This window comes from Eretmochelys imbricata, chromosome 24, assembly GCF_965152235.1.
Source record: "Eretmochelys imbricata isolate rEreImb1 chromosome 24, rEreImb1.hap1, whole genome shotgun sequence".
Lineage (NCBI taxonomy): Eukaryota > Metazoa > Chordata > Testudines > Cheloniidae > Eretmochelys > Eretmochelys imbricata.
The window spans coordinates 13,359,847-13,429,420 of record NC_135595.1 but is presented as its reverse complement, the minus strand read 5'-3'; the positions used below and the strand labels follow the sequence as shown (position 1 = coordinate 13,429,420).

At 56.8% G+C, this 69,574-nt stretch overlaps 2 protein-coding genes across 4 annotated transcripts; both read left to right on the top strand.

Annotated features, from left to right (window-relative positions):
- The first annotated feature begins 29,013 nt into the window (after positions 1–29,013).
- GRAMD1A (GRAM domain containing 1A) lies at positions 29,014–57,554 on the top strand. 3 transcript variants are annotated; one of them, XM_077840966.1, is made up of 19 exons: positions 29,014–29,067; positions 35,265–35,466; positions 37,066–37,086; positions 37,956–38,040; positions 38,684–38,787; positions 43,383–43,478; positions 44,114–44,194; positions 44,790–44,911; positions 45,333–45,486; positions 46,744–46,948; positions 47,202–47,342; positions 48,067–48,185; positions 49,245–49,387; positions 51,761–51,864; positions 53,585–53,770; positions 54,206–54,293; positions 55,484–55,591; positions 55,799–55,919; positions 56,453–57,554. In XM_077840966.1, exons 1-19 carry the CDS (start codon positions 29,060–29,062, stop codon positions 56,537–56,539), a joined length of 2,175 nt encoding a protein of 724 aa, XP_077697092.1. In that variant the 5' UTR covers positions 29,014–29,059; the 3' UTR covers positions 56,540–57,554. The 3 variants fall into 3 exon arrangements, with proteins under 3 accessions (XP_077697092.1, XP_077697094.1, XP_077697093.1); XM_077840968.1 differs by lacking the exon at positions 55,799–55,919 and having other exon boundaries at positions 56,453–56,566; XM_077840967.1 differs by lacking the exons at positions 43,383–43,478; positions 44,114–44,194.
- A 6,246-nt stretch (positions 57,555–63,800) lies between these two features.
- SCN1B (sodium voltage-gated channel beta subunit 1) lies at positions 63,801–67,368 on the top strand. Its single transcript, XM_077841458.1, has 4 exons — positions 63,801–63,923; positions 64,862–65,102; positions 66,138–66,279; positions 67,302–67,368. Exons 1-4 carry the CDS (start codon positions 63,816–63,818, stop codon positions 67,366–67,368), a joined length of 558 nt encoding a protein of 185 aa, XP_077697584.1. The 5' UTR covers positions 63,801–63,815.
- Positions 67,369–69,574: the final 2,206 nt, after the last annotated feature.

Sequence of the window (69,574 nt, the reverse complement as noted above, 5' to 3'; positions counted from 1 at the left end):
ATTTGTTCCTGTGCTTAACCACCCTGGCAGTTAGGAAGTTTTTCCTAATGTCCAGCCTAAACGGCCCTTGCTGCAATTTAAGCCCATTGCTTCTTGTCCTATCCTCAGAGGTTAATGAGAACAATTTGTTACCCTCCTTCTTGTAACAGCCTTTTATGTACTTGAAAACTGTTACCATGTCCCCTCTCAGTCTTGTCTTTTCCAGACTAAGCAAACCCAATTTTTTCAGTCTTTCCTTACAGGTCATGTTTTCTGGACCTTTAATCATTTTTGTTGCTCTCCTGTGGACTTTCTCCAATTTGTCCACATCTTTCCTGAAATGTGGCACCCAGAACTGGACACAATACTCCAGTTGAGGCCTAATCAGCAAGGAGTAAAGTGGAAGAATTACTTCTTGTGTCTTGCTTACCACACTCCTGCTAATACATCTGTCACGGATCCACAAGTCCAGAGCACCCAAACATCTCTGGAACAGTTCCTGGGAGTGGGGACCCCTTCAGTGTCCCACCCCCGCTCACTTTCTCACTGGGGTAAGCCCCTGGGCTTCACCGGCTTCTGGGACTGAACTTCAGAGCGTCAGCACCCCTTCTTTGCACTGTGAGTTGCCCTCAGGGAGTCCACCTGAATTTGATACTTGGGGAAGGCTTGGACACCCAAAGAGAGCAATGCACCCCCAACTTCCTGACTCTGGAGTGACTCTCAGCCAGAGTGGTAGAAGCGGCAGGGTTTATTAGACATCTGGAATACAGCATAGAAAGTCCTTAGTTAGCCCAGAGAACAGAAATTTATAGCATAGTCCAACTGGGTCAGTCCGGAGTCCAGAGCTCTCAGAATCCACTTGGCTCCCAGTCCAGAAACCTCTCCTGCTTCCAGCAGCCCATGCTTAACAGCCCCCAAAGGGCCACTCCTCAGTCCTTTGTCCTCCAGCTGATCCCAACCCGCTGACTGCTTGCAAAGGGTAGGCCATCCATGGTCATTGGTTGCTAGGTGCCAAATTGCTGGGCAATTGTCTGGGCCCAGGCCCCACACAGCAAGTTGTAACTCATCTGGATCTCTGGGTCTCTGCAAAGAGTAAACAACCTTTTCCCACCACCTAGTGAGCCATGCACCACATAGGGGAAACTGAGGCACATACAGTATTCATACAAAATATTACAGGAAACTCACACTCCACCACTGCATCCCAGAATGATGTTTAACTGTGATACACTGTTGACTCATATTTAGCTTGTGACCCACTATAAGCCCCAGATCCCTTTCTGCAGTACTCCTTCCTAGGCAGTCAGTTCCCTATTTGTATGTGGGCAAGTTGCTTCCTAAGTGGAGTACTTTGCATTTGTCCTTATTGAATTTCATCCTCTTTAATTCAGATCATTTCTTCAGTTCATCCAGATCGTTTTGAATTTTAATCCTATCGTCCAAAGCATTTACAACCCCTCCCAGCTTGGTATCATCTGCAAACTTTATAAGTGTACTCTTTATGCCATTATCGAAATCATTGATGAAGTGGGGGAGGGATACCTCAGTGGTTTGAGCATTGGCCTGCTAAACCCAGGGTTGTGAGTTCAATCCTTGAGGGGGCCATTTAGGGATGTGGGATGAAAATTGGGGATTGGTCCTGCTTTGAGCAGGGGGTTGGACTAGATGACCTCCTGAGGTCCCTTCCAATCCTGATATTCTATGATTCTATATTGAACAGAAACGGACTCAGGACTGATCCTTGTGGGACCCCACTGTGACGTTATCTGTTTAAAATATGACTATGTATATCATTGTTACTACCACTGTTTGTATAATTGCAACACATCTTGTACAAAGGTTGTCAAGTAAGGTGTCTATGGAAAGGTTATGATTATATGCTATTTATATGCATGTTTCATTTTTGTATTTGAAGTTATGAGCATTGGCTTTATACCTGTGTTTCAAATATGTTTGCTCCTGTGGTAACGCCCACAAGGTATTTAGCGTGCACATCTTGAAGGAACTATTCAAATTAAGTGGCTCATCAAGGAACATTTAGTTCACAATGGACCATGAGAGTTGTCATGGCGTCCCCAGGCAATGCTCTGGAACGACTCCATACGAAGCCAGTCAGCACTCTGGGGGAGCCTCCTCTCTGTGAGCATACTGTCCCCAGGGCAAGAAGCTTACACTGCTTTGACCTTCCTGGGTCTGACCTTGGCGCATTCAGCATCCCCTTCCACACCGTGCACTTCCCTCAGCGAGTCCGCACAGGCAGGGTCTTAGGGAAGCCAGAGGGCCCTGCACCCCAACTCTGTAGTCAAACGTGACTCTCAGCCAGCCAGTAAAACAGAAGGTTTATCAGATGACAGGAACATGGTCTAAAACAGAACTTGTAGGTATAGAGAACTGGACCCCTCAATCAGGTCCATCTTGGGGGCAGGGAGGCCAGAGGTCCATCTGTCCCTCCCTCCATTTCCCCAGCCAGTGCCAAACTGAAACTCTCCAGCCCCTCCTCTGGTCTTTGTCTCTCTCCCAGGCCAGAAGGCCACCTGATCTCTTTGTTCATAGAATCATAGAATATCAGGGTTGGAAGGGACCTAGGTCATCTAGTCCAACCCCCTGCTCAAAAGCAGGACCCATCCCCAATTAAATCATCCCAGCCAGGGCTTTGTCAAGCCTGACCTTAAAAACTTCTAAGGAAGGAGTTTCCACCACCTCCCTAGGCAACGCATTCCAGTGTTTCACCACCCTCCTAGTGAAAAAGTTTTTCCTAATATCCAACCTAAACCTCCCCCACTGCAACTTGAGACCATTACTCCTTGTCCTGTCCTCTTCTACCACTGAGAATAGTCTAGAACCATCCTCTCTGGAACCACCTCTCAGGTAGTTGAAAGCAGCTATCAAATCCCCCCTCATTCTTCTCTTCCGCAGACTAAACAGCCTCTCCTCATAAGTCATGTGTTCCAGACCCCTAATCATTTTTGTTGCCCTTCACTGGACTCTTTCCAATTTATCCACATCCTTCTTGTAGTGTGGGGCCCAAAACTGGACACAGTATTCCAGATGAGGCCTCACCAATGTCGAATAGAAGGGGACGATCACGTCCCTCGATCTGCTCGCTATGCCCCTACTTATACATCCCAAAATGCCATTGGCCTTCTTGGCAACAAGGGCACACTGCTGACTCATATCCAGCTTCTCCTCCACTGTCACCCCTAGGTCCTTTTCCGCAGAACTGCTGCCTAGCCATTCGGTCCCTAGTCTGTAGCTGTGCATTGGGTTCTTCTGTCCTAAGTGCAGGACCCTGCACTTATCCTTATTGAACCTCATCAGATTTCTTTTGGCCCAATCCTCCAATTTGTCTAGGTCCCTCTGTATCCTATCCCTGCCCTCCAGCGTATCTACCACTCCTCCCAGTTTAGTATCATCCACAAATTTGCTGAGAGTGCAATCCACACCATCCTCCAGATCATTTATGAAGATATTGAACAAAACCGGCCCCAGGACCGACCCCTGGGGCACTCCACTTGACACCGGCTGCCAACTAGACATGGAGCCATTGATCACTACCCGTTAAGCCCGACAATCTAGCCAACTTTCTACCCACCTTATAGTGCATTCATCCAGCCCATACTTCTTTAACTTGCTGACAAGAATACTGTGGGAGACCGTGTCAAAAGCTTTGCTAAAGTCAAGATACAATACATCCACTGCTTTCCCTTCATCCACAGAACCAGTAATCTCATCATAGAAGGCAATTAGATTAGTCAGGCATGACCTTCCCTTGGTGAATCCATGCTGACTGTTCCTGATCACTTTCCTCTCATGTAAGTGCTTCAGGATTGATTCTTTGAGGACCTGCTCCATGATTTTTCCGGGGACTGAAGTGAGGCTGACTGGCCTGTAGTTCCCAGGATCCTCCTTCTTCCCTTTTTTAAAGATTGGCACTACATTAGCCTTTTTCCAGTCATCCGGGACTTCCCCCGTTCACCACGAGTTTTCAAAGATAATGGCCAATGGCTCTGCAATCACAGCCGCCAGTTCCTTTAGCACTCTCGGATGCAACTCGTCCGGCCCCATGGACTTGTGCACGTCCAGCTTTTCTCCAACACCTTCAGTCGGCATCTTTGCCGGGGAGGGGCCTGGGACATCATTTGCCAGGAGACAGGGTGTTGGCCATTCTCTGTGTAAACACCATCACACTGACCCTCTCAGGCTCTGCAACAATCACACACCCTTATCTCCCCACCTAGTTACTTAAGAAATGCATAGGGGAAACTGAGGCACCCACACAGTATTCAGAGAAAGCATAAAGAACATTCCCACTTTGTCACAGAGATGCCTATCTACACTCAATGGACTTTCCTGCTATGACTAAGCGAACTCATGCATGGACATGTGAGTTGCCCATGTGACCCCAAACACCATCTTTTACCTGTAATTTTCCACAGTGAGAACAATAGGATTCCCTTCACCTGAGAGAAGCTATAAAAGGCACTGGAAACATCTCCATTTTGCCTCTTTCCTGCTCAGACCTCTGGACTATGACCTCACCTCAGTACCCTCAGTCTCCAGAAAAATCACAGAGCAGGTCCTCAAGGAATCCATTTTGAAGCACTTGAAGGATAGGAAGGTGATCAGGAACAATCAACATGGATTCACCAAGGGCAAGTCATGCCTGGCCAACCTGATTGCCTTCTATGACGCGATAGCTGGCTCTGTGGATATGGGATGTGATGTACCTTGACTTTAGCAAAGCTTTTGATATGGTCTCCCACAGTATTCTTGCCAGCAAGTCAAAGAAGTATGGATTGGATGAATGGACTATAAGGTGGATAGAAAGCTGGCTAGATCGTCAGGCTCAACAGGTAGTGAGCAACGGTTCGATGTCTATTTGGAAGCTGGTATCAAGCGGAGTGCCCCAAGGGACGGTCCTGGGGCCAGTTTTGTTCAACATTTTCATTAATGATCTTGGTGATGGGATGGATTGCACCCTCCGCAAGTTCACGGATGACACTAAACTGGGGGGAGAAGTAGATACACTGGAGGGTAGAGAGAGGGTCCAGAATGACCTAGACAAATTGGAGGATTGGGCCAAAAGAAATCTGATGAGGTGCAGCAAGGACAAGTGCAGAGTCCTGCACTTAGAATGGAAGAATCCCATGCACTGCTACAGGCTGGGGACCGACTGGCTAAGCAACAGTTCTGCAGAAAAGGACCTGAGGTTTACAGTGGACGAGAAACTGGATATGAGTCAACAGTGTGCCCTTGTTGCCAAGAAGGCTAACAGCATATTGGGCTGTATTAGTAGGAGCGTTGCCAGCAGATCAAGGGATGTGATTATTCCACTCTATTCGGCACTGGTGAGGCCACATCTGGAGTATTGCGCCCAGTTTGGGCCCCCCAACTACAGAAAGGATGCGGACAAATTGGAGAGTCCAGCAGAAGGCAACAATAATGATTGGGGGCTGGGGCACATGACTTATGAGGAGAGGCTGAGGGAACTGGGCTTATTTAGTCTGAAGAAGAGAAGAGTGAGGGGGGATTTGATAGCAGTGTACAACTACCTGAAGTGGGGTTCCAAAGAGGATGGAGCTCGGCTGTTCTCCATGGTGGCAGATCACAGAACAGGGAGCAATGGTCTCAAGTTGCAGTGCGGAAGGTCTAGGTTGGATATTAGGAAAAACTATTTCACTAGGAGGTGGTGAAGCACTGGAATGGGTTATCTAGGGAGATGGTGGAATCTCCATCCTTAGAGGTTTTTAAGGCCCAGCTTGACAAAGCCCTGGCCAGGATGATTTAGTTGGTGTTGGTCCTGCTTTGAGCAGGGGATTGGACTTGATGATCTCCTCAGGTTTCTTCCAACCCTGATCTTCTATGATCAGCCCTTCTGTGGTATATGAAGGCCCATGTGAAAATGACAAGCTGGCATGTTGACTGGGATATAGGTGCTGTACCTAGGGGTGCTGGGGGTGGTACTGCACCCCCTGGCTTGAAGTGTTTTTCATTATATACAGGGTTTACAGTTTGATTCAATGGCTCTCAGCACCCCAACTATAAAAATTGTTTCAGCGCCCCTGGACTGGGAGGCATAGTGGCTCTGTGGCTGGGGTTGGCCGCCCATCAGCTGTTTTGCAGCGGCGGGCTGGTGGCCAGCAGAGCAGCAAACGGCTGGCAGGAGGCACTCGGGGGAGATGGAGAGGAGCAAGCACTGGGCACAAGTGGGGGCATCTGGGGTGGGGGCAGAGCAGGGGCAGGAAGAGGTGGAGCAAGGATGGGGCCTTGGTGGAGGGGTCAGAGTGGGTGTGGGGCCTTGGGACGGAGCAGGGGTGAAGCACCCACCAGGAAAAAAAAATTCTGTGACTGTGCTGGGGGGGATTTCCTGGGCCTGCTGTCAGTTAGGGGGCTCTGGTGGGAAGTGTGCAGTCAGTTACTCTGCGAAGAGCCAGCCTGGAACAAAGTGGGGTGAGCACAGGCTCTCTGCCTTGGGAGCAGCCTGCTTTGTCTCACTCTGGCTTTGGGCTCGTGTTTTCAGGCTCTGGTGAGTAGCCACAGGGGTAGACCACACTTCCCGGACTATGCTGTACACTGGGAACGTGGCTCTTGGGGAGAGCCAACACTGTGGTGGGGCCTAATAATCATTCCTGTCCCCACACTTTCCACAGGTGATGATCATTATGGAAGACATCTTGCTGCTGAGGGTGAGCAGGGAATCAAAGGAGGGTCTTCTCCAAGCCTGCGGCTTCTGCCCTGGCCCCTATGCGGTTTGCCTGTGTGCAGCAATGGTTCCCCCACCACCCCTGTGATGGCAGAGTGGCTCAGGAAAGTTACCATTAATGGGGCAAGAAACAAAGCAGCTCTGCCGCGGAACCTGCGGGAGTGGATTGCCCAGTATCTCCACAAGAGTTTCCTGGAGATCTCTGAGGGAGTTTCCCGTGAAGTGAGGGAGTCTATCAACAGCCTGTTCCACCGCTCAGACTAGCCATGCAGTGGGAGACAAGCCTGCTTTCTGCAACCTTCCTGCCCCCAACAACTCACTTTAACAATTCCCCAAATCAGGTCCACTTACCAGGGGCCTCCTCTCCTGTTTGTGCTTCTCCAAGATCCAATGGCTGTGAATGGCTAGGCTCCTCCAGGGTAGAAAAGAGCTCCTGGCTGCATGCATCTCTGCCCTCTGAGTCATCCTCTGCCTCTGGGTCCCCGTCCCGCACCTCGTCCAAGATTTCCTCCTCCTGGCTCGGTCCACTCTCGACTGGCACGCGAGCCAACGAAGTATCCACAGGGGCTTTCGCAGTGGAGGTGGGGTCACCGCCAAGTATCGCGTCCAGCTCTTTATAGAACCAGCAGCTCATGGGCGCAGGACCAGAGCGGCAGTTTGCCTCCTGCGCCTTGTGGTAGGTGTTCTGCACCTCCTTCTCTTCTACCCTACACTGCAGTGTGTCCCAGTCATGTCCCAGTCATCATCCATCGTGAAATCACCGTAGGTATCATAATTCCTACAGCTGGAGCGCAGCTGGGACTGCACAGCCTCCTCTCCCCAAATGTCGATGAGGTCCAGCAGCTCGGCATTGCTCCAAGGAGGGGATCGCCGGGTGCGTGGAGCCACCTGGACAGATGCGCTGAGACCACTACTCGCATCAGCAAGCAAACAGGAAGGGGACTTTCCAATTTGCACAGGAATGTACGGTTGGTCACCTGAGGGCAGGGCAGTAGAGTTCAAACCAATGGCCAGAGAGGTGAGAACAGGCAGTGTGGAACACCTCCTGGAGGCAAATCGCAGGGCTGTAATCACCACGGTGTCTACACGGGCACCGCGGCGCTGTAGACCTGGCACAGGACTAAGACTAAACGTTGTGTTACAGTGCACCCTTCCAGCACGAGGACTCGCTGTTTTTACCTGACTTCTCTGCGAGTGTGCCATGAACATAACACACTGACTAGCCTCATGGCCCTTCTCAGGAGGGGAGAGAATTTGTTAGTGACCCAGCTTCCATGAATCCCGTCATTTCCCCGGGGGCCAGTGGCTTGATTCTTACCCTTCTGGGGCCAAAGAAGGGCCATTCCCACCATCCTTGCTTGCAGGTCAGGGATGGGCAAACATTCTGGCCTGAGGAGAGGATTCTGGCTCTGCCGTGCAGCCAAGTGAAGAGTGTGGCACAGTGTATCCTCTTCATCCCTCCACCGCCTCAGAGGGTCCCTGGTGAGCAGAGGGGGTAGGGGAGGGGAACACACAAGAGGACTCACACAGCCAGGCTGGAGTCAATAACCACTTTTGCCTTTGGGGGGGCACAGTGAGCTCATATGTTCCTCTTCCTCCTTCACTGGCTCCCAGCCACAGACTTTCCCAAAGGACGGTCTCCTCACAGCCCCAGCCCTGAAGCCCTGGCTCCCAGTGTTGTTATTTATTCACTATGTTCCATCTTCTTTTGCACAAGGGGGTGGGCGAGAGTGGAGCAGCTGGAGAGGCAGCACCAAATGGCAGGGGCTGGAGGCGGACCTGCTGCTGAAGGATGAGCCGTGCACCTGCCAGGAGAACATTCAGCAGCTGGAAGCCACGATACAGGAGGAGGCTACCAGGATTGGGAGCGAGGCAGCAGGAGCCATGGAGAGGAAGCTGAGAGAGGCAGGAGATGCTGGAGAACGGCTACAGAGGGAGAGCTGACAGGACTGCAGAAGAGAGCTCCAAGCTGAGGCGGAGATAACCAGACACCCCAAGATCTGTCACAGATCCTAAGGTCTTTGGCATCATTAGCAAAACTCTAAGGCAGACTTTCCCAAACTGTGGTTTAAGACATATCTCTGTGGGGTACTCAGGAGAAATTGTGTAATGGGGGGGGTTTATTTATTAACTGTTTTATTTATTGCATTTTCATAACAGGATACTCAGACAAAGCTTAAAAATTGTGGGAATTTGTTATATAAAATACAATAATTAATTTACTTCAAGATGTACCAGTGAGAACCCAGATACACAGAGCCTTCACCTCCAATCACCATACAGTATGGGCTCAGTTTCCCAGCAACTGTCCAGCCTAACTGAGCCCACAACTTAGTCTGGGTTTTTTTGGTTTTTTTTTGGTTGTACACGTCACATTGTAACTATATCTGTACATAACAGTGAAATATGGACAGATGGCTCAAGACAAGTACTGTGAAGAACATACAGAGTATCAGTGATGAGAAGGGTGGAGTACGTGGGCAGCTGGTAGATCTGGTAGGGGGTATGTGGGCAGCTGGTAGATCTGGAAGGGGGTACGCAAGTAGCTGGTAGATCTGGAAGTGGGTACACAGGTAGCTGATAGCTCTGCAAGTGGGTACACAGGCAGCTGGTAGATCTGGAAGGGAGTCCATGGGTAGCTGATAGATCTGGAAGGGTGTACATGAGTAGCTGGTAGATCTGAAAGGGGGTCCGTGGGTAGCTGATAGATCTGGAAGGGTGTACGTGAGTAGCTGGTAGATCTGGAAGGGGGTATGCAGGTAGCTGGTAGCTCTGCAAGTGGGTACGCAGGCAACTGGTAGATCTGGAAGGGGGTACGCAAGTAGCTGGTAGATGTGGAAGGGTGTACGTGAGTAGCTGGTAGATCTGGAAGGGGGTACGCAGGTAGCTGGTAGCTCTGCAAGTGGGTACACAGGCAGCTGGTAGATCTGGAAGGGAGTCCGTGGGTAGCTGGTAGATCTGAAAGGGTGTACACACCCTGGGCAGCTGATAGATCTGTAAGGGGTATGTTGGCAGCTCGGGGTATGTGGGCAGCTCGTAGATCTGGTAGGGGGTACATGGGCAGCTGGTAGATCTGGAAGGGGTATGTGGGTAGCTGGTAGATCTGGAAAGGGATACGCAGTAAGAAAAGTTTAGGAACCTCTTGTGATGTTATCTATCAAAATATGACCATGTATATCATTGTTGCTACCACTGTTATAGAATTGAAAGAAATCTTGTACAAAGTATGTCATGTGAGGTGTCAATAGAAAAGTCATGATTTGCTGAATATTATTATCCTATTTGTGTATCCCATTTATGTATCATTTTTGTATCTGAAGTCATGAATATTGACTATGTACCTGTATTGAAAATATGTTTGCTCCTGCGGTAACACCCACAAGGTAGTTTACATCCAGTGTAGCCAGCACACTGTGAATGGACTATTCAAGCTGATGGCCCATCAATGAACACAATGGCCCATGGAAGAAACTTATCGCCACCTGATGGACTTTCATGTGGACTTACCAGCCAGAATATGGGTAATGGCCCCTACTACATAGGTGCTGGAACTAAGAGTGTAGGGAGTTGTAACGATGCTGGTTCTGGCGGGACCCAACTGAGAGTGCCAATTCAGGACAAACAACTTAAAGCAGGGCAGTTACAGCCCAAGGCTGGGGGTTTTCCACCTCTAAGGCAAACCAAACCAGACAGACAGAGAGGACTTTGGTTTCACCCCACTGGCTAACCGCAAGTCACACAAGCAATTCCCTTAGACACTCCAGTTTCCCAGTACCCACCACCAGTACCCCTCGTTATGGGGCCAAATGGTTATGAAAACCAACACCCCAGTAAAAGAAAAAAGGTTCTCTCGATCCCAAAGGACCAAGCCCCAGACCCAGGTCAATATACAAAGCAGATCTGACCCACAAATCACGCTTTAGATATCTAAAATCTAAAGGTTTATTCATAAAAGGAAAAAGATACAGATGAGAACTAGAATCAGTTAAACGGAATCAATTACATACAGTGATGGCAAAGTTCTTGGTTCAGGGTTGCAGCAGTGTTGGAATAAACTGTAGGTTCAAATCAAGTCTCTGGAGAACATCCACAGCTGGGATGTATTTTCAGTCCTTTGTTCAAAGCTTCAGAGCAGCAAAGTCCCTCCAGAGGTACGAAGCAGGATTGAAGACCTGATGGAGGAGCTGCAGCAGCTTTTTATAGTCTCTTGCCACGTGGTCTCTGCTTTCTTTGTTCCAAAGACAAGCTGTCCATCACATGGCCCGGAAAACCTCAGAGTTCTGTCCATAGGCATGTCCCTGCATACCTTGCTGAGTCACAAGGCGTGTCTGCCTTCTCTCAGTGGGTCAGTTGTGTAGCTGATGGTCCTTAATGGGCCATCAAGCAGGCTAGGCAGAGCTGACACCAACTTGTCTGGGGTGTCACCCAGAAGCATAGCATAAATTTGAAATACAGACAGTATAGAGCCAATATTCATAACTTCAACTACAAAAATGATACACATATATAGATAGTGTAATCATAACCAGCAAACCATAACCTTGTTTTAGACACCTTATTTGACCCCCTTTATACAAGATTTGGTGCGACTACAGGACCTTGGTTGGAACAATGATCTATACGGTCCCAGTTCATATCAATAACATCACAGGGGTGCTGTAGCACCCCATGACTTGAAATGGTTTCCATTATATACAGGCTTACAGTACAGTTCAAAGGCTCTCAGCACCCCCACTACAGAAATTGTTCCAGCACCGCTGCCCTGCTATGACTCATCGAAGCATGCAAGGGAATGTGACCAGCTCATGTGACACTGGATTCCATCTTGTGCCTGTACTTTTCCACTGACTGTACTGAGAGCAGACCCACCATATGGCAGAAAGTATAAAAGGCCCTGGAAGCATCTTCATTTTGCCTCTTTCCTGCTCTGATCTCCAGACTATGTATTGATACTAATGGGAGCATTCTAAACAATGTACAGAGGACCTTCCAATCTTTTGAAAGCAGCCAGAGACTTAACAAGCCAGTAGTTTATTTCATCCCTGCTTCAGATCTGATCCAAGAACTTTGCAATTATTGTATGTATTTGATTCTTAATCAGTTTTAACTCTCATGTCTTTCTTTTCTCTTATAAATAAACCTTTAGGTATTAAATACTAAAGGATTGGCAACAGCATGATTATTGGTTAAGATCTAAGTTGTTTATTGACCTGGGTATGTGGCCGGTCCTTTGGAATCAGAAGAACCCTTTGTTTGATGAAATTGGTTTTAAATAATCACTCATCATTAAGTCTAGTGTCTAAGTGTTGAATCCAGGACTGGGATTTCAAAGGGGGCTGCAGTTCTGACTTCTTGTTAGCCAGTGTGGTGGTCATTGAACCAAACTGTAAACCCTGTATATGATGGAAACCACTTCAAGCCAGGGGATGTGGCAGCATCCCTGCTTCCAGCACCTCTGGGCCTGACTGGTGGACAGCATAACAAGGGGTTGATCCACCCCCACTGCATTCGGGGGTCTTTTGAGAGGGATTGGAGGGGAGGGGCAGTTCAGGGGCTGCACAGGGCAGCAGCAGTGACACCCCATGACCACTTTGGGGTCCATTGTATTGAATGCAACGCTCTTGTGTTACTGTGGGCCGGATGTCCCCTTGCTGGGAGGGACTGTGAGGGGCTGGGCAGCACACAGGATGAGCCTAGAAAAGTGTCCAACAAGACTGGACTTTGGGGACAATGCAGGGGCAGGGCATGGGCCGTGGGTATCCAGGGGCGGCCCTAGACTAGCTGCCAGCAACTGGTGCCCTAGGTGAACCATGCTGTCGGTGCCCCCCACCCCCAAACCCCAAGGACAGATCTAGGCTGAGGTTTTTGGTAAACTGGGAAACATTGTGCCTCTTTTTCCCTTTTAATGTTTTTTACACATTTTTTTTTAAACAGAGGCTTAATTATTTGGTTTGTCCATCCGTCCATCTGTCCAACCAATGTTTCTGAGATCAGATAAAATAGAGACACGAAATTTTCAGAATAGATTTGTACACGACAGCCAGATGATATTTCAGTCCGATTTCAAATAAATTATAATTTTTATTATTACAAATCCAAAATCATCCATTACACTATTCTGCTTTAACTGCCATTTCCACCACATCCAATATAGAAAGAAATAAGAAAACTCTCCAATGAACTTTAACCTGTATTTACAAAACACTCCGAATAAAAAACACTGGCTCAGGTTCAAATTCTGTCGGAAAGTCTATTTCTTCAGCAAGCTCAAGGGACTCTACCAGTGTTCTTTTAAACCCTTCACCACTTCTGAATTCCTCCAGAATATTTTTAGTTTGCTGCAGTTTTTGAATAGCAGAATGTATGTTCAAGTTCTTTTCCTGAAGTTGCTTACCAGTGAGGTTAATCTCGAAAAGGATATTATACCACAAAATGAGTGAAGTCACAAATTTAAACTTGGAAAGGCCATTTGCAAGAGCTTCTAAATGTGAACATGCCGTATTGCCAGATGATCCAATAAAAAGGTAGTATCATCAGAAATCCAATTAGGGCATCATGAATGTTTCCAAGTTCACAGCGAAGAGGCTTCAAAGCATCAATACGACTCCCCCATCTTGTCTGACTAAGTGGTTTCACAGTCAGAGAATTCATATGGCGAGTCAGAATCTCCCAACAGCATGTTGAGCCTGAGAAAAACACATAAACACGTTGCACCAGGTCAAAGAAACTGCTTTCCTCCAACAGCATCTAGCAGCATCATTGACAACCAAATTCAGAGAATGCGCACTGCAAGGAACGAAAAAGGCCGTAGGGTTGATTTCCATCATTCTCCTTTGCATGCCTTTGTCTTTACCCTTCACATTACTCCCATTATCATAGCCTTGGCCACATAAGTTTTCAACAGATAATGACATTGTTTCAAGCTCTTGTAGAATAGTTTCAGTCATAAATGCTCCAGTCAGTGGTACAAAACCCTAAAAATGTTCCTTTATGAGCACTTCAACACTATCTTCATCTGCAGACTTTTCCATATCCTCAAAACGAATGATCATCGTCATTTGTTCAACATGACTCGCATCTGGTGTACAGTCCAGTATTATTGAAAAGTATTTTGCAGCTTCTAAAATTTTCTTTTTAATGACATTTGCTAGGATTTGAATCAGTTCATTCTGCATATTTTTTCCTAAATAATGAACCTGTGTTTCATGATCAGTTATTTTACGTAGATGCTCCTTCATGACTGGATCAAACAAAGCTCGGTATTCAACAAATTTTAAAAAGTTTCCATTACCTGGAGTGTATAATTTTTCATTTCTACCGCATCCACGGAATGCTAAATTATGCCCACCGAGAATTTTCACTAAAGCAATCAGACACTCTAATATTTGTTGCCAATATTCTTCTTTTTTCTTGATCACACTTACATTTTCTTCATCGATAGTTTTTCCTTTTTTTCAATCGTAATTCAAGTTCTTTCCAATTTTGAAAACATTCCAAATATTCTGTACTTCTTTCATGTGAAGAGAGAATTGAAGATATATTTTTCCAGCCCTTCGAACCATTTTCAGTAAGTGATGTACCAATTGCTTGATTTCTAAACAACTTGCAGAAAAAGCAAAACACAGAGTTCTTCAACACTGAATGTTATAACCAGTTTTGATTAATTTTTTCCCCGTTAATGAGTTTCCTCTTGTAATGCTGAGCAGAGAATTTTCTTTTATTTCCATCCTTAGGGAAGGGAAATTCTTGAACTTGTTCGGGTCCACGTTCCATGAGAATTTGCTGCACACTGTCATCACATCTGGGCCATGAAGCTGGGTCCCCATACTGTAACTTGTTTGTAACTTCCTCATCCTTTCTTCCTTCTACTTCATTTACTTCAATTTCTGCATGTGTCTCTGAAAGTGAATAAATTTTCTCCACTTCCATATCAGTCTGATGCTGTGAGCTGCCTTCACCTGGAACAGAGGTAGGCAAACTATGGCCCGCGGACCACATCTGGCCCGTGGGACCGTCCTGTCCAGCCCCTGAGCTCCCCGCTGGGGAGGCTAGCCCCCAGTCCCTCCCCCACTGTCCCCCCTCCCCCTCAGTCATGCCACTGCGGGGGCAGCGCTCTGGCCTGCCGCTCCTGTAGGGCAGCGTGGCTGTGTGGCTGGCTCCGGCATGGTAAGGGGGCAGGGAGCGGGGGTGTTGGATAAGGGGCAGGGGGTCCTCAGGGGCAGTCAGGGGACAGGGGGCGGTTGGATGGGGTGGAGGATCTGGGGGGGCAGTCAGGGAACTGGGAGCAGGGGGAGTTCGATAGGGGGTGGGGTCCTGGGGGGCGGTTAGGGGCCGGGGTCCTGGGAGGGGGTCGTGGCAGTCAGGGGACAAGGAGCATTGGATGGGTTGGGGGTTCTGAGGTGGGCAGGAAGTGGGAGGGGGTGGATAGGAGGCAGGATCCAGGCTGTTTGGGAGGCACAGCCTTCCCTACCCAGCCCTCCATACAGTTGTGCAACCCCAATGTGGCCCTTGGGCCAAAAGTTTGCCCACCACTGATCTAGAAGTAAATTTCCATCATCTTGAGTTTCCAAACTGCTTTTTTGTGGATGTGAGCTACCTGCATCTCAAAGTAATATACCTGCATCTTGATGTTCCAAACTGCTTCCATGCGGATGTGAGCTAACTTCCTCTCCGAGTAAAATTCTTTCATCTGGATTCTGTGAACTGCTTCCATCTTTATTTGGATTAAAGAGAAGATATTTCAAGAAGGATCCCTGCTGTTTTGCTTGGTCCTTTTCCTTCTCAGCCTTTTGTGTCGGATACTCAGCTCCTGAGGGTTTCCTTTTTCCTCTTTCTGCCATGGGGCATTTGAATATTGTTATGTATTGTGCTCCCGACTACAAGCATTGTAGCGTTAAGGGATGGCTAACGATTTAAACCACGAAAAGAAAAGGAGTACTTGTGGCACCTTAGAGACTAACCAATTTATTTGAGCATAAGCTTTCGTGAGCTACAGCTCACTTCATCGGATGCATACTGTGGAAAGTTTAGAAGATCTTATTATATACACACAAAGCATGAAAAAAATACCTCCTCCCACCCCACTCTCCTGCTGGTAATAGCTTATCTAAAGTGATCACTCTCCTTACAATGTGTATGATAATCAAGTTGGGCCATTTCCAGCACAAATCCAGGTTTTCTCACACACACACCCCCACACACAAACTCACTCTCCTGCTGGTAATAGTTTATCCAAAGTGACCACTCTCCTTACATTGTGTATGATAATCAAGGTTATCATACACATTGTAAGGAGAGTGATCACTTTAGATAAGCTATTACCAGCAGGAGAGTGGGGTGGGAGGAGGTATTTTTTTCATGCTTTGTGTGTATATAATAAGATCGTCTAAACTTTCCACAGTATGCATCCGATGAAGTGAGCTGTAGCTCACAAAAGCTTATGCTCAAATAAATTGGTTAGTCTCTAAGGTGCCACAAGTCCTCCTTTTCTTTTTAACACGGCTGTTACTCTGAAACCTGTCATTATGCAAGGCACTGCATTTAGCCGTATGGAGTGGAAATCTATCAACTGCATGAAAAAACTTGTACAGATACAGACAGACATCATCTTCCTTTCCAAATGCAAACAGATGGACATCGTACCAAAAGGACTGAAGGTAAAAAATCCATTACAATCTACATACCACACAGACTATGCTGACAGCTTGTGCCACACGCTCTCTAAGAAACTGCGGAATCACCTGATCAACATCCTCTACAGCAAACAGGGAAAGATTAAGAATGAGCTCTCAAAAATGGATACTCTCATAAAAAAACAACCTTCCACACAAACTTCCTCATGGCTGGACTTTACTAAAACTAGACAAGCCATTTACAACACACACTTTGCTTCTCTACAAAAGAAAAAGGACATTAAACTTTCTAAACTACTACATGCCACAAGGGGCTACAGCAATGGTTCCCTCAACCCACCCAGCAATATTGTTAACCTATCCAACTATACTCTCAGCCCAGCAGAAGCAGCTGTCCTATCTCGGGGCCTCTCCTTCTGCCCCTCCACCCCCACGAACATGATACAGTTCTGTGGTGACCTGGAATCCTATTTTCGACGTCTCCGACTCAAGGAATATTTCCAACATACCTCTGAACAACATACTAATCCACAGAGACTTCCCTACCAACACTACAAAAAGAAGGATTCTAGGTGGACTCCTCCTGAAGGTCGAAACAGCAGACTGGACTTCTACATAGAGTGCTTCCGCCGACGTGCACGGGCTGAAATTGTGGAAAAGCAGCATCACTTGCCCCATAACCTCAGCCGTGCAGAACACAATGCCATCCACAGCCTCAGAAATAACTCTGACATCATAATCAAAAAGGCTGACAAAGGAGGTGCTGTTGTCATCATGAATAGGTCGGAATATGAACAAGAGGCTGCTCGGCAGCTCTCCAACACCACTTTCTACAAGCCATTACCCTCTGATCCCACTGAGAGTTACCAAAAGCAACAACAGCATTTGCTCAAGAAACTCCCTGAAAAAGCACAAGATCAAATCCGCACAGACACACCCCTGGAACCCCGACCTGGGATATTCTATCTACTACCCAAGATGCATAAACCTAGAAATCCTGGGCGCCCCATCATCTCAGGCATTGGCACCCTGACAGCAGGATTGTCTGGCTATGTAGACTCCCTCCTCAGGCCCTACGCTACCAGCACTCCCAGCTACCTTCGAGACACCACTGACTTCCTGAGGAAACTACAATCCATTGGTGATCTTCCTGATAACACCATCCTGGCCACTATGGATACAGAAGGCCTCTACACCAACATTCCACACAAAGATGGACTACAAGCCGTCAAGAACACTATCCCCGATAATGTCACTGCTAACCTGGTGGCTGAACTTTGTGACTTTGTCCTTACCCATAACTATTTTACATTTGAGGACAATGTATACCTTCAGATCAGCGGCACTGCTATGGGTACCCGCATGGCCCCACAGTATGCCAACATTTTTATGGCTGACTCAGAACAACGCTTCCTCAGCTCTCGTCCCCTAACGCCCCTACTCTACTTGCACTATATTGATGACATCTTCATCATCTGGACCCATGGAAAAGAAGCTCTTGAGGAATTCTACCATGATTTCAACAATTTCCATCCCACCATCAAACTCAGCCTGGTCCAGTCGACACAAGAGATCCACTTCCTGGACAGTACAGTGCTAATAAACGATGGTCACATAAACACCACCCTATACCGGAAACCTACTGACCGCTATTCCTACCTATTATGCCTCCAGCTTTCACCCAGACCACACCACACGATCCATCGTCTACAGCCAAGCTCTGCGATACAACCGCATTTGCTCCAACCCGTCAGACAGAGACAGACACCTACAAGATCTCTATCAAGCATTCTTACAACTACAATACCCACCTGCGGAAGTGAAGAAACAGATTGATAGAGCCAGAAGAGTTCCCAGAAGTCACCTACTACAGGACAGGCCTAACAAAGAAAATAACAGAACGCCACTAACCGTCACCTTCAGCCCCCAACTAAAACCCCTCCAATGCATTATTAAGGATCTACAACCTATCCTGAAGGATGACCCATCACTCTCACAAATCTTGGGAGACAGACCAGTCCTTGCCTACAGACAGCCCCCAAACCTGAAGCAAATACTCACCAGCAACCACATACCACACACCAGAACCACTAACCCAGGAACCTATCCTTGCAACAAAGCCCGTTGCCAACTGTGCCCACATATCTATTTAGGGGACACCATCACAGGGCCTAATAACATCAGCCACACTATCAGAGGCTTGTTCACCTGCACATCCACCAATGTGATATATGCCATCATGTGCCAGCAATGCCCCTCTGCCATGTACATTGGTCAAACTGGACAGTCTCTATGTAAAAGAGTAAATGGACACAAATCATATGTCAAGAATTATAACATTCATAAACCAATCGGAGAACACTTCAATCTCTCTGGTCACGCGATTACAGACATGAAAGTTGCTATTTTACAACAAAAAAACTTCAAATCCAGACTTCCAGCGAGAAACTGCTGAATTGGAATTCATTTGCAAATTGGATACAATTAACTTAGGCTTGAATAGAGACAGGGAGAGGCTTAGTCATTATGGAAGGTAGCTTATTTCCCCTTGTTTTTTCCTACCCCTCCCCCCCGAGACGTTCTTGTTAAACCCTGGATTTGTGCTGGAAATGGCCCACCTTGATTATCATACACAATGTAAGGAGAGGAGTCACTTTGGATAAGCTATTACCAGCAGGAGAGTGGGGTGGGAGGAGGTATTTTTTTCATGCTTTGTGTGTATATAATAAGATCTTCTAAACTTTCCACAGTATGCATCCGATGAAGTGAGCTGTAGCTCACGAAAGCTTATGCTCAAATAAATTGGTTAGTCTCTAAGGTGCCACAAGTACTCCTTTTCTTTTTGCGAATACAGACGAACACGGCTGTTACTCTGAAACCTGATTTAAACCACATTGCAGCCATCCTAACAGGTCTTTTCACTGCTTAAAGGGTCACTGATTAGTAACACACACTCACTTACCTATTAAAACACTTAGTTACAGCATTTACACGGAAACAAAATGACCTTTTTTGACGTTATAACCCAACACTGGTTGTTTGGAAAGTAATCCCTTTCCTCATGGTTACCTGCTTGGAGTGTGACGTCATCACTTTCGTAGTCTATTAAGCATTAACACTTGTTACTTTTCTTTTATGGACCTTATTTGCTACATGTGAACCAGTTATAACAAAGAAAAGTTCATAATTATACAGGCCGATAATAACGCTAAGGTTTAATAATGCTTAAAGAGACTCACATTTTGGATTTATAATGCCGAAAGACATTATTCTTTATTCTTCGGCACCAAGAAACACAAATTTCCACAGTATTTGCTTGATTCTTAACCATCTACCTGTAACTTGTGTTAAAACGACCATTTGACATGTATCAACTCATGATATCTCCGTTCTACATGAATTTCTGGCTATGCGACCTTGATGTATATTCGAGTTAGGTGTCACTAGCATTGCAGCTCTTGCCAGTGGCGGATGTGTTTCATTGTGGCTGAGTTATTGCTTATCAAAATTGCAGAGTGGGTCATCTTGACCCTACGTTGCAAATTGAAAAAAAAATTCACTAAAATATTATTTATTTTTGCAGTAAATAAAAGATTTGACATATTAATAAATTCTCAGAAATGTAGAGAAATGAATTATAATTCATATTCCTTCCGTACACGCATGGGAATTGAAATAATGGCATCATTATTTTATTTGTATTTTTTTCATCTTTTTCTTTTTTTTTATTTGATTTTTTTCCTCGAATTTGGTGCCCCATTTCACTTGGCACCCTAGGCGACTGCCTAGTTCACCTATATGGATGGGCTGCCCCTGTGGGTATCACAGGCCAGGGAATCCAGACTGCCAGGTGTGACCCTGTCCACACTCCACCCAAGGCCCCCTCCTGCTTCCCATTCTTCCCCTGTGGCCTGGGCTGGGGCTGGGGCTAGAGTGCTCTGGCCTGCAGCTCACCCCTCATGCCGCCAGGAACTCCACGGCTAGGAGCGCTTGTGTGGCCCAGGGCTGGGGCAGGGAGCCTGGCGGTCACAGTGGAGAGGCTCTGGGCTCTAGTGGGGGGTGGGAAGAATGGGTGGGAGAAAGTCAGGACCTTGGGCAGAAGGGGCGGGTGCAGGGGCGGGGGCTAACCTACCTGAACATGGTTCATACGCTGCCCATGGGCAGGGGAGTATGGGGGGGTGGGAGTGGGTAATGTAAATTCCCCACCTCTGGTTACACAAACTGCCAGGCTTTTGGCCCACTGCCTGGGGAAGGAGTGCCGATCAGCTGGCCCCTCGTTCCCAGAGACTGGCACCGCGCTGCCCAGCCTGGGTCCGGACGCATTGCAGCAACAGGGAAAGCCCAGCGGGAGCTGAAGGCCTGACCTGGCATTTCACACAGTGCCGCAGGACAGTTACATTAAAAAACAAGAAAGGTACAAAATTAACATGGCCCCCAGTGATTGGATTAAAAACTGGCTACCTGATAGGTCTCCGTCCCACAGGTTCCCCTACGCCCCCCCCATATGCTGCCCCCCGCCAGCCCACTCCACAGGCTCCCCTCTGCCTGCACCGCACTGCACACCCCACAGGTTCCCCTGCCCCCCCCATTCTGCCTCCCCCTTCTGGACAAGCTCCTTGTTGTTGAAGTGGTGGCCACCCTCTGACTCAGGGGGGCGAGGGAAGTGGCGGCTGGGCAGGGGGCTGCCCGAGGAGCAGGGGTCGCGTGCAGAGCAGCAGGTGTGGGCTGGCGCTGGCATGGAGCCGGGCAGGTTGCTGCGCTTGTAGCCAAAGTGCTGGCAGGCTGCCAGTGCCCCCAGGAGCAGCCCTGAGCCACTCAGCACCTGAGCCATGGTCAGGGAGGCACATGGGGCAAGTGTGAGGAGCCAAGCGACCCCTATCAGCCCAGTGGGGAGCTGATTGCTGCTGCTCAGAGCCTGGGGGTGGCAGCTGCTTGGCCTGCTCATAGGTCGACTGGGGTGTCACCACAATGGTGCCTATGGCAAACAGGCCTCTGCAGGTTGGGTCCCCAGACCCACTCGGGCCTGGTCTGACAGCACCTGGGCGGGGACTGCGGAGGCCAATAACCCTGTGGCAGCCCTGGCTCCTGGGAGGCTTGGTGCCCCTAGCCCCATGCTCGCCTCCTCCATGTGTAAGAGTGTCAGGGCTCCCGGCTCAGGGCTGGATATGCGGCATCTGGTGGGGGCAGCTGATGCCAGGGGACTTGAGGGGATGCCCCTTCTCCAGAGGTGGCTGCATCTGTGAGCATGGACCGGAGGATGCTTTGAGATCCGACGGGATGGAGGGCATGAGTGAAACATACAGACTCAGCCCTTGGGGGTGCAAGCTCCGATCCAGCCCCATGGCAGGGGACTGGTTGGCTTGAGGGAGGGGGGGACAGGGAAAGGGGTCCAGGGCCTGTCCCCTGTAAAGGGCCCCAGCTCCCATCCGGCCCCATGACAGGGGACTGGCTGGCTCAAGGAATGAGAAATGGGCCATGGGGCCTTTCCCCCGCTAGGCCTGGCTGGGTCTCTCCCTGTGGTGTCTGCAGAGAGCCGGGTGCCTTGGCACTGTGCCCGTGGAGCTGGGTGTGGCTGGGCCGGTGCCAATGCAGTGTGTGCTGCCAGGCTGATAAGGGCTGGGTAATCTCAGGAGGTGTTTGCTGACGGGTGATTGGATTGCAAAGCAAACACAGGCTCTGCTCACTCCCTGCTGGGCCCTGGACAGGCACCTGGGACACAGACAGCTGCTGTTGCCCCTGTGTGCCCTTCCCCGCCATTCTGGGGAAGGAAAATGGACCTAGAGGCCATTGGCAAGGACACACTGAACCACTGTCTGTTCAGGGCCTGAAGGGTGGGGGACAGTAGACTGAGATGTCCCAACAGCTCCCAGGCAACCCCATCGCCTGGGCCTGGGGATGGATCGTCCCCTCCGGTCTATTCCCGGGGAGGGAGGAATTGGCCTCTCCCATCCAGTCTATTTCCCGGGGTGGGGGGAGAATTGTCCCCTCCGGTCTATTCTGGGGGTGCGGGAAAGTCTTCCCCTTCGGTCTATTCCTGCGTGTGTGTGTGTGTGTGTGTGGAGGGAGCGTGGGGGAATCGCAGAGGAATCATCCCCTCCAGTCTATTCCCGAGGGGGGGAATCTTCCCCTCTGGTCTATTCCTGGTGGAGGACGGATTGTCCCCTCCGGTCTATTCCCAGGGGGAAGCAGATGGGGTCTCAGGAACATGCAGGGAATGGGGCGTGGGACTCAGTAAGGTGCGCTGTGCTGCAGGGAACGGGGCGGGGGGCTCAGTAGGGGGCGCTGTGCTGCAGGGAACCAGGCGGGAGCTCAGTAGGGGGCGCTGTGCTGCAGGGAACAGGGCCAGGGCTCAGTAGGGGGCGCTGTGCTGCAGGGAATGGGGCGGGGGCTCAGTAGGGTGCGCTGTGCTGCAGGGAACGGGGCGGGGGCTCAGTAGGGGACACTGTGCTGCAGGGAACGGGGTGGGGACTCAGTAGGGGGTGCTGTGCTGCAGGGAACGGGTCAAGGCTTTCAGTAAGGGGCACTGTCCCCTGGCAGTCAGAGCTGGCCCCAGTGCTGTGCTGTCTGACCTACTTTGAGTGAAAGGCTAATTCACTCACTGACACCCACGGGCTCTTTCCCAGATGCAGGTGTTTCCCTGGCACCTCAGACCAGCACTCCCGGGTTGCGGTAGGACCTGCCAGGCTGGCCAGTCCTTAGTGTTGTTTGTATTATGTATGGCATTCTCGTTCCCTCCACACCCTGAGTTACAGGCACCGACTTCTGCTCTCGCTGGTGGGTGCTCCACCCCCGGCCCTACCCTGACTCCACCCCTTCCCCAAAGTCCCTGACCCAACTCCGCCCCCTCCCTGCCCCTATTCTGACTTCTTCCCCAAATCCCAGCCCTGGCCCCGCCTCTTCTCCACCTCCTCCCCTGCATGACATTCCTGCTTCTCCCCTCTCCCTCCCAGAGCTTGCTACGCCACCAAACAGCTGTTTGGCAGCAGAAAGCACTGGGAGATAGGCAAAGGAGCGGGGACGCGGCGTGCTCAGGGGAGAAGGCAGAGGTGAGGTCGGGGGAGGGGTGAGTGGAGCTTGGCTGCCGGTGGGTGCAGAGCACCCACTAATTTTTCCATTCTACTATGGATGTAGAAGCCCTCTACACCAACATTCCACACAAAGATGGACTACAAGCCATCAGGAACAGTATCCCCGATAATGTCAGGGCAAACCTGGTGGCTGAACTTTGTGACTTTGTCCTCACCCATAACTATTTCACTTTTGGGGACAATGTATACCTTCAAATCAGCAGCACTGCTATGGGTACCCGCATGGCCCCACAGTATGCCAACATTTTTATGGCTGACTTAGAACAACGCTTCTTCAGCTCTCATCCCCTAATGCCCCTACTCTACTTGCGCTACATTGATGACATCTTCATCATCTGGACCCATGGAAAAGAAGCCCTTGAGGAATTCCACCATGATTTCAACAATTTCCATCCCACCATCAACCTCAGCCTGGACCAGTCCACACAAGAGATCCACTTCCTGGACACTACGGTGCTAATAAGTGATGGGCACATAAACACCACCCTATATTGGAAACCTACTGACTGCTATACTTACCTACATGCCTCCAGCTTTCACCCAGACCACACCACACGATCCATTGTCTACAGCCAAGCTCTACGATACAATCGCATTTGCTCCAACCCCTCAGACAGAGACAAACACCTACAAGATCTCTATCAAGCATTCTTACAACTGCAATACCCACCTGCGGAAGTGAAGAAACAGATTGACAGAGCCAGAAGAGTACCCAGAAGTTACCTACTACAGGACAGGCTCAACAAAGAAAATAACAGAACGCCACTAGCCGTCACCTTCAGCCCCCAACTAAAACCCCTCCAACACATTATTAAGGATCTACAACCTATCCTGAAGGATGACCCAACACTCTCACAAATCTTGGGTAACAGGCCAGTCCTTGCTTACAGACAGCCCCCCATCCTGAAGCAAATACTCACCAGCAACCACACACCACACAACAAAAACACTAACCCAGGAACCTATCCTTGCAACAAAGACCGTTGCCAACTCTGTCCACATATCTATTCAGGGGATACCATCACAGGGCCTAATCACACCAGCCACACGATCAGAGGCTCGTTCACCTGCACATCCACCAATGGGATATATGCCATCATGTGCCAGCAATGCCCCTCTGCCATGTACATTGGCCAAACTGGACAGTCTCTACGTAAAAGAATAAATGGACACAAATCAAACGTCAAGAATAATAACATTCAAAAACCAGTCAGAGAAGACTTCAATCTCTTTGGTCACTCGATTACAGACCTAAAAGTGGCAATTCTTCAACAAAAAAACTTCAAAAACAGACTCCAACAAGAGACTGCTGAATTGGAATGAATTTGCAACTGGATACAATTAACTTAGGCTTGAATAAAGACTGGGAGTGGATGGGTCATTACACAAAGTAAAACTATTTCCCCATGTTTATTTCCCCCTCCCCCCTGTTCCTCACACGTTCTTGTCAACTGCTGGAAATGGCCCACCTTGATTATCACTACAAAAGGTTCCCCCCCACCCAGCTCTCCTGCTGGTAATAGCTCACCTTACCTGATCACTCTTGTTACAGTGTGTATGGTAATGTAACCCTTCTGCCCGTCAGAGTTGGCAGCAACAAGGGCCGGGTTCAATATCTAGGGGATCCATTCCAATAACACAATGCAAACTGGCTCGAGCCCCCACCCAGTGACCTGGGACAAATATATACCACCCCCTCTGGGCGCCTCCAAGAGGCAATACTTCCCCTCTCGCAAGCACATAGTCTGAGTGTAGCAAAAGCCTTTTAATAACAGAGAGAAACAATGTGGCATTATGTTGGGGAAACACCACCAACAGGATTCATAACACAACCCATGAGCAAAAAAAACCCACCCCAAGCAAATTGGGGCATGCCCTTTTCCCTTTGGTTCTTGAGTCCAGCAACTCCAAATCACCCAAAGTCCCAAAAGTCCAATGCCCCAAAAGTCTCTGGTCAGGGCAGCCCCAGAGTTCAAAAGTTTATCTGCGGAGCTTTACCTCCCAACCTGGGTAGAAATGGGACGGGGGTAAGAGGCACCTTACATGATCTGAAGCTGACCGCCCCATAGCGGCGCTCCGCTCCGCCAGTCACCCCACGAACTCCTTCGCTCAGCTCCACAGCCCACAAGCAGCTCCTGCCATCCACAAACTGCTCCGCGTCAAACTGCTTCACCAGCCGTCCCACCAGGCACTCCAGCGGTCCCGCAAACTGCTCCACAATATATCTTCAGGCTCCCCCACTACTTAACACAACACTCAGTGATTTCAGCTCTTAGGTGAATTCAGCTTGTAGTAGTAGAGCCCCAGTGCTAATGCACTGTCAGCCCAAAGTGAGCTCAGCAGCCTATAACTAGACTTCTAATAAAATCAAAATTAGCTCTGATATTTCACAGTGGAGACAGTGCAATTAGCATGTAAGGCCCTCACCAAGGGGCCCATGCCACCAAGTATTAATACTTGTCCCCAACCTCTCTCCATTCACACAGTTTTGGAACCCATGACCCTTGCCTAGCGAGTGCTACTCAGTTGATGGTGAATCCCTCCATCATAACAAAAGGCCACATACAGTTCCAAGCACAGTTCCCATAATCAGGGTAATAACAATTTATTCTTCCTGCCCCAATAACAGAGACACTGGGGATCCCACAGCAGCCAAAGTGACCATTTGGGCAGCTATGGCCTCATTCTAGGCATGGTGGGTGTGCCTATGCAAATGAGATTGGCCCCTGAAGTTCTTTTCCACAACTTGCCACACCTCACCACCAGATGTCAGGGTGGAGCTCATCCTGACACTGCTTACAGTAACACCCATTGTTTCATGTTCTCTGTGTATATAAAATCGCCCCACTGTATTTTCCACTACATGCATCCGATGAAGCAAGCTGTAACTCACAAAAGCTCATGCTCAGATAAATTTGTTAGTCTCTAAGGTGCCACAAGTACTCCTGTTCTTTTCCCCTATGTGTTACTCAAGTATCTAGGTGGTGGGACAGTGTGTGTGATCATTGCAGGGACCCCTAGAGGGCAGGTCTGACTGCTGACTGGCTGCAGAGAACAGCTCACACTCTGGCCTGGCAACTGATGGCTGAGCCCCTTCCTCTGCCAGAATCAGCAGGAGGTGTTGGAGAACAAAGAGACTAGGTGACCTGCTGGCCAGGGAATGAGACAAAGGAAGGAGGAGGGGCGATGGGCCTGATGGAGGCCAGGTAGCTGGAAGGTCAGTCTCCTGTTTTGGGACTCAGGAGAACGGGCACCAGGGCCCTGGATGCCCTTCCCCAAGATGTACTTTGCTGAAAGTTCCTGCTCTCTGTGCTAACAAGCTCTGTTCTACGCTGTAATAAATCTTTTGTGTCAACATTGGCTGAGTCCCTGTGACTGGGGAACTGGGTGCATGGTCTCTTTGGGGGCGTGTGAGGCTTACCCAGATGTCCTAGTGGGGTGGACTCAGGTGAACAGGGGGCTGAACGCTCCAAGGTCAGACCCAGGAAGCACCGAAGCCGCAGAAGCTTCTTGCCCTGGTGTACGGGTGCCCTGATGGGGAGATGCTGCACCAGAGTCCGGGCTGGCTTCATTTAAAGCAGTTCTAGAGCACAGAACTTGTGACTCCTGGACACAGGGTGGGTGTGGGCTGCGTGGCAGCATGCATGGCAGCATGTGACTGTGGCAAGCCCCCCTGCCCGTTGGCAGGTGTGTTGCCACCAGCTGAGATGGCCCCATGGGGCCAGGGACTGCTCAGCCCTAGGCCAGGGGTGCTGGTTTCTGACAGTGCCATCCCAGCCAAAGCCCTGCATGGCATGGATGTGTTCTCCCTTCGAGGTGTGGGTACCAGCTTCACTGGCGGTGGCAGGGCATTGGCTGCTCCCAACAGCCATCTTACCCAAGAACCCACTCGGGCCAGCCACCAGCCTGCTCCACACTTCCCAGCCCGGAACGGATTGTTTCCACCCCTGCCCGGCAGCGTAGTGCCAGCTGAAGAGCCATGTGGTTGCAGTTCTGCCAGCCCTGGGGGCTTTGCCACTAGAGACCAGGGCCCCAGGGACATGGCTGAGCTGGGGGCACTGGAGCTGTCCTGCTGGGACACTCTGGGATGGCTCTATGGGAGCTCCAGTTCAGCCATGCCAGCAGATCCTCCCTGGCGCAGACTAGGCCCTGCTGGGTTTGTCCCGCTTTAGCTCTGGCCCCTTCCCCTGGCCAGCATCAAGTGCCACCCATGTGACGCAGCAGGCAGCTGGGATGGTGACAAAGGTCCCCTCTGGCCTGGGAACCACTCGGTACTGACCTCTCTGCCCGCACCGTGGCTGGGGGCAGCAGGAGCTAAGCAAGGCGGGGGACAGAGGGAACTGGGCATGATGGGAGTGAAGGCACAGAGCTGGGGTGGCAGGATTGAGGGTATGGGGCTTTCAGGGAGTGAAGGTGCAAGGCTGGGGGGGTGAGGGTGCAGGACTGGGGGTGATGGGGTTGAGGGAGCAGGGCTGAGAGGTGACGGGGTGAGGGTGCAGGACTGTGGGGGGCGGGGTTGAGGGCACAGGGCTGGCGGTGGCAGGGAGTGAGGGCGCAGGGCTGGGGTCGGCGGGTTGACGGCGCAGGACTAGGGGTGGCGGGGTTGAGGGCGCAGGGCTGAGGGGTGGCAGGGGATGAGGGCGCAGGACTGGGGAAGGCAGGGTTGAGGGCATGGGGCTGAGAGGTAGCAAGGGGTGAGGGTACAGGGCTGATGGTGGCAGGGGGTGAGGGCACGGGGCTGGGGACGGCGGGGTTGAGGGCATGGGGCTGACGGTGGCAGGGGGGATGGCACAGGGCTGGCGGTGGCAGAGGATGGTGGTGCAGAAATGGACATGGTGGGCACCAGGGGCTGGGTGTGCTTGTGCTGCTGGAGCCAAGCCCTGCTCTCTGGCCTCCCCGGCGCCGGGGGCATTGCCGCTGGGGGTTCGGCTGTGCTGGGGCCAAGCTGGTGCCTGTGGCTGAGGGAGCCCCATGGCCCATCTGATCCGGGCCAGGTGCTGCCATCGTCTGCCTTCCCTAGGGTTGTGCACCCCACCCGCATCCCAGGGCCTCAGGGTGCAGCACCCGGCCCAGAGGGCCCCGCTCCCCGCTGGGTGCTCTAGACACAGACCTCAAGAGCAGATCCTCCCTGCCATGGGGTTCGGTGCCTGGCCGAAGGGGCTGCGTGCGGGGGCGGGGGGCGGAGCTGGGTGCATGGCCGGGGGGCTCTAGGGGTCCTGCTTCTCTCCCCAGTGACACCTGTGCTTGTTGTGGGGCCGGAGGGCCGCGGCGCATGACCGATGTGGCTGGGGGGGCTCAGTGCATGGCCGGGAGGGCTCGATGCGTGGCCGGGGGCAGGTCGGTGCGTCCCTCGGGGGGCTGCTCTGCCCAGTAACCCTGTGCTTGTTGTGGGGCGTGGGGGGGAGGCTGCCGCCCGGGAGGCGGGGGCAGGTTTGAGGGGGTCTCCTGGAAGCCTCCGCTGCTTTCCAAGGGGTTGGGGGCGTTTCCAGAGCCAGAGAGAGAACCCAGGCGTCCTGGTGCCCAGCCCCCACCCTCATCCTTTGTGCAGCGGGCGGAGCGCGGAGAGGGGGAGGGGAGGAAGCCGCCGGGTCTCTGGCTCCTTCCTCTTCCTCCGCGGGGAGGCAGGGCCGCTGGCCGGCCGGGCCGGGACACGGGCCATGTTCGAGTAAGGGGGCGCCGGGGCGGGGGGTGTGGGGTGGCGTGAGTGGGGGATGGAGGTGAAGGAAGTGGGCTCTGGTGTGTTGGAATTGGGGGGAGGGGTGTCTGGGATCCAGGACTCCTGGGTTCTCCCTGGCTCTGGGAGGGGAGTAGGGTCTAGTGGTTAGAGGGGGGAGGGCCGGGAGCCAGGACTCCTGGGCTGTTATTGCCCTGCCCTCCCTGTTCCGTGCCCCCCAGCGGCCCGAACCCCCTTTTCTGCTCCCCAGCAGGTTCCCAGGCTCTGCCGAGCGAGTCCCCGGCCCTGAGCCCAGCGCTGAGCTCCTGGCTGGGGATCTTGGGCTGGGCGCAGGCCTTTGGGATTTGCTCTAGCCCTGGGGGTCTGGGTAGCGATGGTCCCTGTGGAGAAACCGGCATCTGTAGCACCCTCCCCTGTACTCAGCTGAGCCGGACGCCTGGGTCCCCCTCCCAGCTTGGTGCCCGCGTCGGAGCTCACAGAGCTGCCTTAAGACAGGGGTTCTCCCTTTTTCTTTCCCAGCCCCCAACATGCTATAAAAACTCCAGGGTCCAGCTGTGCCACAACAATTCTGCATATAAAAGCCAGGGCCTCGTTAAGGGATAGCAAGCAGTCTAATGCCAGCCATGCTTGATGGAGACCCTGAAGCCTGCTCGCGGCCCCCCAGGGTGCCCTGGTTGAGAACCAGTGCTCTAGGAATTGGTTTGCCAAGCAGTGCCCGGGGCCGTGGGTGCCTGCAGCAGGGAGATCCCAGAGAGCCTGGAGCCAACGGGCCAGGGAGGATGCCAGCATCTCATCGGGTCTGTGCCGGCCCAGAGCACTGCAGGAACAGGGCAGGCCAGGCCTCACTAGCCCCCAAATCCCTCTGCAAGCCCGGCAAGGGCTGATGCCCTCCCATGGTGGGTGAGGGACCTGGGTGTCTTGAGTGCCCGCCCTGACTGCTCTGTGCTCCTGGAGATTCCTGGGAGGGCAATGGGCAGGGCAGGGGGCCCTGCGCTCAGGGGCCTCTGTGCCCAGCTGGGACACAGCCCCTTTAACAGGCTGAGTGTCTGCCCCCTACAGCATTAGAACCCAGGCTCAAGGGGCTCTGAGACAGGAAATGCCCATCTTCCCCTTCCCTCTGTGCCCCCAGGGCAGGGCAGAGTAGAGGGGCAGTGGTGGAAGTGTGGGGAGCCCAGGTCTGGGATAGCAGGGGCTGCAGGTCAAGAGTGAGGGGTGGTGACTGTTTAATATGAGTCGATATAACTGTCCAGCTAGGAACAAAGAGCGCTGGCCACACGCGGGGGACTCTGTCCTGGGGAGTAGGGACACTGAAAAGGACTTGGGGGTGGGTCATGCAGCCCTGGGTGCGCAAATGGGAATCTCGAGGAGGAGCAGGGAGGCTGGGTTTGTCCCTGGTGTGACGTTGCTGGGCCCTTGTGTCCAGTTCTGGCGCCCACAGGTCAAGGAGGATGGTGATGAATTGGGGAGGAGTCTGGGAAGAGCCCCAAGAATGAGGAAAGGGTCAGGAACCCTGCCTGAGAGGGAGAGGCTCCCGTTTGGCCATGCTGCAGGGGTGGGGTGGGGGGCTCAGACACCCCAATCATGACCCGATGGCTGGAAGCTGAAGCTGTATGAATTTAGACGGGAAATGAGGCATTCATTTGAATAGGGAGGGGAATTAATTGTTCCAATAGTTCCGTGTCACTGGCCATTTTTAAACCATGAGGGGCTGTTCTTCTCAAAGCTCTGTGCTAGGGATTATTTTGGGAAATCTCTCTGGCCAGACTAGATGATCGCAATGGTCCCTTCTGGCCCAGGAATCTATGCAGCCCAGAGCTGGACTAGCAGGGGCTGCGGGTTGGAAGTGAGGGGCACCGGCAGAGCTGGGTCGGGGGAGCCCAAAGCTGTGCTGGAAGGGGGCTGCAGGTGAGGAGTGAGGGGTACCAGCAGAGCTAGGTCGGGGGAACCCAGGGCTGGGCTGGAAGGGGGCTGCGGGTTGGGAGTGAGGGGCACTGGCAGAGCTGTCCTGCATGGTCTGTCCTACCTGGGCTGAGGGATGCTCTCTGGGCTCCCCCCCAACGTCAGACGGGGCCGGAGGTTGCTGGCAGTCACTGGCCAGGCGTGCAGCTCCTCAAGCCCAGCCAAGCTAGCAGGATCTGCCCCATATTTACCTCCCTCCTCCGCCAGCTGGCACCAGGTCTTGGGCCAGCCATTCTCCTGCAGCCAGGGGCCCCATGTGCCAGGGCTGGGACCAGCAGCATCTTGCTGAATGTGACAGGCCCCAGCCCCCCCTGTCACTTTGGGCCCCCAGGAGCCACCAGAGTCCTAGAGCCCAAAGGCTCAGCCCAGCTGACAGCACTGGCCGGGGGAATCTCAGGTCCTTCTGGACCCTGGTAGGTGGCCAGGGAGTGGGGCCAGGGCTCAGCAAGGGGCACTCTTCCCTGGCAATTGGTGCCAGCCCCAGTGCCCTAGCTTGGCACTAGGGGGCCTGTGCTGTAGGGGGTGGAGGGGTCAGCAGGGGATGCTCTCCCTACAGCCTGGCACCCCCCCCCCCGAGCCCCAGCCACATTCCCTGCAGCACAGCGCCCCATAGCACTGTATGGGGGCATTAGGGCCAGTGCTGGCCATGACCCCCTGCCTGCTTGGCCTGAACCCTGCTGGGGGGAGGCATGGGTGGCTCATACTGCCCCTGCCCCCCAGCCCTGGCTGTGTTGGGTGTTCTAGGCCCCCTCTCCCGCATGCGCTGGTCCACAGCTGCTATCTCAAGTCATGCTAGCCCTGGTCATCTGTTGGGGGGGAGGGGCGGGGCGGGGCGACAGTAGCCAGATCTGGAGCTGCCCATGAAATAGCTTGCTCCCCCCATGCTGCCCTTGCCACTAGCCTGAGTCCCAGGTGGCCAGTAAGTGTCGGGCATGGGGGGGTATGTGATGGGCAGGGGGAGGGGGAAAGAAGTTTTGGGGGCAGCAGCATTGGTCAGTCTCATCCCTGTCCCCAGCTCTGCTGGTGCCCCTCACTCCCAACCTGCAGCCCCCTACTATCCCAGCCGTGGGCTCCCCTCCCCCCAGCTCTGCCGGAGCCCCTAACTCCCGACCTGCAGCCCCCTACTATCCCAGCTGTGGGCTCCCCTCCCCCCAGCTCTGCCGGAGCCCCTAACTCCCGACCTGCAGCCCCTGCCACTGCAGTTCTGTCTCTTTCCCCGGGCTCTGTGTGTGCTGTGGGGTGTCACTCTCCCAGTCTCCAGGCACCAGTGGGAGGCACCAGGCCCTGGAGGGCTGGGGTCAGGCTGGGGGTGGACGAGGGTGATCAAGCCATTTGGCTGCACTGGGGAGTGGAGTCGGGATGGAGCTCAGAACAAAGAGCCGTTTGTGAGATGGGTGGGTCAGCTCCAGCTCAGTCCCACTGCACTGGGAGTGGGGCTGACTCCTGCCCCCCCTCCCCAGCTGGCACTACCCCCATTAGACCCACGGCTCCCCCCAAGCTGGCACTACCCCCATCAGACGCACAGTCTGTCCCCCATGTCTGGCACTACCCCCATCAGACCCATGCCCCCCGGCTGGCACTACCCCCCCCATCAGATCCACAGGCTCCCCGCCAGCTGGCACAACCCTCCCATCAGACCCACAAGCTCCCTCACATGTGGCTCTGCCTCCTTGGGGGTCTCTTCTCCTGCTCTGAGCTGTCCCCCAATTTCGGGCATCCCCAGGTACCCCTTCTTTAATCAGAGTCATGTCACCCCATGGGGGCAGCATTTCCTGTTTCTAGTCCCTGGCCCCAAGAACAGCCCTGTCTTGAGCTGGGGGGAGAGTGGTTTACAGGATCCCCAGGGTACAACCTGGAACTGGGGTACCGCTGTGCCCCCTTCACTCTCCAGCCTGGACTTTCTCTCAGTATGCCTTGCTAGTGACAAGCGGCAACCCGCGCCCCTGTATCCCCCCATCTCTCAGCACAACAGCAGGTGGAGCCCCAACCCAGCTAGATTGCATGGAGGCACCCAAAGCCTCTCATGACTCACACAGCGAAAGGCACCAGCCAGTTCCCCCCAGCTCCCCGACCTTGCCCCCCTGAGCTGCACTGTCCTGCCCTGGGCAGAGCCTGACCAGTGGAAGTTTATTACCCAGTCCACCCCGCCCTCAGTGTGGAGAGCACACGCAGCAGCTCTGGTCTGAGCTAAGGTTTCCCAAGCACTTCAAGCAAAACCCATTGTTTGAGGTAAAATATAAACCAGGTTTATTAACTACAGAAAGATGGATTTTAAGTGATTATAAGTGGTAGACATAAAAGGACAGATGGTTACCAATGAAAATAAAAATAAGCGCACAACCTAAATCTTAAACTTATCACACTTGGTAGTATTTAGATCAGGGGTTCTCAAACTGGGGATTGGGACCCCTCAGGGGTTCTCAAGGTTATTACATGGGGGGTCGTGAGCTGTCAGCCTCCACCCCGCTTTGCATCCAGCCACCAAACCCCGCTTTGCATCCAGCATTTATAATGGTGTTAAATATATTTTAAAGTGATTTTAATTTATAAGGGGGGGTCACACTCAGAGGCTTGCTATGTGAAAGGGGTCACCAGTACAAAAGTTTCAGAACCACTGATTTAGATAAAGCAATTTGCTCGCCCCACTGAATGTTACAGTTCATAATTAAGGCTACGATTTAGGCATGGTTTCAGAGTAACAGCCGTGTTAGCCTGTATTCGCAAAAAGAAAAGGAGTATTTGTGGCACCTTAGAGACTAACCAATTTATTTGAGCATGAGCTTTCATGAGCTACAGCTCACTTATTTGAGCATGAGCTTTTGTGAGCTACAGGCATGGGTATTTTTAGTAGAAGTCACTGACAAAGGTCATGGGCAATATCCAAAAAGTCATGGCCAGTGACTTGTCGTGACTTTTACTAAAAATACCCCTATGTAAATCTTAGGTGCTGGGGGTGGGTGGGGTGTTGGGATGCTCCAATCGATGCTGCTGCTGGGAGGGGGTGCTCCAGCGGTCGCTGCTGCTCCTGGGGGTGGGTGGGCATCCTGTGGCCAGTTAGCTCAGCTGGATAGAGCATGGTGCTAATAACACCAAGATTGCAGGTTTGAGCCCCATACGGACTGTAGTTGCTTTGGGGAGAGGGATAGCTCAACGGTTTGAACATTGGCCTGCTAAACCCAGGGTTGTGAGTTCAATCCTTGAGGGGGCCATTTAGGGATCTGGGGCAAAAATTGGGTTTTGGTCCTGCTTTGAGCAGGGGGTTGGACTCAATGACCTCATGAGGTCCCTTCCAACCCTGATAGTCTATGACCACCGCTGCTGTTCCTTCGGGCAGGGGTGGCCTGGGGCGCCACTGCTGCTTGGGGCAGCGCCTGGGACCAGTGGCTTGGGGCTGCTGAAGCAGCAGCTAGTGCAGCTGGCCCCAGGACCGCCCCAGCTGCTTGGGCCACACTGGGCTCAGCCGCATCAGCCACTGCAGCTGTGGAAGTCACGGAGATCCTGGAAAGTCACAGAATCCATGACCTCTGTGAAAGACTTGCAGCCTTATTCACAATACATAGGTTTCGCCCTTAAACCTGGGACCAGTCTCCTCTGCTGAAGTTCTTTGTCTTCTCAGGTCCTTGTTGCTTGTAAGTGGGGGAGGAGAAAGGCCAAAGCATGATGCCATTGTTCCCTATTTTATATCCTCAGTCCACGTGCCTGGAAGACACTTGCCTAGACGGGTCCTGGTGGGCTTTGCTGAGTCACAGGGTTGAGCGATCCCTTGGTGTGGTGCTTGCACAACTGTTGTTGAATTGTAAATTGCTTGATTACAATCCCCCTACTGATTAAAGGTCGATTAACACCCTCCTGGGCTGGGGTCACCACCCGTATAGTACAAACTCTCAAACTTAGAACATATTTCAGTAACAACCATATAGCACAATCCCATAACTTCATACTCACTGAGAATATACATTTGTGGACAGAACAAGGGGTTTCAACAGATCATGACCTTTCATATGAGATCATACATGGCATGCTTTGTATGAAATATCACAACTATATATGAATGATGAATATGGGGGTTACAGGGTGCTGTTTTGAGGTACAGGAGATGGGGAACAGGGGATGAAAGGAGGCACTGGAGGGCCCAGCAAAGGGGAGCGAAGGGGGAGAAGAACCCTGGGAGGAATGGGGAGGGGAACTGAAGGAAAATGTGGGGCCCCCCTCACTCTATCTTCCCCCAGCACAGGCAGCCCCTCTCCCTGGAGCAGCCCCAGCAGCTCTCCGTCCTTGCGGAAGCGCGTACTGCTGACCCCCCGGACCTCCCCGGACCTCCCTGCAGATGCCATGGTGGAAAAGAGCACAGAAAGCACCCCAGAGCGGGGCCTCTTGTCCACCCCCCTCAACTACCCGCTAAGCGCCAGGAGTTTCATCCGCAACAACAAGGTGAGGGGGGCTGGATTCTGGGGGTCTGTGGGTGTCTGGGGGGGGTGCCAGGATATTGGGGACTTTTTGGGTGCCCCTGCTAGCCCAGCCCTGGGCTCCCTTCCCAGGTCTACCAGTGCCCCTCAAACCTGACCCGCAGTCCCTGCTATCCAGCCCTGGGCTCCCCCCAATTCTGCCAGTTTCCCTCAATCCCAACCTGCAACCTGTCAAGGTTCCTTCCCCACTCTGAACTCTGGGGTACAGATGTGGGGACCTGCATGAAAGACCCCCTAAGCTTATTCTTACCAGCTTAGGTTAAAAACTTCCTCAAGGTACAAACTTTGCCGTGTCCTTGAACCCTATGCTGCCACCACCAAGCGTGTTAAACAAAGAACAGGGAAAGAGCCCACTTGGAGACGTCTTCCCCCCAGAATATCCGCCCCAAACCCTACACCCCCTTTCCTGGGGAAGGTTTGATAAAAATCCTCACCAATTTGTACAGGTGAACACAGACCCAAACCCTTGGATCTTAAGAACAATGAAAAAGCAATCAGGTTCTTAAAAGAAGAATTTTAATTAAAGAAAAAGTAAAAGAATCACCTCTGTAAAATCAGGATGGTAAATACCTTACAGGGTAATTAGATTCAAAACACAGAGAATCCCTCTAGGCAAAACCTTATGTTACAAAAAGACACAACAACAGGAATATACATTCCATTCAGCACAGCTATTTCTCCAGCCATTAAACAAAAGGAAATCTAACACATTTCTAGCTAGATTACTTACTAACTTAAGGAGTTCTGACCTGCATTCCTGATCTGTTCCCAGCAAAAGCATCACACAGACAGGCAGACCCTTTCGTTTCCCCTCCACTTTGAAAGTATCTTGTCTCCTCATTAGTCATTTTGGTCAGATTCTTAGCTTCTTAACCCTTTACAGGTGAAAGGGTTTTGCCTCTGGCCAGGAGGGATTTTATAGTTCTGTATACAGAAAGGTGGTTACCCTTCCTTTTATATTTATGACACAGCCCCTGCTAGCCCTGTGCTGGGCTCCCCTTCCCCAGCTCTGTCAGTGCTCCTAAATCCCAACCTGCAGCCCCTGCTAGCCCAGCCCTGGGCTCCCCACCCCCAGCTCTGCAGGGTATTGAGGGTTGTTTGGGGGACTCCCTGGATTCAGGGCTGTTGGGATCCCTGTGAAGAGGCTCTGCATTGCAGTACTGAGAGCTCTGTGGGGGTCCTGGGCATTCTGGGGAGTTATTCCCTGGGGGGCCAGCATCTGGGGCATGTTTGGGGGCCATTCCTGGGGGCCAGCCTTTGGGGAGTTCTGGGAGGTATCCCCTGGGGCATCATGCTCAGGGGAGGGCTCTCGGGGGGGGGGCAAGTACTCAGGGGCGTGTGGGAGTATCCCTGGGGGAGCAGGCTTTGGGATGCCTCTGGGGGTCCTGGGAGAGCAGGGCTTTGGGGGTACCGCAGGGAACTGGGGGGGTCTTGGTGGGAGCAGGATTTGGGGGTGTATCCCTGTGGGGATCAGACTTTGGGGTTGTACCCCTGGGGGAGCAGGCTTTGGGGGTGTACCCCTGGGGGACTCCTGTTCTAACCCATCTCTCTCTTTCCCTTGCAGAAAGCACAAAGCTGGTACAGCGTGAGTCCCCCTGCCTCTGCCTGCAGCCCCAGCACCCCACACACTGCCCAGCTCCCAGGGTTCAGCCCGCACCCCCCACCCCGGTCTCCCCAATCTCTGCCTCTGGCAGCTGTGGGAGCGGGTGGCATGAGGGACTCTGTGGACCTCCCCATCTGAGCACAGCCCGGAACTGGGCGCATCCCTGGGGTAGGGCAGACAGGCCCTACAACACCCTTCAGCCCTGCCATCGCTGCGCACCTCACCCCCTCTCTGGGCTTTGTCTTGCCCCCATTTGCTGGGGCTGAGCCTGGCCCCCCCTGCTCCCTTCAGAGACCTTCCTCCCACCACGCTCAGCTGCAGCCCTACTGGAGACGGGGGCAGAGATGGGGGGGCAGTGAGGAGGAGGAGTAAGAAGGGGGGTGGGAAGGGGCTTGGTTCATGTCCCCCTCTCCCCCCATGGTTTCTGATGTGGAGTTGGGTGTGGAGGGGCAGGGGGAGGAGCATGGCTGGAGCGGGAGGGGCAGGAGGTACTCTGAGCTCTCTCCTTTCCCTGCTAGCTCTGCTTCAGCCCCAGCCAGGGCCCAAGCCCGCTGTGGGTGGGGGAGCCACAGCCTGACCCTTCCCCCCCTTTGTTTCCTGTAAGTGATAGGGGGAGGGGGAGCAGCCAGTGGCTGGGCAGGGGGGGCCAACTTGGGCAGAACTTTCCTAGCCCCTCAATGCCGCCCTTCCCGGATCCCCCCACTCCCAGAGTTCCCCCTGCGCCTGGCCTAGGGACCCCCTGGGACCCTCCCCGGTGCCCCTGCATGTTCCAAAACCGTAGCTGAGGGCGGGGCCGTGGAGGGGGCAGGGCATGGCCCTCTGCACCCCTGACGGGCCTGATCCCCCCACAGATGCTGAGCCCCACGTACAAACAGCGCAATGAGGATTTCCGCAGGATCTTCAAGGGGCTGCCGGAGAGCGAGCGGCTGCTTGTGGGTGAGGAGGGGCCATGGGGGAGGGGCACCAGGGTGGGGCTGGCATGGGGGGGTAGGGCCAGGGGAGGGGTGCGGGACATGGGAGGGGCAGCAGGGGCCAGCAGGGAGGGGATGCGGGAACAAAGCAGTAGGCTGAGCAGGGAGGGGGGCCGTGGAACGAGGCCCCCGCATCTTCTCACTCGTCCCTCAGCTGTTTTCACAACTATTCCCCACCCTCCTCCAGTCCCTGGTCACTCAGGGGGACTCCCCCCGTGTGTCTGGGGGGGCTGTGCTGGCACTTGGCCCTGTGGCTCCTGCTGTACCCACTCCGCACCACCTATTGCCCCCCCTTTCCATAGGCCCCCCACACTGGCAGCTCCCTTCCCCCCATAGACCTGACCTGCTCCCTGCGCTGTCAAATGGGAGTGTCTCTCTCCTCTCCCCCCAGCTCAGCCGATGCCCCTCACTCCCGACCCGCAGCCCCTGCTAGCCCAGCCCTGGGCTTCCCCCTAGCTCAGCCGGTGCCCCTCACTCCCGACCCACAGCCCCTGCTAGCCCAACCCTGGGCTCCCCCCAGCTCAGCCGGTGCCCCTCACTCCCGACCCACAGCGCCCCCCCCTTCCCTCCCCCCCCGCGGCTGGCTCTGACATCTCCCCTCTCCCCAGATTACTCCTGTGCGCTGCAGCGTGACATCCTGCTCCAGGGGCGGCTCTACCTGTCTGAGAACTGGCTCTGCTTCTACAGCAACATCTTCCGCTGGGAGACGGCAGTGAGTGACCCCCCTCGGGCGCCCTGTGGCCCTGCTCCCGCCCTGCACCTCCCCCACTGTCCTGGTCCCTGCTCCTGCCCCCCTGTGTGCCCGTGGCCCCACCCCATCCCCCCAGGTGCCCCCGACCCTGCACCTCCCCTCGCTGCCCTGGGCCACTGCCCCTCCCCCCCGGTGCCCCTGATCTCTGCCTTGCCTCTACTGCCCTGGACTGCCTCCAGCTTCCCATCCCCCAGGGGACTCCAAGCCCGCACCTCCCACCACTGCTCTGGGCCCTGCCATCTTCCCTTGCCCTCCCCAGCTACCCCATGGCCCTGCTTTGCCCCCCACCAGGCACCTCTGAATCCTGTACCAACCCCCACTGTCCTGGGGCAGCCAGCTTCCCCTGGCCCCCGCAGCATCCCCAAATCCTGCACCTTCCCTGCTGCCCTGGGCCGCTGCCCCTCTCCCCCCAGTGCCCTGAGCTCTACCCTGCCCCATCTGCCCTGAGCTGCCTCCAGCTTCCCATCCCCCCAGGGGACCCCAAGCCCTGCCATGTCCCTGCTGCCCTGGGCCACCTCCAGCTTCCCCTGCCCCTCCACCTAGGGGCCCAGAACCCTGCCCCTTCTTGTCACAGGTGCACAGTCTGGGTGCTCTGGACAGCTCTGAGTGAAGTTCAGCCAGGGCCCTCAAGTAGTGTGACACCCCCAGGCCACCAGGGTCAGTCTCTTCAGCTTCAGCGCCTGCTGGGTCTGACCTCGGGGTGTTCAGCTCCTGTTCACCCCATGAGCTCCCTGCAGGGAGTCTGCCCGACTAGGACACCTGGGGAAGCCTCATGCCCCAAGGGGCCCTGCACCCAGCTCCGCACTCAGCAGGGACTCAGCCAGCGTGTGACACAGAAAGTTTAATAGCCACCTGAACGCAGCATAGGACAGATCTTATCAGCACAGAGTGCAGCAGAGTCCATCTGGGGGAGACGCAGAGCCTGGGCTCTCTCCCAAGTCCCAAAACCAGGAGACTCCCCAGTTTCAAGCAGCCCAGCCTCAGTCACGCCCAGCTGCCCTCCTCCATCCTTTGTCTCTTTCCTGGGTAAACTGGCCACCTGGCCTCCACCTCTCGCTTTTCTTCAACTCCTCGTAGCTGGCTCTTGCAGAGGATGGGCCCCGGCCATCAGTTGCCAGTATACAGAGTGTCGGCCATTTTCTGTGCCCAGGCAGCCAGATGGCAGTCACGCCTGCCCACTAGGGGGCTCTGCAAAGATCACACACTTTTGTCCCACCACCTAGAAACTTGTGCCACACGTAGGGGAAATGAGGCACGCATAGTATTCATACAAACCATGAAGATCATTCCCACTTTGTCACATCTCTACCCCCTTTGAGACCAAATGAGCTGGGTCACTTCAGCCAGTGACCTGGGGAAGTTTGAATCCACCGTTCCCATAGATGCCCCAGCACCTCTCCCATTCCTTGGTGTGAGTTACACCAGTCCCTTCCAGTTCCATGCCCTCCCTTAGGTATGGTCTGCTTGATGACACTCGCAGGCCACATGTGGGGAGGTTTTATGGGGCTCGTGCCCTTTTGCCACCCCAAAGCCTTTGGGATTCAAACTGGAATCGGGATGTCTCCTGGCCCTCCGTCTGGAATGCTGGGATTCAGGCTCTCAGGGTTAATTGCTCCCATCTTTGCCTTGACCCCACCTCTGACCCCCATCTGACCAGCCCTTCCAATTGCTTCCCCCTTCCCTGGGGCCTCTCACACCTCTGAACAAGGCAACCTGGGTTGGCAGCTGTCCTGCTCTGGCTGTGGTTCCCCATGCTCAGCTGGGGTCTCTGATTCCCCCGTGCTCAGCTTCTCCCCGCTGTCCCAGTGAGGGCAGGCAGCAAGGCCGCTGCTTCGCTCACAGCATTGCTACGGTGAGTTATCTCTCCCCTGCAGTGGGCTGCTGGACCAATCCTCTGTCCCATCCCACTCAGCTCCAGGGCTCTAGTTACAGACAGGCAGGTATCCCGAGCTTAGCAGCTCCTCCCCTCCGCCAGCCGGGTCATCTGCATTTTCACTGACTGCTTCAGTCTCAGCCACTTGGTTCCCTGGATTCAAATTCAGCTCTTTGGCCCTTACAGGAGAAGGGCCTGGATCCTGTCTCAGAGACACAGTCATTCCCCAAGAGTATGTCAGAGCTGATGTCCTGGAGAACCCTAACTACTAGCCACCCCAGTCCCTCCTGTGGCTGCCCCAGGGTCTGAGCCGTGGCAGGGTGAATGGCTTCATCCCTGGGACCTTCACCCTGGTCACGCAGCCCCTCAGCATCGGGGAGGCTGCACCCCCAGGGCCTGATAACCGTTCTCTCTGTCCCAGAGTCTCACCACCCCAGGAATGTCTCCCCATTGACCACCACCTTCTGCTGCACTGGGGATCAGAGGGGCCTGAGCCCAGTAGAATCCAAGCAGATATACATGCTGGGGTCTGTCAGAGAGACAGCCCGCTCTCTGAGCCTGCCTTACAGGCTGTCTTCCCTTCACCAAGTTAACCCTTTCAGGGGTCTTGTGACCCATGCTTCCTTGACCTTTGGGCACTGCGTAGCCTTATGGCCGTCCTGCCTGCCGTAATTAAATCTCAGGTCCCTGAGGACCCCAGAGGAGGTTCACCTCCTCAGCCTCTCCCACAACACCAGGTTCACACTGGGGATGCCTCCATGGGCTCCCCTTCCTCGGAATTGTCCCTGGGCTAGTCCCCTAGTGGTCCCTTCCGATACTCAGACCTGCTGTCCACAAACTCATCGGCCAACCTGCCTGCCCTCCACAGGTCTTGGGGCTTCCTGTCCACTAACCAACTGTAAGATCCAGAGAGCAGATCTACAGCTGCTCCAGCCCCACCAGATCCTATACGTTCTCCATGCTGGTGACCCTGGGACTTTTCCCCATTTGCAGAGAGATTTTCCCAGCAGGGTGGTGATTTCCATGGAGGTCACCCCCAGGGTCTCTCACACCTCCTGGAGCCTTTTCCCGTCCACCTCAGGGCTCAGCCAAACTTAAGCAGTGGAGCTTTCTTGACTAGTTCCTGGTCTCCTGTTTCCACCCCATCCACTGGCTTGAACACCTCTATGGCCTTGGGACCCAGTAAGGGAGTTAGATACTGGTGCCTTTCTGCAGGGTCAAGCTAGTTCACATTACAAGCCTTCTCGGAGGCAGTGAGATCAGCATCCATAGCCCCCCTCCTTAAACTGGGGCAGCAAGTTAGTATCTAGGTTCCCTAAGGAATTAGCATCCCTGGGTCTATCCCCACTCACCACTGGGGGGTCCCTCTGCCTCAGTTCCAATTCCATCCATTTCAGATCCACCAACGGGGGACCCTGTCATGAAGACCCCTTGCTGGACAGGGGAAGTGGGTCTTAGGACCACCCTGCCGCTGCTCCGGCTGCTCCCAGTCCCTCTTGTAGCCCAGTTTGTGTCAGGAACTGGCTCCTTAGATCTATCATCCTCCTCCAGCTGCGCAATCAGCTGCACCTTGGTGAACTTTCCAATGCGTAGCACTCTCCCTCTGCACAGCTCGACAGTGCCTGTCTTATGGAGGTGGTTCTCTATCATTTTCCGCTCTTCCCTCTAATTCCCTGTGTTTTTCTGCACCCAGCCACTTACTGCAGGATGCTCCCAGTGCCTTCAGAAGCCAACCGTCCACGGGGTGCAGCATATCCTACCTCACCCACCAACTGCCACGGGAGCAGGCTCAGTGCTCTGAAACCGCTCTGAGTGAAGTTTAGACAGGACCTTCTTGTAGTGTGACACTCGCCAGGGCACATTCACCAGGGCCAGTCTCCTCGGCTTCAACACCTCCTGGGTCTGACCTCAGAGCGCTCAGCACCCCTGTTCCATGCCGTGAGCTCCCCGCAGGGAGTCCACCTGACTGGACACCTGGGGAAGCCTCACATGCCCCAAAGGGCCCTGCACCCCAACTTCGCACTCAGCCATGACTCTCAGCCAGAGAGCAGGAAGTTACAGCAAAGTCCATCTTGGGGGGATCCAGAGCCCTGGGCTCTCCCCCCAAGTCCCCAAACCAAGAGACTGACCGGCTTCCCTCAGCCCAGCCTCAGTCATGCCCAGCTGCCCTTTTCCCCAGCAAACTAGTCACCTGGCCTCCACCTGTCTAACTCCTTCGCTGGCTTCATGCAGAGGATAGGCCCCAGCCTTAGTTGCCAGGATACGGAATGTCTGACCATTGTCTGGGCCAAGGCAGCCAGTTGGCAGTTGCACCCGCCCCCTAGGGGCCTCTGCAACTATCACCACCTAGGTACTTATGTGACACATAAGGGAAACTGAGGCACACACACAGTATTCATACAAAACATTAAGAAAATTCCCACTTGGTCACTTCCCTGCTACCCTGGGCTGCCTCCAACTTCCCTTTTACCTGCCCCCCCCAACACCAACCCTGTCACTTCTGTCCAGCTTCCCCTCCCCACAGGCACTGCCCTGGGATGCCTCCAGCTTCCCCTCCACCCCCAGGCGCCTCCCTGCCCCTCCCACTGCTGTCTTGGGCCACCTCCAGCTTCCCTTTTATCCCCCCAACCCCACATTACCTGCATCTTCTGCTGTGCCACACCCTGACCGCTGCCCCCTGCAGATCTCTGTCCCACTGCGGGAGGTGAAATGTCTGAAGAAGGAGAAGATGGCCAAACTGATTCCCAACGCCATCCAGGTCTGCACTGCGGCCGACAAGGTGAGACAGGGCTGGGGCTCCCCCCCACCCTAGGGCCCCTCTCCTTGGGGGGCAGCCCCATGCCCTTGTCTGGCCTCTGCAGAGCCCCTCCCCGCAGGACTATGGCATCCCAGGTGCCCCTGCCCGATGCAGGGTAGACGCAGAGACAGCCGGGTGGGTCCCCTGGGGGCAACCCCACAAGGAGAGGGGACAGGTCCTGCCTGCCACTTTGTGTGGGTGATGGCATCCTCACCTGAGGAGGGGTCAGGTGGGGACCTGATCCTCAAGAGGCAGGGCTGGGGAGTACCAAGGGGCCAACCCCCATCCCTGCCCCTCACAGAAGTGCTGCCCCAAGGACACTGAGTCTGGCCACTCCCGGGTCACTCTGAGTTGGGACCTGGGGGGAGGGGGCTTTCCTTGCCCCTGGAGGCCACTGTCTGAGCAGCATCAGTGCCCTGCTGGGCCCCCTTCTTGGCAGGAGTGGGACAGGTGTGGGGGAGCCCAGAGCTGGACTGGCAGGGGCTGCGGGTCAGGAGTGAGAGGCATCAGCAGAGCTGTGGAGTGGGGGAGCCCAGGCTGGGCTAGCAGGGGCTGTGGGTCGGGAGTGAGGGCACCAGGAGATCCAGGAGTCGGGTCTCACTTCCCCCTCCCCCCAGCATTTCTTCACCTCATTTGGAGCCCGCGATCGCTGCTTCATGCTGATCTTCCGCCTGTGGCAGAACGCGCTGCTGGAGAAGGTACAGACGCTGGGGGGGGAATGGGGGGGTAGTTTGGGGATGAGGAGCTGGGGATGGGATTCTGGGGGGCGCAGACGCTGTCCCTTCCCCCAACACTGTCCCCCCCCCCAGATGCTGTCCCCTCCCCCGACGTTGTACCCTCCCCCCGACGCTGTCCCCCCCTCCAGATGCTGTCCCTTTCCCCTGACACTGTCCCCTCCGACACTGTCCCCCACTCCAGACGCTGTCCCTTTCCCCCAACGCTGTCCCTTTCCCCCAACGCTTTCTCCCCCTCCAGATGCTGTTCCCCCAGTGCTGTTCCTTCCCCCCCAGAAGCTGTCACCTGCCCCCAGACGCTGTCTGCCCCCAACGCTGTCTATCTCCCCTGCAGACGCTGTCACCTGCCCCCAGACGCTGTCTGCTCCCGACTCTGTTTCTCTCCCCCCTCAGATGCTGTCTGTCCCCCGACGCTGTCTCTCTCCCCCCCACGCTGTCCCCCCAACGCTGTCTCTTTCCCCCCTGACACTGTTCCCCCCCGACATTGTCTCTCCCCCACCCCAGGCGCTGTCCCCCTGACGCAGTTCCCCACTGCAGACACTGTCTCTCTCTCCCCCAGACACTGTCCCCCCAGGAGCTCTGGCATATCGTCCACCAGGGCTATGGTGCTGAGCTCGGCCTCACCAGCGAGGATGATGACTACGTCTGTCCCGTCCCCGCTGACGAGCTCAATGGCCTGGGGTGAGTGTGAGCCTCCCCCACCCCTGACTTGCGTGGGGCCAGCCACAGGCCTCCGACCTCTGCTGCAGGTCCCTCAGGTCTGGCTGCCCCTCCCTGCACCTTCCCCCATCGCCCCATGAGAGAGTCTGGGTCCTCTTGCCCAGTGGGAGCTGGGAGAGAGTTGTCTCCCCAGAAATAGGTTGGCCCCACCTGAGTGTTGGGAGCCCTGGGACCCCTGTAGACTGGGAAGCGTCTGCCCTGCCCCCCCCAGGATGAGCTGGTGCCTGACCTTCTCCCCCCACCCTGGGACAAACTGGCACCCTCCCCCCACACCCGTGTGTCTGACCCCGAGACTTGCCCTGGTGAGATCCCCGACCCTACGGGACCCAGTGACCTCAACACTTGTGCGACCCCTGGCACCCCAGTGACTGCCCCCCTCCAGGCCAGCCAGGGAGCTCAGTGACATCATCGAGCTGAGAGACCTGGCCTTGCCCTGCACAGCTGACCTCAAGGTGGACCCCAGCCCCAAGCTGGCCAGGACAGCTGCCAGTCAGAGCTTCCACTCACTGGCCAGCAGCAGCGATGGGGCCGCCTCGGTGAGTGGGGGGAAGGGTTGGTGGGGGCGGATTAGGGAGGTGTCAGGACTGGGGTGGTTCGGGGGATGGGGTTGGGGGAGGTGTCAGGTGCCTGGAGTGACTCACAGCTGAGAAAGCCAAACTCAGGACAGAAACCCCAGGCTGGGGGTGTATTCTATCATTTGATTTCACCCAGCACTGAAATGTACCCCTGGCTCAGTCTACCCGTTTTACCATGGAGCACAGACGGCCCCTTGGCATTCCAACCCCTCATTACCCCCCAGACAACCTGCACTTTGCGATGAAAGGTGATTAAATCCACATTCCCCACACATTAGGTTCATCCAGTCCCAAAAGACTCATCACTTACCTCAGGTCAGATCTCCCCATAGACACCGCTTGCTTTAGTGTCGAAAGCTAGCTAAGAAAATAACCGAGCATTATTCAAAGTCAGAGCAGATAAAACACATTACAGGTGAATGAGACTGTGAGAGTCCAGTTGTTAGCAGAGATTTAATGTCGGCAAATTCTCCGTAAGTCTCTTAGAGTCCTTTCACGAATCTTTCCGGGTGTCCTGTTCTCTGACCAATGGCTCAGACTCCCTGGTCAGTTCAGCAGATCAGAGGTACTGGCTTGGGCCAATGAATGGGGTATTTATGGCTCTCCTGTGCACAGAGCCAGCGGACAGGTGTCCTCACAGAAAACCTGTCACAGCATGTGATGGACACTTGAAGCTGTGAAAAGTCCCAGTAACGCTTGCTTTGAAGATCAAATGCTTCAATCTGAGGCTTCAGTCTTGTGAACACCCTATAGCCATGACATGCCCTAGCCAAACGGTTCTCTGGTCAGTGAATTCACCCTCCATGCTAGCTACAGGCCTTTGCATCTACTGACACCTGAGCACAGCTGCATACAGGATGTGCAGGTAATAAAGAGCGACAAGAGGTGAAAAGGATTTTGCAGGTAACAGTTCTTTGGTTACAGCCACCAGGATGTAGGTAAATACAGTTCTTGGTTTCTGTCAACACAAGTGCATGGGCTTGTCTTAGTTAGCCTAGTTAACAGACCTTTGTTACCCACACACAGTAAATTAACCCCTCTTCCAGGTCCTGCCCTGAGCTGGCCAGCTGCCAGCGTCATAGGAGGTGTGTGTGTGGGGGTGTTGGGGAGGAAGCAGGCGGGGCTGGGAGACCTTCTGGGGAGTTGGGGAAGGGAAGGGGCAGGGCCGGGGGAGGTTTTGGGCCCAGGTTGGGCCCCCTCACTTTCCCTTCTCCCCAGCTGGCAGAGGACCCCGAGGAGAATGTGGACAGCCGGGCGGATGCTGTCTCCAACTGCGCAGCAACACTGGGGCTGGAGCCTCCGAAGGCTGCGGCACTGGGGGGGGCCCCGCTGCCTGCCCTGGGGGACCTGCTGCCCCCTGAGGAGCTCCCCACTGACACCAGCAACTCCTCCTCCTCCTCCTCCTCCTCCACACAGGATGAAGGTAACAGCCCAGCATTGCCCAAACATACCAGCCCTCAGCTTTAACCACTAGGCCCCACCCGTCTCCTAGAGCCAAGGAGAGAACCCAGAAGTCCTGGCTCCCAGTCTCCTGCTCTAACCACTAGGCCCACTCCCTTCCCAGAGCCAAGAATAGAATCCAGGAGTGCTGGCTTCCAGCCTGCCTGCTCTGATCCCACTGTCCTCCCAGAACTGGGTTAGGACCCAGGCAACAACTCACCCCTCTCTCCCCACAGCGGAGGTGGATGCCTTCTCGGACCTGCCCGGGCGGCTGCTGCTGAACTGCGTCTATTGCCTGGGGGCTGAGCGGCTGCAGCAGATGCTCTTCACCGACTCGCTGTTCATGCAGAGTTTCCTGGGCCAGCGCAAGTTCACAGGTGGGGTGGAGCAGGGGCTGAGTCTTCCCTGGGGCTGCGAGCTGGCTGCCCCCTGCCATCCGCCAGATGACGGCTGGGCTGGGTCTGGCTCACTGCCCAGGACACCCATGGGGCGCTGCTGGCCTGAGTCGAGGTGTATGGGGCAGGGGACCCGGTAGCTCCAGGCCAGGCAGCCTGGCGGAGATCCCAAAGCTGAGCGGAGGACACACACCCTGTGCTGGCCAGGCCGAGGGTGTTGGGCATGTGTGTGATGGGCACAGGAAGGCAGCGCGGTGGAGGGGGGTCACCCAACACCTGGGACTCGCTGCCCTCGGAGAGTCTGGGCTTGGTGCTCAAGGGAGCTGCCAACTGCAGCGCGGGGGAGGCCTTGGACTGGGCACCAGGCCCACGCCTGGCACTGCACACAACCCATGTAGCCTGTGCCGGCTGGAGGACATGGGTCTCCAGCCCTGGCGGCTGCTGCCCATGGCAGCACTAGCCATGCGTTTGCTCTGGCCGTAGGGGAGCAAACTTGCTGCAGGGCCCAAGAGGGAAGGGGCCATGGCAGAACACTGGGTCAGGTGTTCGTGCTGCTGGACACCCCACTGGGCCACACCAGTTTAATGCCACCAAGGGCAGGGCCCTGCAGCTGGGAGTCGGGGACAAGAGGGACGTGTGGGGGGACATGGGGGAGGCCCCTGAGTGGGGGATCCCCCTGCCCTGACATACCCCCTGCTCTCCCCAGACGTGACCCTGACCTCATGGAGCGGCAAGACCAAGTGCCGCCAGCGCCGCGTCCTCTCCTATACCATCCCCCTCAGCAACCCGCTGGGCCCCAAGGCAGCTGCTGTGGTGGAGACACAGGTGAGGGAGGGGGCAGCACAGCCCCAGGAGGGTGTGAAGGAGCAGATACAGGGAAGCTGGATGGGAGGGCTGGACTGCGCGGTGGGGGGCAGCAGGTCGGGGTGGGGCTGGACTGCATGGTGGGGGGCTGCAGGTGTGGGCGCTGGACTGCGCGGTGGGGGGCAGCAGGTCAGGGGTGGGGCTGGACTGCATGGTGGGGGGCTGCAGGCATGGGCGCTGGACTGCGCGGTGGGGGGCAACAGGTCGGGGTGGGGCTGGACTGCATGGTGGGGGGCTGCAGGCGTGGGCGCTGGACTGCGCGGTGGGGGCGGCAGGTCAGGGGTGGGGCTGGACTGCATGGTGGGGGGCTGCAGGCGTGGGCGCTGGACTGCACGGTGGGGGGCGGCAGGTCAGGGGTGGGGCTGGACTGCATGGTGGGGGGCTGCAGGCGTGGGCGCTGGACTGCGCGGTGGGGGGCGGCAGGTCAGGGGTGGGGCTGGACTGCATGGTGGGGGGCTGCAGGCGTGGGCGCTGGACTGCGCGGTGGGGGGCAACAGGTCGGGGTGGGGCTGGACTGCATGGTGGGGGGCTGCAGGCGTGGGCGTTGGACTGCGCGGTGGGGGGCAGCAGGTCGGGTGGGGCTGGACTGCATGGTGGGGGGCTGCAGGCGTGGGCGCTGGACTGCGCGGTGGGGGGCAGCAGGTCAGGGGTGGGGCTGGACTGCATGGTGGGGGGCTGCAGGTGTGGGTGCTGGACTGCGCGGTGGGGGGCGGCAGGTCAGGGGTGGGGCTGGACTGCATGGTGGGGGGCTGCAGGCGTGGGCGCTGGACTGCGCGGTGGGGGGCAACAGGTCGGGGTGGGACTGGACTGCATGGTGGGGGGCTGCAGGCGTGGGCGCTGGACTGCGCGGTGGGGGGCAGCAGGTCAGGGGTGGGGCTGGACTGCATGGTGGTGGGAAGCAGGTGTGGCAGCTGGACTGCGTGGTGGGGGGCAGCAGGTGCAGGATGGCGGCAGGTGTGGGGGAACAAAGCGGGGCTGTCTCTGGCCTGTGATGGGATGAGTAGAGCTGGCCTCCCCCAGACCCTGTTCCGTGCCAGCCCTGAGAACGGTGCCTATGTGGTGGACTCGGAGGTGATCACTCAGGGCATCCCCTACCAGGATTACTTCTACACTGCTCACCGCTACTGCATCAGCACACTGGCCACAGGCACGGCCCGCCTCAGGTACCGACTAAGCTAAGAGCCCCTCTGCAGTGCGGGTTTGGGGGGTTATCCCCCCCCATCCAGAGAGTGGTGCTGGGAATTCCTCTAGTGGCTGGCTCTCTTTGTTTCATGGCTGCTCCACACTATGAAAGTCAGACCCTTTGAAATCAGCAGGTCAAGATAACTTGCATCCAAGAGTTTGAAAAGAGCTGGCTTAGGAACTCACTGGCCCATTAAGGTTGATTTTCAATGAGTCTTAGAGCACTGGGGAAGTTCCAGAGGCCTGGTAGAAAACTACTATTGTGCTACTCTTTTAAAAAGGGTAAGGGGGATGGTCTGGGTGATTATAGGCCTGACAGCAATCCTGGGAGAGAGAAAGGAGCAGCTGATATGGACTCAGTTAATAACAAATTAAAGGAGGGGGATGGAATTAATGTCAATCGCCATGGGTTTATGGAGAATAGATCCTGTCACTAACTTGGTCTCTTTGCCAAGGCTGGTGGCAGGAGGGAACAGTGTTGAAGTAACACACTTGGGTCCTCTACAGCCTTTGACGTGGGACTACATGACATTTAGAGTGACAAACCGAGACTGATACGAAATCGGGACGGCTTGGTGAGCTGGCCATGAGCACACAGTGTCTTGTAATATGGTTCCATGTAACTGTCCAGCTAGGCACAAAGAGCGTTGGCCACACACTCAGGCCAGAGGGACTCTGTCCCTCCTCTGTGTGGAGCATGGATGGTGAAAAGATTTTGTGGAGTCCCCCATCCCAGTGGCTCTGTGTCAGTGACCTGGCCCCTGCATTATTTCCTGCTCCCCCAAAGTCTGTGTCTTCTGCTAACGCTACCAGGGACGAATTGATGTTTTCTTTCAGGTCACTGTGATAAAGCTGCAAATAGCACAGGCCAAGACCTGATCCGTACAGGACCACCCCAGAGACACCCCCCTCAAGGTCTGGTCCCCCTTTACAGGTTCATTTTGGGCCATCTCAGTTAGCTGGCTGTGAATGCTTTCAGTGTGGGCCATGCCAATTTCGTATCAGTCTCGGTTTGTCATTCTAAATGTCGTGTGGTCCCAAGTCAAAGGCTGTAGAAGATCTAAGTGTGTTACGTGAACAGTGTTCCCTCCTGCCACCAGCCTTGGCATCTCCCAAAGAGATACCAGCTGAATGCGAGCTTCCCATGCAACACTGGGGCCAGAGAAACTAATGCAGCCCTGGGTGCACAAATGGGAATCTCGAGGAGGAGCAGGGAGATGATTTTCCCTCTGGGTTTGGTCCTGGTGTGATGTAGGTGGGCCCCTGTGTCCAGGTCTGGCGCCCACAGGCCAAGGAGGATGGTGATAAATTGGGGAGGGGTCCAGAAAGAGCCTCGAGAATGAGGAAAGGGTCAGGAACCCTGCCTGAGAGGGAGAGGTTCCCGGAGCTCTAGCTCTTTCACTTAACCCAGAGTAGGATCAGGGGTGAGGCTCCCGTCTGGCTGCGTGGGGTCAGACACCCAGTGCTGGGCTTGTCTCTCTAGCAGACGAAAGTCCAACACAAGCAGCCAGCGGCTGGAAGTTGAAGCTGGACTAAATCAGCCTGGAACTGAACTGTGCCCAGAACTCAGCCCTGGAACAATATCCAAGGCCGTGCAGATTCCCCCTCACTGCCCATCTGTAAAGCCCACATAGGGCTGGCAGGTCCCCAGCCCAGCAGGCAGTCCCATCTCAGCACCCCTTCCAGGGACATCCTGAGCTCTGTCTGCAACAGAACAGGTTCCCCCAGCTCCTGGGGGCTGCCCCAGACTCTCCCACCTCCAGCCGTCAGAAACTGGTTTCTCCCGACACCGCCACAGGCGCCTGCCCAGTTCGGCCCCACTGGGCCTTGTGCCAAATGGGCCTTTATCCCTCTAGTTCTTCCCTGACCTGCTCCCACCCCCTGCTGGATTTATGAGGTGCACATGGAGCCTCTCGAGCCTCTCAGCATGCACTGGGGGCTAACCAAGCCCAGCTCTTCCCGCCCCTCTCAGGAGCTAGGCCTGAGTGTGACTGCAGCCACCTGCATTGGCCTGGGTGGAGCTGATCTTTCTTGGCCCTGGGGGGCTAGAGTTGGAGCCAGGACCCCGCTGAGGCCCTGCTGCAGCCATGGGGCGGGGGCAGGCGTTCATTTGTGACAGGCCCATGCTAGGGGTAGCTCAGCTCAGATGAGCACAATGGTGCCTTCTGGCCTTGGGATCTGTGACGGAGGGGCCTGCTGCTGGGAATCTCTGGGAAACAGGCCCCCACCACATTTGCTCTAGAGAGCTGCTTCCCAGCATCCTGGCCTGGCAGCTCCCGTCCCCCACCAGTGCGCCTCAAGGAGCAGGTCACTGACACGGCCCCCTCCCTGCCCCCTGGCTCTGCCTTCTCCAGAGTCTCCTCTGAGATCCGGTACCGGAAGCAGCCCTGGAACCTGGTGAGAGCCCTGATTGAAAAGAATACATGGAGCGGCGTGGAGGAGTACTTCCAGCACCTGGGTATGGGGCATCCAGCACCTAGGATGGGGGGCGGGACGGTATGGATGGGGCCTGCGAGGGATGACTGGCACCGGGGTAAGGGGGCACGTGCAGAAGAGTGCGCCCAGTGCTGGAGTCTGGGAGTGCTCTGGGGCCTCAGAGGTGCCTATGGGGGGGAGGGGGGCCTGGAGGGGCAGGGGACTGTCAGAGGGTATTGGGCAGGGATGGAGATACGGGGGAGGCTACTGGGGGAAATGTGGATGGGGCTGCGTGGGTGGCTGAGGCGAGGAGGGTGACGTGGGCGGGTGGCGGGCAATATGTGGGGGGCTGGGTGGGTGGGGCCGTGTCACAGGCTCGGTGCTCTTGAACAGCTCTGAATCAAACCCAGGCAGGACCCTGTTCAGTGTGACACCCCCAGACACTCTCAGGGGAGCAAGAAGCCTCCTTGGCTTCAGCGCCTCCTGGGTCTGAGCTCAGAGCGTTCAGCCCCTACTCCACCCTGAGCTCCCCGCAGGGAGTCTGCCTGGATGGGACACCTGGAGAGGGGCCTTGCACCCCCACTCCACAGTCAGAGTGACTCAGCCAGCGTGTGACACAGAAGGTTTATCAGCCGTCCCGTAGGCAAGTTCTTTGTTAGCACCGAACCCAGGAAATTCCAGCCACGTCCATCTTGGTCAGACCCAGAGCTCCAAGCCCTGCTCTCCACCCGGGACCCTGACAGGAGGCTGAGACCCACTTCCAGCAGCCAACCCTCGGTCATGCCCAGTTGCCCCTCCTCCATCCTTTGTTCCCCTTCAGGGCAAAGAGGGTCACCTGGTCTCCACCTCAGCTTTGTTCTCCCTTGTCCTAGCCCCCGGATCGTCAGTTGCTGAGTTATAAAATGTCCAGCCATCTTCTGGGTCCAGGCAGCCATACAACAGTCCCACCTAGTTCTCTGGGTCTTTGCAAAATTAAACTCCCTTTCCCTCCAGCTAGGTAAACATGCAGCACACTGCGGAAACTGAGGCACACCCAGAACTCATACAAAATACTAAGAAAATTCCCACTGTGTCATATCCCATGTGTGGTTGCAGGAGGGGGGCAGGCAAAACGAGGGGGCTGGGGAGGTGATGTGAAGGGGTTCGGGTGGGGCAGGCCACCAGTCAGAGGGGGTTTCCCAATAAATCCATTGGTTGGGTGGGGGTGACACAGCTGGGCAGCTGGAGGGACACAGTTGGGACAGGCCCTGGGCTCCACGTGACTCCCTCCCCCTGGGCCTTATGGGGTGTGTGTGCCCTTCCCCCACGGGCATCTCACCCCCCTGGCATGGCGGGGCTGGCATGGTGGGGCTGGCGTAGCGGACATGGGCATCACCCCCCAGCATGGTGGGGATGGCGTGGGTGTCTCACCCCCCTGGCATGGCAGGGCTGGCGTAGCGGGCGTCACCCCCCAGCATGGTGGGGCTGGCGCAGGCATCTCACCCCCCTGGCATGGTGGGGTTGGTGTAGCGGGCATGGGCATCTCAGCCCCTGGTGTGGTGGGGCTGGCGTGGGCATCTCACCCACCCTGGCATGGCAGGGCATAGCATGGCAGGGCATAACGGGCATCGGCATCTCCCCCCCGGTGTGGTGGGGCTGGTGTGGGCATCTCACCCACCCTGGCATGGCAGGGCATAGCATGGCAGGGCATAACGGGCGTCGGCATCTCCCCCCCCCGGTGTGGTGGGGCTGGCGTGGGTGTCTCACTCCTCTCGGTGTTGCAGGGCTGGCACTGGCACGGGCGGAGAAGACGCTGCTGGAGGAGAGTGGCCGCGGGACAGAGCCACGGGGGCTGCTGGCTGGGCTGCACCGCAGGAAGCGCACGCTGAGCTGGAGGGCCCCCCATGCTGAGCCTACCCTGGCCACGCTGCCCCCCAGAGATATGGGGCCCCGCCCCCTGCACCCCTCCAGTAAGGAAAACCCCACCCAATCCCTGCCCATGTCCAGAAGGAACCTGTTCCCCCCCTCGGGTAAAGGGGAACCTGCCCCCAACTCTCTACCCACAACCCACCCCCCATCCAAAGGAAATATGCCACCTCCTGTAATCTGCCCCCCAGAACCCGCCCCAGCTCCATCTCTAGCACAAAGGGAACCCGCCCACCCAAATGCACCCCCATCCCTGTCCCCCCACTCCCAGGTAAAGGGGAACGCACCCCCATCACCGCCCCCCCGGTAAGGGGGAACATGCCTTGTCCGTGACGATCCCCCATGAGGGAGCCTGTGAGGGCAGCTATTCCTCCCCGCCAGAGGATGGGAGATGGGCTGTTGCAGTCCCCTATGGGGAGCGACTCATGGGCACATGGGGCTGGCTCGGCCTCCACCTAACCTGCCCCTTCTCCCCGCAGGCAGCCTGGCAACCCGGCTCTCCCAGCAGCTGGTGGAGCAAAGCCGGGGCCCTACCGTGTCCACCCTCATCCTCATCGTCAGCCTGGTGTAAGGGGCCTGTGGGGCTGGGCTATGGGGAGGCGGAGGGGTGGGCGGTTGAGCTATGGGGGGATGGGACTAAAGGGGACTGGGGCTCTTTGGAGGAGTGATGTAGGGGGCCAGGCAGGGCTCTGGGGGTCATAATGCGGGAGGCGGGGCAGGGCTCTGTGGGGAGGGTTGATGTGGGGGGCAGGGTGGGGCAGGGCAGGGCTTTGAGGGGAGTAATGCAGGGGTGGAGCTCTGGGGGGGGTGGAGGGTCCAGGATTTGGGACACACAGCTGGGCTCAGGCTGGGCTCTGGGGGTGATGTGAAGGGGTATGGTCTGGGGAGCAGAGCAGGGGCACCCCCTGGGGGCAGAGCCACAGACCCTTTCCCGAGTTGGGATGTGGGAGTTGGACTGGACTGGGCTGTGGGGGGGATGGGAGCTGCTCTGTGCGTAGCCAGGCAGGGGCTATTGGTGGGAGGAGCTGTGTGTGGGGAGAGGAAGGCTACACGTGGAGGGAGCTATGGGGTGATTCTCTGGGGTGAGGCTTCACGTGTCTCTTTCCTTCCTTCTGTCTCTGCTGCCTCACAGGATCTGTGTGAGGTATGGTGTGACCCCCCCCTCCACCCCCAGGCTGCCATGGACCCCCTGACCCCACCCCTTTGTGCCCCCAGACACCCTCACATGGACCACTGGCTCTGCCCCGCCTGCCCCCAGCACCACCCCTGCCCTGCCCCTAGTGTTCTGAGCTTTGGAGCACTGACTGAGGTGGCATGATTTGCATACTGCGCTCTGATTGGCCAGCATACCACGGACATGATGGGTAATGGCAGGCCTCAGCCTTGGGCCCCACCAATCAGAGTGCAGTATGCAAATCTGACAGCCTGCCTTGAGTGTGTTCTGGGCACGGAGATGGGGTCTGAGACAGCCACACATGTACCTGTGGCGCGGGGACAGGACTTCTGGGTTCTCTCCCCAGCTCTGGGAGGGAGAGGGGTCTAGTGGTTTAGAGCAGGGGGGCCAGGACTCCTGGGTTCTCTCCCCAGCTCTGGAAGGGAGTGGGGTGTAGTAGTTTGAGCAGGGAGGCTGGGAGCCAGGATCCCTGGGTTCTGCTCCATGTAACACAGGGCTGTGTCCTAGGGACACTGGGTGACCCTTACCAGCATCCGGCCTGGGGCGGGGCTTTGTCCGCCCCTCACTCTCCCTCTCCCCCCAGCCTGCTGATCCTGGTGGTTCTCAACGTGATGCTGTTATACCGGCTGTGGGCGCTGGAGCACACAGCCCGCGCCTTCCAGGCCTGGCAGGCCCCCGCACTGGCCCGAGGGTGAGTGATCCCAGCAGGGGCAGGGTGGGTGGGTGGAGGAATGGGGAGATTTCTGGCAGTGGGGGAGGGGTAGTGTGGGGAGCACAAGAGGTGAGGGGGGTTGGGTATTCTTGGAGCAGGGTTGAGGTGCCAGGGGAGGGGTCCCAGCAGCTGGCGTTGGGGGCCTTGACCCCCACCTCAGCTGGCCATGACCCCCTGCCCCCCCAGGAAACTGCCCCAGACAGCAGGCGAGTGGGCCGAGGTCCTGGAGCTGCAGCGCCGTTTCCATGGCGCCGAGGTGCGGAAGTGGAGGCAGATCCTGGAGGCCTCTGTGGAGCTGCTGGACGAGGTGATGCTGCAGTGCCGGGCCGGGCTCACTGTGCTCTTTGGGTCCCTGCCCAGTGGGGGCTTGCAGCTCTGCTTGCGCGGCCCCCTGGCCTGGATCTCCCCTGGGCCTGGCTCCCCCTGCCTGCTCTGCAGCCCTGGGGCCAGCAGCACTAATGCACAGTCACCCAGCCCCAGATCCCTGCACCCAGAGCTGCTTGGGGCACCGCCTGCCTGGCAGCAGGACCCAGCCTAGCTGGTGATCCGGGAGCCCGAGGAAAGAGGAGGCACTGGGGAAAGTGTCATCTACTGGTTAGAGCAGAGGTGCTGGGCACCAGGACTCATGGGTTCTCTCCTCAGCTCTGGGAGGGGAGTGGGGTTAGTGTGTGTGGGGGTCTGGGCACCAGGACTCCTGGATTCTCTCCCTGCTCTGATGGGAGTGCAGTCTAGATGGGGGGAGGGGTGGGCTGGGAGCCAGGACTACAAGGCTGAAGCCCTCTTCATGGACTGTCAGCCATTCAGGAATAACTGGTACCTCCTCCCCCCGCCGCCCCCCAGATGAAGGTCTCCCTGGAGAAGCTGCACCAGGGCATCGCGATGGCAGAGCCACCCCCGGAGCCGGGCCAGGCTGATGCTGTCTCCTGAGGCTGCGCTGGCCACCAGGGGCCATGGGAGACTGACCTGGATCTGAGAGTGCGGCCGGGTCAGCGCCGCCCAGACGCCCCTCGTCGGCCAGCTCCCTTGGCCGGCTCAGCACCGCCCGGACGCCCCTCGTCGGCCGGCTCCCTCGGCCAGGTCAGCGCCACCCGGACGCCCCTCATCGGCCAGCTCCCTTGGCCGGCTCAGCACCGCCCGGACGCCCCTCATCGGCCGGCTCCCTCGGCCAGGTCAGCGCCACCTGGACGCCCCTCGTCAGCCAGCTCAGTGTTGCCCCATCCTTGGCTGATGGACGCCTCCTAGGGTCGGCTTCTCCTGCTGCGTCAGCAGCACCCAGCCATTGGCTGGCGTCGGCCCTGGCTTGGGCTGCTCCACTCTCCTGCCACCCCCTGGCGGAGCAGGTCTCTGTGGGGACAGCTAGGTGGAGGCTGCACCGTGGGACACATGGAGGATCTGCTGGGGGCCGACTCTGCCCCCCGTAATCCGTCCGCTGGCTGCAGCCCAGGACAACAGTGGCTGGACTGTGGCTGCCAGCTGGGTCCAGCCCCCCATGTCTGCTGGCTGGGAGCCTGTTGTGACCTGGGGAGAACCCATCCAGTCTGGACTGGGAATTGACTTTCTAGGTGGTCTAGCTGCATGGAGTTACTGTGAGGAGTGGCCAGGGCCGTTCCCCCATCCCCTTACCTTGGAGCCAGGACTCCTGGGTCCTCTCTGTGCTGGAGAAGGGGCACTTTTGGGGCAGGCTCCGTGCGCTGCAGGGGGCACTGCCCATGTCTCTGCCCCCTTCCCAAACACTCGATTCCTGGAGGGCTCGGTGCCCACCAGGCATTGGGTTGTTGTCTCCCGGCCTGGGCCTCTTGCCCTTCGCCGTTGCTGGGGGGGAAGGGGCTGTGTGTGTGTGTGTGAGCACCCCCACCAGCCTGCACGCTGTCTGCTCCCTCCTATCCTCAGTGTTATGGGGCTCTGGCCCCACCCCACTATTTATTAGCTGATTAAAGAGAGTGGCTGGGACAGTGCCACCCAAAACAAGTCTCTGTGTCTGGGGATGAGGGGACCACAAGGGAAAGAGGCCCCCTCAGCATCCCTGCCCAACTCTGCCCAGCGCCTCCCCACAGCCAGAGCCTGCTCCCATCCCTCCCCCCAGTGCCCCCCAGGTAGCGCTCCTCCCCCTCCTCCTGCTGGCCCCCAGCCAGCACTCCTGCCGGCCCCCAGCCAGCACTCCTGCCACTGCCCCCATCACCCCCCCACATCCCTGCCCCACTCTTTCCAGTGACCCCCCACAGCCAGAACCTGCCAAGGCTCCCATCCCTCCCCCCACTGCCCACCAGGTAGTGCTCCTGCCCCTCCCCCTGCTGCCCCCCAGCCAGCTCTTCCCCAGCCAGTACTACTGCCCCTGTCCCATCAACCCCCTGCATCCCCACTCCACTCCACCCATTGCCCCGCAGCCAGCGCTCCCCCCTGCTCCACAGCCACTTCTTCTGCCCCTATCTACCCCCTGCATCCCCGCTCTGCCCAGGGCCCCCCCAGCCAGCGCTCCCCATACTCCCCCCCAATCAGTGCTCCCGTCCGCCCCCCCAGCCAGTGCTTCTGACCCTGCATTCATGCCCTGCTCTGCCCAGCTCCACCCCCCACTGCCCCCTAGGCAGTGTTTCCACCCCAGCTGCCAGGAGGGGCGCGTGCGGATGAGCCAATTACTGTCCCCATGTCCTGTCCCATTCCCCTCTGCAGTGGAGCTCAGCTCCAATACTGCTCAGGATCCTTCCCAGGCCAATGTACACCTACCTCGCCCCCCTGCTCTGCCACTGCCTGGCCCCACTGACCACATCTCACTGCTCTGCCCTGCCAGGCCCCCTCCCTGGGGACAGAGATGGGCCCAGCAGCTTCCTGCAGCCCACCCAAGGACACATCACCTGGTGTGACCCAGCTGCAAGCAGAGGCCCCTTTGCAGTCCTTAGACATTGGCCATAGGCACAATCCTGACCCACAGCCCTGCTAGTGCCCCACACTCCTGACTCGTATCCCCCTGCCAACCCAGCCCTGTGATGCCGCCTCACTCCCAACCCGCAGCCCCCTGCCAACCCAGCCCTGAGCTCCCCACCCAGCCCTGCAATGCCCCTCACTCCTGTCCCACAGCCTCCTGCTAGTCCAGCCCTGGACTCCCGTCACCCAAGATCTGCTGAGGCTCCTCACTCCTGACTAATAGCCCACTGCTCGCCCAGCCCTGGGCTCCACACCCAGCCCCACTGGTGCCCCTCACTCCTGACCCACACCCCTGCTCTCCCAGCCTTGGACTACCCCCCAAGATCTGCCAGGGCCCCTCACTCCTGACCCACAGCCCTGGGCTACCCCAGAAGATCTGCCTGGGCCCTTCACTTCTGACTCACAGCCCACTGCTTGCCCAGCCCTGGGCTCCCCACCCAACCCTGCGGTGCCCTTTGCTGCTGACCCACAGCCTCCTGCTAGCCCAGCCCTGGGCTTCCCCCCTCCTCGTGGCTCGAGATGGCTGGAGCCTGCAGCTGGAATCCCACCCATCTGCTTCCGTAACCGGCACTTCCTTGCCCAAGGCTGCCTTCAGCTGTCGAGAGTGTGCTGCGTTGGCCAGGCGGCACCTGCAGGGGGCAGCACAGCATGATCCTCAGGGTGCTGGGAAATATTGTACAGGGCTGAGTGCAGGGGTAGTGCTGGGGGCAGTATGGGGCGGAGCAGTGCAGTGTTGGGGGCAGTATGGGGCGGGGCAGTGCAGTGTTGGGGGTAGTATGGGGCAGTATGGTGAAGTGTTGGGGCAGTGGTGACAGTGACCCAGATTCTTCTGTGACAGGGCCCTTCCCCCATACTCCAGACTTGTCTCCCAGCCCCACTGCTGGGTTGCAGCCCCACGGAGCCCCTGTGAGGGGCCGAGTGAGGTGTGCTGAGCCTGCTTCACACACCCAGCCTCAGCCCACAGCTGGGGCTGTCACTCCCTGAGCCCAGAGGCAGCTGGGCAGAGACGAGCGGTGCCCTTAGAATTCCAGAGCCATCAGGTTTGAAGGGACCACAGGGGTCTGGTCCAACCCGCGCCAAGGTACAGGATTTGTTGGGCTAAACCATCACAGACAGATGGCTCCAGCCTCCTTTTGAAAACCTCCAGTGAAGGAGCTTCCACAACCTCCCTACGCGTCTGCTCCATTGTCCTTCTTTTCTTACCGTTAGGAAGTTTCTCCTGAGATTTAATCTAAATTGCTCTGCTGTAGTTTGAACCGGCTGCCTCTTGTCCTGCCCTCCGTGGCAAGAGAGAGCAACTTTTCTCCATCTTTTTAATGGCAGCCTTTCAAATATCTGAAGACCGCTATCATGTCCCCCGTTAATCTCCTCTTTTCCAAACTAAACCTACCCATTCTTTCAGCCTGTGGTCAGATGGCCTGCATTCCCTCCCTCTGCTCATCTTTGTCACTCACCTCTGGATCATTTCCAGTTTCTCTACACCCTTTCTATACATTAGTGACCAAAACCAGACCCAGTACTGCAGATGAGGCCTCGCCCCACTTGAGACCTTGCTTTTAGCGACCCAGCTGTGCACCTAAAAGTCACACAGTGTAGCAGCTGTTTGTCAGCTCTCCTGCCAACATAAAACTTTGTGGGCAAAACTTTTGTCTTTTGTGTGTGTGGGGGGGGGGGGGGGGGGTTAACACCTCTGAATGACAAAAGTTTTGTTTTTCACTTGCCAGTGTAGACATAGCCCTCCTTCCATCCCTTATGGGGTGTTCCCTCCAGCCCCTGCTCAGTCAACCCCCTGCCCTGGGCCGGACAAGGGATAGCACCATCTAGAAGGGAAAGGCCCCATGTCCCATACCCCTGAGGCACTGCTACACTTGGGAGGCGGGAGGGAGCTGAGTGCACAGGGAGCTGGCCCCTCCGGGCAGGCGGACAGGGAGGGAGAAACGGGAGTAGTTGGATCCCTGCACACCTGACGTTAGCTCTACAAATGAAGGCAGGTGCACTGAGGAAGGGAAAGGTGGGGGGAGCCCAGGCAGCACCAGCACCAAAGCAGCCTCCACCTACTCTGGCTCACCCACTCCACAGAGCAAAGTGGCCATCCACACGGGAGCCCAGGGCTGGGCTAGCAGGGCTCTGGATTGGCAGTGAGGGACACTGGCAAAGCTGAGGGGTAGGGAGCCCAGGGCTGGGCTAGCAGGGGGCTGTGGGTCAGTAGCAGGGGACACCGGCAGAGCTGGGGGAAGCCCTGGGCTCGCTAGCAGGGGGCTGCGGATCAGGAGTAAAGGGCACCGGCCGAGTTGGCAAGAGCCCAGGGCTGAGCTAGCCAGGGGCTGCAGGTTGGGAGTGAGGGGCACTAGCAGAGCTTGGGTGTTGGGGAGCCCAGGGCTGGGTGAGCAGTGAGTTTCAAGTCAGGAGTGAGGGGCACTGCCAGACCTGCGGGGGTGGGGAGCCCAGGGCTGGGCGAGCAGTGAGTTTCGAGTCAGGAGTGAGGGGCACTGCCAGACCTGTGGGGGTGGGGAGCCCAGGGCTGGGCGAGCAGTGAGTTTCGAGTCAGGAGTGAGGGGCACTGCCAGACCTGCGGGGGTGGGGAGCCCAGGGCTGGGCGAGCAGTGAGTTTCGAGTCAGGAGTGAGGGGCACTGCCAGACCTGCGGGGGTGGGGAGCCCAGGGCTGGACTAGCCTAGGCTAGCAGGGGGCTGCAGGTCAGGAATGAGGGGCACAGGCAGAGTTGGGGGGCTGGGCTAGCAGGGGGCTGCGGGTTGGGAGTGAGGGGCACCAGCAGAGCTAGGTCTTTGGATCCGTCCTCATGACTCTCTCCTCCGTCCCTGGATGTGGCCGCTGCCCCCAGTGCTGTCGCTCCCGTCCCCACGTGTGTCCCGGGTGGGCGGGGACCGGCCGCTGCGTCCCGCCCCCAGCCCCGCGCTTCCCGGCCTGCCGCCGGCGCATGCTGCAATGCATCAATCCACACCCGCCCTCTGCGCTTGGCGCTTCCATTCCTTCGCAGCTGCTCGCCGCAGCCGGCTCCCCTGCAGTGCACCGGACAGGGGCTGAGCTGCAGAGTCCCCGCGCGCCTTCCGCACCGGGCCCGGCTGCATCGCCCCCTCCCGGCCTGACTGGGCGCCGGCTTCATCGCCCCCTCCAAAGTGGGCACTGGCTCCATTGCATCATCCCTACTGGACACAGGCTTCATCACTACCTCCCTATTCCAGCCTAGTGGGCAGTGTCGAGGTCGCCCTGGGCATCCCCAAAGTGGGCGTGATTCCGGCAGGGCACCATGCCCTGATCACCGTTGGAGCTGGGTCAGGGCTGCTGGCTGGGTGTGGGCACCACCCAGGGATTTGCTGAGTGGCCAGTTTGCAGCTCTGCAGTGACATTGAGACAGCGGCTGGACCGGACCGAGCTGGGACCGCAGTGACCCCCCCCCCCCACCCTCCAGGACTCCAGGCACCCAGTCCTGACAGCACCAGTCCCAGGCAGAGCAAGTGCATCCCTCGTGAGCCTGAGTCATTTCATGGGCTGCCAGGATCCAGGTGGCAGCAGCTGAACTGTGGACTCTGCTCTGTGGACCAGGGGAGCTGCGTCTGGACGGGGTCGCTGTGGAGGGCAAGGGACCCAGGCCTGCTGACAGCTCCCTGTGCTCCCCTGTTTATGGCTCCTCCGGCCAGCCCTGTTGTCTGCCCCGGGCTGTGGGGGTGCCCCTTTCCCAGCAGTGCTGGGCCCTGGGCCCATCTGGGGTGTCGCATGGCAGCGGGGGCAGCCAGGCTGTGCTAGCCTCTGCCTTGGGGAACGGGCCGGCCAGGACCAGCTGGGAGCATCCAGCCAGGACATTCCAAGGCACAGGCCAGGCAGTGCAGGGCGCCAAGCCCTTAGCTATAAATACCCTCCTGGAAGATTCCTGTCAAGGATCATCTGTCCGCTGAGCACGGAGCCGGCGGGCAGGGGCAGAGGGGGCCCACAGCACCAGCCCCACTGAGGAGCTGCCCCAGCTGGCCTGGGCCCCTGATCCCAGGGACCCACCATGGCCCTGCTGGGCCCATCACTCCTGCTCTGCCTCAGCCTTGGTGAGTGCACACCTGGGGCAAAAGATTGGGGGCTGAGGGCTGCCCAGAGAGGGGGCTCCTGGGCCATGGGGGAGGGGCCGCAGGGCCTGTCCCAGTGGGGACTCCCTGAGCCCTCTCCACACCGTCCTCCCCCCCCCCCATCCCGTTCTGGGGCAGATTCCCTCCCCTCAGGGAAAGCCTGGAGCAGGACGTAGCCACTGACCAGGGCAGGGTGGGACTAGCCCTGAGGCATGGAGAGATGGGGATGGGGAGACAGATAGACAGAGACAGACAGGGGGACATCAAGTGCCCAGAGCCATGATTCAGAGAAACGGGGCCACCTGCCCTCTCAGGGGCTGATCCCTCACAGGCTCTGGGGTGACACCAAGCGACCAGGGCAGGAACCACCTAGGAAAGTTTAGGTATCAGAATCCAACTGCAGTGACAAAATGAATAGCTCAGCCCTGGGCCCCCCAGCTCTGCCGGCACCCCTCAGTCCCAGCCCGCAACCCCCTGCTAGCCCAGCCCTGAGCTCTGTCCTCAGCTCTGTTGGGGCCTCTCACTCCCAACCCGCAACCCCCTGCTAGCCCAGCCCTGGGCTCCGCCCCCCCACCCTCTGTTCTGCCAGCACCCCTCACTCCAGACCTGCAGCCCCCTGTCAGCCCAGCCCTGAACTCCACCCCCACCCAGCTCTCCGGTGCCCCTCACTCCCGACCCGCAGTCCCCTGTCAGCCCAGCCCTGGGCTCCCCCCACCCAGTACTGCCCCAAGGTAATCTGGTGCATGCTGGGGGCAGCACAGACACAGACAGACACCCACAGAGCAGGTGTGATCCTGTCCAGCCAACAGTGGCCTTCCCAGGCCCTTGCCTTGATCCCTACCTCTCCGGTGAGCGACCTGCAGCTCCCCCAGGGTGCAGGGCCAGTGCAGGCCCTCGAGAGCTGATTGGAGGGAAGGGAGGGGAAGGGGGAGCATATGGGGGAGCCTGGGGGCTGGGGGTGGTTCTGGGAGTACTGAAGTGCAGATCTGGGGGTGCTGGTGGAAGGGGTGTAAATCAGAGGATGATGGGGTGCAGATGTGGGGTGCTGAGGTGGTTCTGGGGGTGCAGATTGGGGACTGGGGCTGGAGCTCAGGGGTGGTGTTGGGGGTCTGGAGGGGGCTCTGTGTGACCCTTTCACACCCTCCCTCCTCAGTGGCGTTGTGCTGGGCCGGCTGCGTGGAGGTGGAGTCCCACACCGAGGCCGTTTTCGGGATGACCTTCAAGATCCTCTGCATTTCCTGCAAGAAGCGGAGCGAGACTGCAGCCGAGGCCTACACGGAGTGGTACTTCAAGGAGAAGGGCACTGAGACCTTCACCAGGGTGCGTGAGGGCTGGCTGGGGGGTTGGACCGCACTGGGGGAAGCACAGGGTACGGGAGAGGGAATCAGGTTTCTGTCTAGGGCTTTCTGTTCTCCTCCCTGGGGCTTCCCCTGCACGCAGCCTCCTCCTTCACCCCATGTTTTGTTAGACGGCAGCTGGGCCCCACCCCAGAGGTGGCTGCATCTCAGCACTGGCCTGTTCCAGACAGGCCCTGGTGACTAACCAGCTGCCCTGAGCTGGGTGAAGGCAGACAAGGTTCGTTCTCTGCTGGGTGCTCACTACTCTCCGCCCCCTCCCCCCCCGCAACCCCTAGACTTCACTCCCCATCCAGGGCTGGCACTCCCCATCCAGGGCTGGGGATAGAACCCAGGATACCAGGTTCCCAGCCCCCGGGCTCTAACCAGTATACCCCATCCTCTTCCCAGGAGATTAGAACCTCCTATGAAAAACAGATACCACATCCGTACTGCCTTATGTCTCCCTTCACTGAATATGGGGGGGGGGGTCACTCTCTGTGATGCTGTGGGCCCGGGCGGGGTCACTCTCTGTGGGGCTAGAGGGGTCACTCTCTGTGGGGCCGTGGAGGAGAGTGTCACTCACCAGGGGGCTGTCCCCACTAGTTGCCCACGGACATGAGGGTCTCAGCCTGGCTTCCACTCTCCTAGCTCCCCCGGCGGGGTAACCCCAGCCTCACCCACAGTGCTGAGGCTGCTGTCCCGTCCCCAGCACACCACCACTGCTCCCTGTGGGGCTATGGTCAGGGGCAGGTGTCCCCTGCGGGGCTGTGGTCTGTGGCAGGCATCCCCTGTGCGGGTCTGGTCCGTGACAGGCATCCCTCATGGGAGTCTGGTCCAGGACAGACATCTTCCATGGGGCTGTGATCTGGGACAGGCGTCTCCCGCACTGCATGGCTGTCCCTCTGACTCCCTTCCCCCCAGATCCTGCGCTACGACCCTGATGCGCTGCTGGAGGTGGTGGATGAGCGGTTCCAGGATCTGGTGGTGTGGAACGGCAGCAAGAACACGCGAGACCTGCAGGATCTGTCCATCTTCCTGACCAACGTGACCTATGCACAGGCGGGCGAGTACCTGTGCCGTGTCGACCGCAACCTCACCTTCAACAGCTACGTCTACAACATCGTCATCAACAAGACCATCCACGTTGCAGTGGTGGACAAGGGTGAGTGGGCGGGTACGCGGGCAGGGGGTGGGGCCATGGGCAGGAGCGGAACTATGTACACAGGGTGGTGCCACTAGGGTGGCCAGAGAGTGGGGGGTAAGAGGTTCCTGTATAAGACAAAGCACTGAATATTGGGACTATTCCTATAAAATCAGGACCTCTGGTCGCCCTAGTGCCACGTACATGGGGCAGAGCCACAGGTACAGGGAAGTCACAGTAATGGGGTCAGGTCCACACATGGGGTGGGGCTACCTACAGAGGTCAAAGCCAGAGACATCAGGGCAGGGCCACACGTGAGGGCTGTGGCCACATGGAGGGAGGGGTCTTATTCACTGGGGTGGGGCTACACACATGGGGCATGGTCCCACATCCTGAAAGTAAGGCAGCCCAGGTGTGAGGGTAGCACCATGCACTCAGGAGTGGAGGCACATACTATGGGGGAGTTGAATCACATGGGGAGAGGGCCATACCCACGGGGAGTGAGGGCACAAGGGGGTAGAGCCACACACATGGGGGTGGAGGTACACATCAGGGGCGGAGCCACACAGAGGAGTGGGGCTGTACACCCATCCCCACTTCAGTCCAACCTGGTCTGGTGCAGGGGGCTGCAGGACAATCAGGCTGGGCTCCCGAGAGGGGCAGGAAGAGCTGGGGTTGGTTACCTCCTATGCATGCTGGGAGGCTCCGTGTGCACCCCATAAATTCAGTGCGGGAGGGCGGGGAAGAGCTAAGGCACTAAAGGCCCCCGTGGCACAAGGCCCATTGGGGCTGAACTGGGCAGGTGGCCATGGCAGTGTCGGGAGAAGCCAGTTTCTGACGGCCAGAGGTGGGAGGGTCTGGGGCAGCCCCCAGGAGCTGGGGGAACCTGTCCCATTGCCGACAGAGCTCGGGTTCCTGGAGGGGGTGCTGAGACAGGGCTGCCTGCCAGGCCTGCATGGTGATGGGTACTGAGCTGGTTTTTCCAGCAAGGAGCAGTGCTGGGGCAGAGGAGAAGGCTGTGGACAGTGGGGGGTCTCACCCTCTCCTCCCCCGCAGCGAATCGGGACATGGCATCCATTGTGTCGGAGATCATGATGTATGTGCTCATTGTGGTGCTCACCATCTGGCTGGTGGCTGAGATGATTTATTGCTACAAGAAGATCGCGGCGGCCACTGAGGCGGCTGCACAGGAGAATGCGTGAGTGCAGAGAGCTGGGAGGGCTCAGAGGGGCAGGTGGAGGCTGGAAGGGGGTCAGGACCCAGGTGAAAGGTGCCTTGGGGAAGGCCAGGTGTGGTAGGGTGACCAGGTGTCCAGTTTTCAACCAGAACACCTGGTTGAAAAGGGACCCTGGTGGCTCCGGTCAGCACTGCTGACCGGGCCGTTAAAAGTCCAGTGCTGCAGGAGTAATGAAGGCTAGTCCCTACCTGTCCTGGCTCCACTCTGCATTCCAGAAGTGGCCAGCAGTTCCAGCTCTTAGGCGGGGGGGGCCACAGGACTCAGCACGCTGCCCCAGACCCGATTACTGGCTCTGCACTCCCATTGGCTAGGAACTGTGGCCAATGGGAGCTGTGGGGCGGTGCCTGCAGGTGAGAGCAGCGCGCAGAGCCTCCTGCCCCACCCTCTCCCACCTGGAAACCGGACCTGCTGGGCACTTCTGGGGCGTGGAGCCAGGACAGGCAGGAAGCCTGCCTTAGACTCCCCGCTGTGCCGCTGACTGGGAGCTGCAGGAGGTAAGCCCGCATCCCAACCCACTCCTGCATCCCAAAACCCTCATCCCTGACCCCACCCCAGAGTCTGCACCCCCAGATGGAGCCCTCACCTGCTCCTGCACCTAATCCCCCTGCCCCAGCCCAGAGCCACCTCCAATACCCTGAACCCCTCTGCCCCACCTCCCATCCTGGAGCCCCCCCACACCCCAAACTCGTCAACCCTGGCCCCACCCCAGAGCCCACACCCCCAAATGGAGCCCTCACTTACCCTGCACCCCACCCCCTGGTGCAACCCGCAGCCCCCTCCTGCACCCCAACCCCCTGCCCCAGCCCAGTGAACGTGAGTGAGGGTGCGGGAGAGCGAGCCACCGAGGGAGGGGGAATGTAGTGAGTGGGGCGCAGGACCTCGGGAAGGGTGGTCTAGGGTGTTCGGTTTTGTTCAATTAGAAAGTTGGCAACCCTGGGGTCGGCAGTGGATGGCAGGCTGTCCTCACCCCCGTCTCTCCACAGCTCCGAGTACCTGGCCATCACGTCGGAGAGCAAGGAGAACTGTGCCGGGGTGCAGGTGGCAGAATAGCTCTTGGGGGCCGTCCGTGAGCCTGGGGGACCTCGTGAGCCGGGTAAGCCCAGACGGGCGGGAGCCCTGGGGGGTCGGCCTGGCCCACAGGATTTGGCGCTACCCTGCATCCTCCTATCAGATTCTGCCTCGCTGCACCCCCAGCACCGACTGCCTCTGCCAGCCCCATGGCCCCTCCCCTCCTTGGTAGGGGCACAAGAGTTCCCTGTACCCACCATAGCGCTGTGCCTTGTGCCCCTGCCCTGCGGGCCAGAGCCAGGAGAGAACCCAGCCTCCCCTGCTCTAACCACTAGACCCCACTCCTCTCCCAGAGCCAGGAGAGAACCCAGGAGTCCTGGCTCCCAGTCTAACCACTAGGCCTCACTCCTTTCCCTATCTCAACTACAATTTATTGTAAAACAGCGTCACGTCCCACTCCCATGGTGGACCCCAGAGAGGATAACAGCCCACTACTGCAGCAGCAAGGTTCTCCTTTGGCTGCAGGGGCTGTGGTCAGGGTGGCCTGGTTTTGAGTGACATTGTTTGTTGCAGGCCTGAGGCGACGGTGAGGAACGAATGAAGGACGAGGGGAGCGATTCGAGATGGGGTGCCCCCCAGAGAGTGCCCCACAACTGGCTCCCCCACACACCCTGCACGCCTGGTGCCGCCCCAAACAAAGCATGTTGTTATGAATCCTAGTGCTCGCTCTCCCAGACCCACGGGGGGCGGACAGTGGGCACCTCGCTCTTTTAGATACATCCCTTCGCCTCACAGTGAGCGAGGCTGCCCCCGCCACAATGCATGATGGGGGAAGCAACATGGCCGCTGCTCACGCAATGCAAAGCTTGGCCTTGGCCTGCTCCAGCCCCTCTGCCCCCACCTCTGGGCACTGCACTCGCGCTTTCTGGTTTGCACATTTCTCTCGCTTCAGGTTGTTTTGGTGACTTCACTGCCAGCATGTTCTGGGTCTGAGGAGCAGGGGCCTGATGTGGGACATCCTGGACGGGGAGGGAAGGGCATCAGAGCCCCAAACAGCTTCCAGCCTGGTCCCAGGTTACCAGCGCAAAGCATCAGCCTCTCAGGGACTTGGGTGAGGCCTCCAAGCTGGCCGCCCAGTGGGTTCGTAGGCCTCAGCCAGACTCAAAGCAGTGTCCAGGATGCCTGCGTCCTGCGATCCCATGGTCCCAGCCACATGAGAGGATGGGGGATGCCTCCAACATGGCTGTCCAATGGGTTCCAATTTGGCCACACCCAAGGCACCATGGGGATGGGAGAAATGTCCAAGATGGCTGCCAAAGGGTCCTGAGGCCCCACCCAGAGGCTGAGACAGGCATACAAGATGGCTGCCTTCAGGACCCCAGGCACGTTCCCTGAAGGAGCCAGTGTTTCCATTCGCAAATGGGATGTTCCCCATTGCCCCAGGGTGCTGCTTTGCGGACTCCCAGAGCAGACTCCCCTGGGTCCCCCACCCTCCATCCCCTCCCAACGGTCAAGGCATGGCAGGCAGGGCAGGGCTAGGTTAGGACTCCTCCAGGTCCATGGCACTCAGATAGCTCCTCCTGTTGGGGAGCGGGGGGAGGCGGGGCTGAGATCTGGGGAAGCAGCCCCCACAGAGGGTATCTGAGGGGTTTGCTAGTAAGTGCCCTCCTCAGCCTTCCAAGGGGTGTTGCAGACTCTTCCCCCGCCCCTCCATGCGCTGACACCTGAGATACCAGCTGCCCCCTTTGCCATCCAGCCCCCCATGCAATATCCCCCCAGTGCCATATCCTTCCATGCCATCCAGCCCCCCAGTGCCCATAGCCCCCATGCCATCCAGCCATATCTCCCATGCCAGCCAGCCCCTTCAATGCCATCTTTCCAAAGCCATATTCCCTGTGCCAGCCAGCACCCCCATGCCATCCCACTCCCCAATGCCATGTCCCTCTCAGTCCCCCTGGCCCAGGGGACCCATCACCCCAACCCAGCCACTCTGGGCTCTTCAGGGAATACAGCTGAGTGGCTTCTGGCCCTTCCTCCTCCGACCCTTGGACAGGTCCTGGGGACCCGCCCGTCACGGTGCCGTAGGGGCTGTTCATGGAATAAAGAGACTGGATTTCATCCTGCACTCACAGTGTGATTCCTGGGGTGGAGGGGACACGGGGCGGGGGATAGAGGTGGGGCATGGGTGTAATGGGTTGTCAACCCCCACGGTGCAGCCTGGGAGCTGTGGGAGCTGCTGTGCCCCCTA

Excerpts from the sequence above, each read along its gene's own strand:
- GRAMD1A (XM_077840966.1), top strand. Across the intron at positions 38,041-38,683 it reads GAGCGAGCGGCTGCTTGTGG|ATTACTCCTGTGCGCTGCAG; the intron begins GTGAGGAGGGGC and ends CCCTCTCCCCAG. Across the intron at positions 54,294-55,483 it reads ATCCTCATCGTCAGCCTGGT|CCTGCTGATCCTGGTGGTTC; the intron begins GTAAGGGGCCTG and ends CTCTCCCCCCAG.
- SCN1B (XM_077841458.1), top strand. The coding sequence starts at position 63,816 with ATGACCTTCAAGATCCTCTGCATTTCCTGCAAGAAGCGGAGCGAGACT. Across the intron at positions 63,924-64,861 it reads GCACTGAGACCTTCACCAGG|ATCCTGCGCTACGACCCTGA; the intron begins GTGCGTGAGGGC and ends CCTTCCCCCCAG. Across the intron at positions 65,103-66,137 it reads CGTTGCAGTGGTGGACAAGG|CGAATCGGGACATGGCATCC; the intron begins GTGAGTGGGCGG and ends CCTCCCCCGCAG.